The 72089-nt window shown below is 33.8% G+C and overlaps 3 protein-coding genes and 1 pseudogene across 7 annotated transcripts; 1 reads left to right on the top strand and 3 right to left on the bottom strand.

The window, feature by feature from the left end:
• Positions 1 to 15720: 15720 nt before the first annotated feature.
• Positions 15721 to 20354, bottom strand: LOC133681653 (cyclin-C1-2-like). 3 transcript variants are annotated; one of them, XM_062104748.1, is made up of 9 exons: positions 20208 to 20354; positions 20009 to 20115; positions 19586 to 19625; positions 19244 to 19288; positions 18612 to 18730; positions 18397 to 18511; positions 17461 to 17511; positions 16275 to 16422; positions 15721 to 16148 (listed from the first exon to the last, which is right to left on the bottom strand). In XM_062104748.1, exons 1-9 carry the CDS (start codon positions 20237 to 20239, stop codon positions 16050 to 16052), a joined length of 756 nt encoding a protein of 251 aa, XP_061960732.1. In that variant the 5' UTR covers positions 20240 to 20354; the 3' UTR covers positions 15721 to 16049. The 3 variants fall into 3 exon arrangements, with proteins under 3 accessions (XP_061960732.1, XP_061960734.1, XP_061960733.1); XM_062104750.1 differs by lacking the exon at positions 19586 to 19625 and having other exon boundaries at positions 20208 to 20224; XM_062104749.1 differs by lacking the exons at positions 19244 to 19288; positions 19586 to 19625; positions 20009 to 20115; positions 20208 to 20354 and adding exons at positions 18941 to 19038; positions 19224 to 19242.
• Positions 20355 to 27266: 6912 nt separating this feature from the next.
• Positions 27267 to 31214, bottom strand: LOC133682063 (alcohol dehydrogenase class-3-like; annotated as a pseudogene).
• A 6304-nt stretch (positions 31215 to 37518) lies between these two features.
• LOC133682903 (uncharacterized) lies at positions 37519 to 38687 on the top strand. Its single transcript, XM_062106446.1, is given in 3 exon segments — positions 37519 to 37525; positions 38489 to 38511; positions 38514 to 38687. Coding segments are annotated over 3 exon segments (204 nt in total).
• A 4395-nt stretch (positions 38688 to 43082) lies between these two features.
• LOC133682587 (uncharacterized) lies at positions 43083 to 49814 on the bottom strand. 3 transcript variants are annotated; one of them, XM_062105989.1, is made up of 16 exons: positions 49466 to 49814; positions 49162 to 49323; positions 48971 to 49087; positions 48800 to 48884; positions 48159 to 48267; positions 47995 to 48062; positions 47745 to 47870; positions 47316 to 47667; positions 46583 to 47222; positions 46050 to 46250; positions 45886 to 45946; positions 45152 to 45265; positions 44378 to 44491; positions 44212 to 44301; positions 43412 to 43484; positions 43083 to 43324 (listed from the first exon to the last, which is right to left on the bottom strand). In XM_062105989.1, exons 1-15 carry the CDS (start codon positions 49522 to 49524, stop codon positions 43458 to 43460), a joined length of 2325 nt encoding a protein of 774 aa, XP_061961973.1. In that variant the 5' UTR covers positions 49525 to 49814; the 3' UTR covers positions 43083 to 43324; positions 43412 to 43457. The 3 variants fall into 3 exon arrangements, with proteins under 3 accessions (XP_061961973.1, XP_061961971.1, XP_061961972.1); XM_062105987.1 differs by having other exon boundaries at positions 46583 to 47667; XM_062105988.1 differs by having other exon boundaries at positions 43083 to 43294; positions 46583 to 47667.
• Between the last annotated feature and the right edge of the window lie 22275 nt (positions 49815 to 72089).

Raw genomic sequence — 72089 nt, 5'->3', positions numbered from 1 at the left:
GAATATTTGTTGATTATCATGCAATCAATAATATTATGGTAAAGTATAGACATTCAATTCCTAGAATTGATGGCATGTCAGATAAATGGTATAGATCCTATGTGTTTCCTAAAATTAATTTGAAAAGTAAATATCATAAAATTAAAATGAAAGATGGAGATGAATAGAAAACTGCTTTAAAAAATAAATATGATTTGTATGAGTGGTTAGTTATACCTTTTGGACTTATTAATGCACCTAATATTTTTATGAGATGAAATAACCATATTTTATGCAATTTTATAGGTAGATTTATTGTGTTATTTTGATTTATAGCAAGAATTTAGATGAGCATGTTGAATATTTAAGGAATGTATTGGATGTTTTAAAAGAAGAATGTTTATATGCTAATTTGAAAAGGTGTTAATTTTTTCATAGAGAAAACTATCTTTCTTGGTTATGTTATTAGTGCAAAAAGTATTGAGATGGATAAGAAAAATATAAGGGCTATCCAAGAATGACCTCCACCTAATAAAAATGCATCTATGTCGTTGAATAGGCTATATCGTTTGACAGGACTTTGCTTAGATGTCTAAATGAAAATGAGAATGAGCATGTATTAATAGAAATCCACGAGGGAATTTGTGCCACTCATGCCAACAAACATACAATGGCAAGGTAAATACAAAGATATAGATACTTTTGTTGACCATGGAAAGGGATTGTGTAAACTATGTTAAAAAATGCCACAAGTGTCAGGTATATGGTGATAAGATAAATCCACCTCCAACGACGCTATCCAATATAACCTTGCCTTGAACTTTTGATATGTGAGGTTTGGATGTCATAGGACCAATCAATCCAAAGGCTAGCAATGAGCATAGATTCATTTTGGTGGCCATTAACCACTTCACTAAATGGGTAGAGTTCAACTTTTATGTGACATAGAAAGTAGTCAAGAGGTTCAACTTTTATGGCTTACCAACAAGATTGATAACTAATAATGCTCAGAATTTCAATGGGAAGCTTATTATTGAGCTTTGCACTAAATGGAAGATTAAACACCTTAACTCTTCTTCTTACAAACCAAAAATTAATGGAGTTGTTAAGGAAGCTAACAAGAATCTAAAAAAAAATCATTCAGAAGATGGTGGTCACTTACAAGGATTGGAATGAGATGCTTTTATATGCACTTTACGCATACCACACCATGGTTAGAACTTCTACAAGTACAATCCTTTATTCTTTGGTATATGACATGAAAGTGGTTATGCCTTTAGAAATAGAGATTACATCATTAAAGGTCTTAAAGAATGCAGGACTAAATGAATTAAAATAGGCAAAGCTAAGATTTGAGCAGTTAATTTTTATCGATGAAAAGAGATTGTTGGTCATTCATCACCATTAGTTATACCAAAGCAGAATGGATATGGCATACAATAAAAAGGTCAGGTCAATAGTGTTTAAAGAAGGAGAACTGGTATTGAAAAAGATCTTGTTAGTATGGGAGAAGATCAAAGTAAATGGGCATTAAACTACAAGCGACCAAAGGCTTTTTTTGAAGGAGCTTTAATTTTAACCATTATAGATAGGGAGGATTTATCTAAACTTGTAAACTTTGATATTGTAACGAAATACTATGTCTAATATACTTTTCTATCCATCAATAAAAATTGAAGTTTGGCCAATAATCTTTTGGTGTGATCTTATGTTTTCACAAAGGTTTTTGGGAAAATCAAAATTTTAGTGCAAAAGCAAAAGTCAAATTGGTGTTTGTTTTAACAAACAAGTTCTAGAAATTCAAGTGATCTCCTAGAAAGGTGGTTAAATACTTAAGAACTTGAAAAACAAACCAAGCATCGCAAGTTGAATTTTAGCTGAAGGAATAATGAGAAACCATTTAGCATGTTCTAATAAAGAAAAAAAATATTACTAATCCTAAATGCATGCGTTTAAAATGAGAAAATGCCATATTTGATAATCCTTTCACAACACCAAAAAAATATTTTTTACAGTCCTTATTGAGCCTAGTAAGTTTTTTTTTAGAATTAACCCTGACTAAGATCATACCCCACATTGGAGGCAAGTGCTAGAATTAGAAAAGTAATCCAAATATATGAAATGATCCTCAATGACTAAAGGTGTCCAAACTGTGTCCAAACAAAGTTAGGGACATGAAAGAATTCAAAATGATCAAAAGGTTTGAGCATACCATATAAAACAGCAAATATGATGATGGTGCTCAAAACCAAATGAAGAAAACAAAGATGAGAAACCCAAGCTTGGCATTAAGGGGCATGACATACAATCTTGCAAGTCAATCCTAAGGTTTAGAAATCCATGGACCAAAAGAACTAGGAACAAGCATTAGCGATTCTTAGTCTTGAAATCCCTTAAACACCTTTTAAACATAAAAATATCATTTTTCTTCATAACCAAGAGCCAAAGTCTATGTTAGATGCTCAATCAAGCCATTTCTAATCAAAGACATGCAATCAGGATTGGTAGGTAATGTTTTCCCATGTGAAATAAGCTTTATTATTCATACAAGTAAAATGAACGCTTTAAAGACTTGTTCTCTAAAACCCTCAAATTAAAACTTGGACCCTTATAACCAACAAAACATGAAACAAAAAGTCACTTCATATTTTCAAAAAAAAAAACACAAAAATTTTCAAGTCTTATGGAAACCGGTTTATAGGAATCATTTGAATTCTTTTCAGAATAAGTTTGTTTTAAACCGACTCAAAATGGTTTTTGCATTTGGAAATGGCTTTGAAATTACAAAAAAAATACCATGAAAACAACCTCTTATAAATAACCAAACCCTCTTCTGCATTGTACCATCCTTAAAGAAAATTCAAAGCAAACAATTGGGGGCATGATCGGGCTGGGGGTAATCCAAGAAATATAATAAGGCTGCCTTTGTGATTCCCTTTCTAAGAAAACAAAAGATGTAAAGCAAAACTAATGATCTTTGAGATAAAGATTTTTAGGCAATGAGGTATGCTGATATCATCTGAGACCTGCTTTTTCTAGAGGTCAAGATCATATGTTATGATTCAAGTAAGCGAAAGCGAAAAAGCCATGGAAGTTGCTGCGAAAATCAAAACTTTAAAAAGGGAAGTCAATGAAGAAAGAGACATATATTTCTCAGGTAAGTATACATGCATATTAATCATAATGCATTACACTTAGATATTTATAGGGAGCCTAAGGAAAGAATCCTTGATGAACTCGTATTTTATCAACAAATCTTTTTCCTTTAAGTGCGTCTTTGAGCCCTCATTTCTCAAATAGTGCACTTTCAAGCCCTATCTTTATTTTTCTTGAGTGCGCCTTTGAGCCCTTATATTCAGATAGTGTGCTTTCTAACCTTATCTCTATTTTACTTGAGTGTGCATTTGAGCCCTCATATCTCAGATAGTACCCTTTCTAACCCTATCTCTATTTTCCTTGAGTATGCCTTTGAGCCCTCATATTTCAGATAATATGCTTTCTAGCCCTATCTCTATTTCACTTGAGTGCACCTTTGAGCCCTCATATCTTAGATAGTGTCCTTTCTAGCCATATCTCTATTTCTTTTGAATGCATCTTTGAGCCCTCATCACTTAGATAATGCGCTTTCTAACCTTATCTTTATTTCTTTTGAATGCATCTTTGAGCCCTCATCACTCAAATAATGCACTTTCTAGCCTTATCTCTATTTCACTTGAGTGCACCTTTGAGCCCTCATATCTTAGATAATGCGCTTTCTAGCCCTATCTTTATTTCCTTTGAATGCACCTTTGAGCCCTCATCACTCAAATAATGCACTTTCTAGCTTTATCTCTATTTCTTTTGAGTGCGTCTTCGAGCCCTCATCACTTAAATAATGTGCTTTCTATCCTTACCTCTATTTTCTTTTAGTGTTCCTTTAAGCCCTCATCACTCAAATAATGCTCTTTCTATCCATATCTCTATTTCTTGTAAGTGCACTTTCGAGCCCTTATTGACACCATCAAAGAGTTGATGTCTTATCCCAAGTGCAAGAGTGTCAAAGTAATAAATAACCCGGTAAGACCGGGGTCGATCCACAAGGAGGTCAACTATATAAATTATAAATAATATATATAAATTAACAAAGAGTTAAAGAGATCTTTGAGATGTGAGATTAATATGAGGATTAAATAATGATAAAAATAGTTGTCAAGGTTAGAGGATCCACTAATGGTATTAGAAATAAGTATAGTATAAGCTCTTTTTATTATTCAACTGGAAACCACACACAAAAAAAGTTCCAATCGGATGATTATCCTTAATAGTTCATTATAAATTTTTAACATGATCATATTAATTATCTTATTTTAGTAATACCATACTTTTAAATATTGTCAGGAATTCATGATGTTAACTCAAATCAAGTTCCTATCATAACAACGATGTCAGCCGAAGACTGAAGGATCAAGCATTTATTGTACCAAGTGTTATACAACACAATTCTAGATTAATCATTTAACAAGCAAGGTATTAAGAATTAGTAAGATAAAAAGATAAGACATATTAATAACAAACTTTCTTAGATATAAACATTGAAATCTATGTTGAGTTTATATTATACATATTCTAACACCATTAGTGAAACCTTTTCACCTTGACAAATTAAACTTAGCTAAACATTATGAAGAAGAAGAACATAAATAAACAAGATAAGATTATAATTATGATATAAGTTAACTAAGAGTAGTAAAGGAAATGAAAAGCAAAAACAAGAGATTAATATAACATGAAAGAAAACTTGAACATTATAAGGAGAGAAAGCAACAAAATGATCTTGATCTGAAAATCAGGATACCTAAATATATGGTAAATGCCTTCTTTTATAGGCCAAAAAGAACTATTCATTTGGTAATTAACTATTGAATTAGTGGCAAACTAATGACTTAGTGGACTTGGTGGTTTAGGTATGGATTTGTTTTATGGACGAAGAAGCTGTCAAATTGGTCATCATGAAAGTTGTAGGAATCTATATCTGTTTTCCACTAAAATAAGAATTAGCTCATTTGGAGTTCTAGAACCCGAGATATGGACTGAACAGTATCTAGGCTGCAAGACAGATTCAAACTTCTCTTTTGATGCTAATATTTGGACTTCAAAATGACAGAATTGAGTCTTGGACTCTTCATGAATGTTTTAGGCCTATGTCTTAGCTTTTTAACCATATAAACCAGACTGATATCCAAGATCTATATCTCCAGATATGACCTAATGACTTAATGGTGTTTCAATTTGAATTGAACCAACATCTCTTTTCCAAGCTTAGCCCTTTCTTTGTCCTTTCACTTTCAATAGTTACTCACATCAATCAATCGTTTGAATTGTGAGATATGCTTGTATTTAAAATGAGCTTTTACCATAAATTAAAGCTATCTTATATTATCAGACTTGTTATTATAAAACATGCTTAAGTTAGGGAATTTAATGATACTTTAAGTGCAATATGATGATATAAAGCCTTAATGAGAATGCACTTTTAAGTACTAATCACACCCCCAACCAGTTTATTACTAGTCTCTAGTAATTAAAGCGTTAAAGTAGAAAAACAATTTACAAAATCCAGAAAGCATGACATTCATCATTTAAATTCTATTAATCTATCAAAATAAACAAACTCTCATTAAATTTATATCTCTACTTCATACCTCTTAATCAAGATATTAATAAACCTTTCTTTGTGCTCAATATGTCAACACATAGTTATGGGGCTTTACTTGGAAGAAAACACAATTTTGTTCTAATGTTTTTCTAAGGTTAACTTCCTAAGGTTGGGATTATTATCTTTTTTTCCTTTTTCTTTTTATATATATACATATAACTTAACAAAATGCATCTTTAACCCATGTAACGAGCTTTAGGCTAATGACTCACAGACCAGTTAGTCTTAGGCGTTAGGTGTTGAGACACCCCTACGAGCTTAATAACTCAGGTTGTAGATACTAAAATATAGATAATGCAATGTTTGATTCCCTTAAGTTTTTCTCCTCAACCCATGTAACAAGCATTGGGTCAATAGCTTCCAAGTCAGTTGACTTTAGGGTATTAGGTGTTAAAATACCCCTTTGAGCTTAATTGCTTAGGTTAGGGAGGTTACGAAACCAAACTTATCTACATTTTTATTTTATTTTATTATATTTATTACCTTTTTTTTTAGAAAATTATATACTATCCCTTTCCCTTAGTTTTTATTTTTAACAAAAGAACACAAATAATATAATAATCCAATATGCAACCCACAATCATATGTTAAAGTGTGTGTGTGAAAATAAAAGTTTATGAAATCTTATTAAATGAGTATATAAGCAGAATCAAGTGATAACAATGCGAGAGTTTGTAAACCTGAATATTTCATAAGAAGTGTGTGATAAACCTTGTTATGAATATTGCAAATAGCTATTGAAAAAAGTTTACTAAGATCCATCTCAAAAGTTAATAGAATTCCTCCTTACTCTGACATCTTAATAATAATAGTTCTGTCAAATGGTTTTAATAACAACAAAAATAGTTTGTTTTTTTTGTTTTTATTTTGTATTAACTACTACTCTCTCCCTCCAACCAAAACGAGATATTGTCCTCAATGTTCTAAGGTAGAAAGATAGAATATAGAAAACATTACCTGAAACAGTGACTATTGACAAACCTGAAACACATTTAAACAACAATAAGAAATAACTAAGCAAAATGTTAAGCTAAAACCAAAAGACACAAGTTATTACAGAACATGTATATGCACAAATAGTTGTGATTGTGGCTCACATCTTTCCTTAGTTTTACGTCCAAGAATGACTTAAATTCCCTCTATGGGTCGGGGAGAAGCTTCCCATCCAGTTTTCTTAAAAATTGACAAACAGGGTCTTTTTTAGTCAAATTCTCAAGACTATGTTAAGCATGTTCTTTATGAAATTAAAGCCATAAATCATGAATTACACGATGCATATCTCCACTAGAATGTGTCTCAAGAGTTAATAGAAGATTATCTAAGACTCTTTACTCAGACCATCCTTAATGAATTGTATTTTATCTTCATGGTTTACAGATACCATTCCTAAATAACAACATTTTGCATTACAAATCTATCTAGCACATCTGTGACAGACTTTTAGTCATTTTGCACGATGTTTCTTCGTAAAAGTGTTTTTACCTATTCCAAGCATGTGCCAAATAAAAGAATTGGAAGACTCACCTAATAAACAGACCTTTGCTTCAATCATCCAGCGAATATCTTCAGGAATTCCATGATTCATTAACAATCTCAATCTTTCACACCTAACACGATAAATCTTTGTAATCGTATTTTGAGGCAAAGCGGGAAAACACCGTTTCAATTTTTCAAGAGTGATGTCCATTTTTCAAATGAGAAGTGAAGAAGAGATGCAGAGAAAAGAGAAGGAGTAAGGAATTAACAAATATATACACAGATATCAGTTATCATAGGAAACTAAAAAAAACCGACTTAAGAGTCACGGAGTAACATTATCCGCCATTCGACTGGGGTTGGAGAAAGACTAACAAAACAAGAGTTACACCAAAAAGAAACACAAAAACAATGTGAGAAAAACAAAATAATCAATCTTTATATACAGGATCATTCAAACCAATGGACTCATCTTCACTAGGAAAATTATCAAAGTAAGCTTTCAAACGATGTCCATTTACCTTAAAGACATTGCCATTCTTTGGATTCTCAATATCAAAGGCCCCATAAGGAAACACATGTTTCACAATAAATGGACCGCTCCATCTTGATCTTAGTTTTCTAGGAAATAAATGGAGTCGAGAATTATAAAGCAAAACTTTTTGACCAACATCAAATGTTTTTCTCAATATTCTCTTTGATTCTTGCTTTATGAATTTTTGAATTCTCATATGCATCATTTCTTATTTCCTCAAGCTCATTTATTTGTAACTTACACAACTGGCTAGCATCATCAAGTTTTGAATTGAAAGCTTTAATAGCCCAATAAGCTTTATGTTGAAGTTCCACAGGCAAGTGACAAGATTTTTCATAAACCAACCTATAAGGTGACATACCTAATGATGTTTTAAAAGCAGTTTGATAAGCCCAAAGTGCATCATTAAATCTTAAAGACCAGTCCTTCCAATCAGGGTTCACTGTTTTTTCCAAGATTTGTTTGATCTCCCTGTTAGCAAGTTCTACTTGTCCACTTGTCTAAGGGTGATAAGGGGTGGCAACTTTATGTGTGATTCCATATTTCTTCATTAAAGACTCAAATGGCTTATTGCAGAAATGTGTTCCACCATCTTTATCATGGCTCGATGGATTCCAAAACCGACTCAAAATATTTTCTTTCAAAAACTTGATCACTGTTTTGTGATCATTGTTTCGACTTGGAATTGCCTCTATCCATTTTGAAACATAATCTAGTACAACTAATATGTAGAAAAAAAACAAATGATGGAGGAAATGGACCCATGGAATCTATACCCCAACAATCAAAGATTTCAACGACAAGAATAGGATTTCAAGGCATCATCTGACGTTTTGAAATAAATCCTAACTTTTGATAATTTTCACAAGTTTTGCAGAATGCATGTGTGTCTTTGAACATGGTGGGCTATTAAAATCCATATTGTAAGATTTTTGTAGTCGTCTTCTTTAATGACAAATAACCTCCATATGTCTCAGAATGACAAAATTTAATGACACTACTTACCTCATTGTCAGGAATGCATATTTGAAATATTTGATAAGGATAATATTTCAATAAGTAAGGGTCATCCCAATAAAAGTTCTTCACTTCGTTCAAAAACTTTCTTTTGTCTTGGGTACTCCAATGAGGTGGCAAATCTCCTGTTGTAAGAAAATTGACAATATTAGCAAACCAAAGCATTGAACTAAGAGAAAGTAAGGATTCGTTAGGAAAGTAATCATCGATTGGTGTGATGTCAGATGTCGAATCTATTGTCAATTTTGACAAATGATTCGCAACAACATTTTCGGTGCCTTTCTGGTCCTTGACTTCTTCCTGAGAATAAATCATTTGCAAATCTTTAGATTCATTGAAGTCAGTTTTACTCAAAGTAGTTTCGAATTGATCATAAACTAATTCTTCAATAAGATATACTTCCTGGAAAACATTATCATCTCCAGGTTGCTTGCAAATGTTGAAAATATTCATTTCCAGTATCATGTTTCCAAATGATAACTTCATTAGTCCATTCCTATAATTAATTAATTCGTTAGAAGTTACAAGAAATGGACGTCCTAAAATAACAGGAATTGAATTGCATGTTTCAACAGGTTGTGTATCCAAGACAACAAAATCCACAGGATAAATGAATTTATCAACTTGTACTAACACATCTTCAACTATTCCTCTAGGCACTTTTACAAATCTATCAGCAAGTAATAAAGTTATAGAAGTTGGTTTAAACTCACCTAAATGTATGAGGTTCAGTTTTACCTGGTGCCTCACAAGTGCTTGTAGTGTCCCAATTTTGAGCATTTTCAGCTAACAAGTCTGGGTACTCCATTGCTTCATCAGGGTCTTTATTTTCAAAAGTTTCATTGCACATCAATTCCACAATTTGCTTGTCTTTAGGTGTTAACCATTCATAAAAATATGAAACCAATTTACATGTTTCAAAACCATGATGAGGACAGGTATTAAGCAAGTCTATATTCCTATCCTAACATTGGTAAAATGTTTCTCCTGGTTTTTGAGTGAAAATGATGATTTGTCTTTTGAAAGAGTTTGTTCTATGAGAAGGAAAAAACTTTTTCAAAAACTGTTAATGCATTTCATCCCAAGCACGAATAGATCCTAACCTAAGATTTTGTAGCCATGTTTTAGCTTTATCTTTTAATAAAAAAGGATAAAGTTTTAATTTGATGGTGTTCATGCTACAATTTATGTCATTATAAGTGTTACAAACCTTTTTAAATTCTCTCAAATGCAAGTATGGATTTTCTAGATCTAAGCCATGAAAAGTAAGTAAAAGTTGAATAATGTCTGGCTTAAAATTAAAGTGAGATGTATGAATAGAGAAAACTATACATGATGATGCACTTGTTCTTGTTGAATTCATGTGGTCTCTTAGTGTTCTAGCATGATTATTCTTATTATGAAGTGACTGGTTTTTCTCTTCGCCATGTTTTAAGATGAAGAAGAGGATTTCCTACAAAATCTACCACTTAATATGCGTGTCCAAACTCTCATGCAAATGCAGGAAAAAAAGGAAAAAAAAGAAACAAAAATTAGAAAAACAATAAAAAAGAAAAGAAAAATAAAATATATAATTTATACAATAACTTACCTCCCCGAAAACGGCGCTAAAAACTTGACACGATCAAAGAGTTGATATCTTATCCCAAGTGCAGGAGTGTCAAAGTAATAAATAACCCAGCAAGACCGGGTTCAATCCACAGGGAGGACAACTATATAAATTATAAATAATATATATAAATTAATAAAGAGTTAAAGAGATCTTTGAGATGTGAGATTAATGTGAGGATTCAATAATGATAAAAACAGTTGTCAAGGTTAGAGAATCCACTAATGGTATTAGAAATAAGTATAGTATAAACTTTTTTTATTATTCAACTGGAAACCACACACAAAGGAGGTTCCAATTAGATGATTATTCATTATAAATTTTTAACATGATCATATTAATTATATTATTTTAGTAACACCATACTGTTAAATATTGTTAGGAATTCATGATGCTAACTTCTGTTAATAAGAAATCAAGTTCCTCTCATAACAACGATGTCGGCTGGAGACTATGAAGGATCAAGCATTTATTGTACCAAGTGTTATACAACACAAATCTAGATTAATCATTTAACAAGCAAGGTATTAAAATTAGTAAGATAAAAAAGATAAGACATATTAATAACAAACTTTCTTGGATATAAACATTGAAGTCCATGTTGAGTTTATATTATACATATTCTAACACCATTAGTGAAACCTTTTCACCTGAACAATTAAACTTAGCTAAACATTATGAAGAAGAAGAACATAAATAAACAAGATAAGAACATAATTATGATATAAGTTAACTAAGAGTAGTAAAGGAAATGAAAAGCATAAATAAGAGATTAATATAACATGAAAGAAAACTTGAACATTACAAGGAGAGAAAGCAACAAAATGATCTTGATCTGAAAACCAAAATGCCTAAATGTATGACAAATGTCTTCTTTTATAGGCCAAAAAGAACTATTTATTTGGTAATTAACTATTAATTAGTGGCAAACTAATGACTTAGTGGACTTGGCGGTTTAGGTATGGATTTGTTTTATGGACGAAATGACATTTCCACAATCAGAAGCTGGCAAAGTGGTCTTCATGAAAGTTGTAGGAATCTGTATCTACTTTCCACCAAAAGAAGAATTAGCTCATTTGGACTTCTAGAACCTGAGATATTCCAAGATTTACATCTCCAGATATGACCCAATGACTGAATGGTGTTCCAGTTTGAATTGAACCAGCATCTCTTTTCTAAGCTTAACCCTTTCTTTGTCCTTTTACTTTCACTAGTTACTCACATCAATCAATCCTTTGAATTGTGAGATATGCTTGTATTTAAAATGAGCATTTACCATAAATTAAAACTAGAATTGTGAGATATGCTTGTATTTAAAATGAGCATTTACCATAAATTAAAACTATCTTATATTATCAGACTTGTTATTATAAAACATGTTTAAGTTAGGGAATTTAATGATACTTTAAGTGCAATATGATGATATAAAGCCCTCACTTCTAACGCTTTTGATAGGATTAACCATTTCTCGATCTGATAAATCCATAATCTCTCGTTCTTTTTTCTTCTTTACAAGCTTACTATCTAAAATTCCTTACGAGACTTTCTATTATAAGCATAGCAAATAGAGGGCAACCGGCATAACCTATTTTTGGGTTCTTCCCCAAAATTTACTTTTTTTCCTTTTAAAAAATAAAAATAATAATAACAAGAAGAATGAAAACTTGGCAAAAATAGGCCGAGGATGGTTTCAAATATGTAAAAGAATCAAGCTGAGTTTCGGATGAAATTAGAAGGCTAATCATACCCCATTGTACCCAAGACTGAAGAGACATTGTAGATTTAAGGTCAAATTATATGATTATTAGATGAATATGCAAAAAAAAAAATTAAGTTCACGGACTTAATTGGATTTTTAATAGGCCAATTTCATTTAATCATAGGCCAAATTAAAAGTTTAATTATGTTTGAGAATTAATATGGGTCAAATTAAAAGATTTACTTAGGTGCAAGAATTTAATTATACTTTTAATAGGTCAAATTAATTCTATTAAGAACTTAATTGGTGAAACTTTAAGGTTGGGAACCCAATTTATGCTTCATCGAGAAGATTAGAGCTTTAGAGGACTAAACTTAATTTTTACGAAGTCAATTGATTGAAATCAGGGATAAAATTGTAAGAAAATCAAAGTTTAAGGTCAATCGAGGATTAAACTGAATAAATTCACAACCAAGAACTTTTTTGAAAATGGCATTAAACTTCAAGGACTCAATTTGGTTAAAAACATGGATGAAATTAAAGAAAATTGAAAGTTAAATGGTCAATTGAGGATCAATTTGAACTTCAAGGTTTATATTTGAGTTTTGCAAGGGTAAAATCGCATGAAATTAAAACTTTGAAGTCAATTAAGAATGCAATTAAAAGAAATCAAAATACGAAGGACTAAATTGAACTTTAGTCAAATCCCTAATTAAAACCTCAAGGATGTCAAAATGGCGTTGTTTCATTTAAAAGCAATGGTGCATTTCGACCAAAACAATTTGTTTTGGTATGAAATGACATCATTTTGGCCAATAAAGAAACAAAAACAAGGGATGTCAAACAACTTGTTGGCTAGCCACTGTTCATCATCTTCAACCTTTTAAGCCCAAAAGGCTATTTGGATGGCTACATTTTAGGAGCATTTAATGTCTCATCTCTTCACCAAACAAGGCAAACAAGACAACTCTCTAATGGCCTGACACCATACTACACCCAGTGTAATTCATGTCAGCTGGTTGCCTCTGTAATTACCGCAGCGTTGCCCCAAAGAGGCTGACACAATCAATTTTTTACAGCCAAATTTCATAGCTTATGATGATGACTTTGGGCCAACAGTGAGAATCTTTCATGTTTGAATCAAAGGCCAAGATTTGTTCTCAATAAAGACAAGATGTCCCTATTTCATCCCCTATAAAAAGGGGTGAATTTTAGGTATTAAAGAAGAAGAAATCTAAAGAGAAAATAGGCAAAAAAAAAAAACCAGCCTTTTAGTTGCCCAACCAACCACCCTTCCTTTTTTCCCTCTCCATCGTAGCCTTAACTAGCTCTTTCACCGTGTACTTCCTCCTTCTGCACTAACAACAATCACATCAGTAGGTCCAATGATGCAACTTCTTCTCCAGATTAGCAATAAAAGCACTAACAACCTAGCTGATGCCAGCTTCTTCTCTTCTTCTCACCCATGCCAGCCTCCACCATCCTCATGCCGGACCTCCCAGCAAGGGCAGCCACTTCACCTCTACATCAGGTAACCTTATTCTCTCTTCCTTTTTTTCCTGTAAATCTTTTCCTACTATTATCATCTATATGCAGAATGTGAGTAGAAGATAATTAACATGGTTACTAGGTTGGGCTAATGAACATATAACGTGGACGGGCTGGACTAGGTACAGCCCATTTAAAAAATATAAAAAGAAAAGATTGTTAGGCTTGTAGTCAGCCCAACCCAACCAGGCTAGAGGCCAAGCAACCCATTAAAAAAACTAAAAATTTTCAAGGACCATTTTATAATCATTTATGGGCTTGTTATGTGTTTTTCCAATAATTTTGTCTAATATCGAGTCGTAGACTTACATTGTAAGATACAGATTCGATATTAAAAATATCTAATTTTTTGTTGAAATTTCAAAAAAAAATCCAATTGTTTTAAAAAGCTTTCATTTCAAAATAAAATGTTTTGTTTTCATGCATACAACCAAATCCTAAAGGTTTTTTATGCATATTTTCTAAAAAGGATAAAATCACATTTTTATCACGTTTTAAAAATGTAAAATAGATATTGTAACCGATTTATGATTATCCATTAGGGTTTGACTAAAATACCAAAAGTCCCACAACAATTAGTTTGTTATTTGGAGCATTGAGATTTAGCTATAAGGCTTTAATATTTATGGAATATAAAATTACACTATAAAGTATATCCTCAAGTATTAAAGATACAAAATAGAAAATAAATGTGATGCTAAATCTAGATCTAAGAATGGTCAGGATTTAACCCAACAAGGTAAACTTCCTCACGAAAGGAGATTTGTCTTGAACCATAAATGAGATAAACAGATAGAAACATGATCTGGAAAAACAATCGATCAACAATATAGTTTACCTTAGATAGGGTTTACTAGGGGTGATGCGTCTTTCCATTGCAGTTCCTTTACCCAGACTCTCACAGACCATTAGATTTTCTAGTGATCATAATATTAGGTGAAGACTCTTGAACTCTATAATGATGACTTTATGATTAAACCAAAAACCCCTTCAATTCCATAAGGCAACTCTGTTAGGCAACCCCGTGCATGTCGCGACAAGAGGTTTGTGAGGTCTATGGTTATGCATGGAGAGATTGATTTTGGTTCAATGGGTTATTATGTAATGTTGGGTTTTTGGGTTTGATGAGGAAGGTTAATGGGAGTGGTGGCTATATTGAGAGAGAAGATAATGTATGGAGAAGGAAAGATGAATAATGGCGGCTAGGGTTTGATAAGATATGAGGAAGAAGGTGAAGATGAGGAGAGATTTTGACTTTTCTTCTTCTTCTTCTTCTTTTTATTTCTTTTTGGTCTTTTTTTTCTTTTTTTTGTAGTTTTTTTTTAGGGGGGGTCTATTTATATTGTCTATATATGTTTCTCTCAAAACATGAAAAACCTAAACTGAAAAAATAATATTAGATCTTTATATTATTTCCTTCTTGAACTAGGATTTTTTATAATTTTTTAATTTTGCTTGATTCTCCTATTTATATTTTTCTTTTAACCTTTTGTTTTGCTTTCTAATTATTATTATTATTATTATTATTATTATTATTATCACACAATAAAATAAATAAATGAAAGTGCCAAAAATTATGAAATGATGGGAATCTAATAAATTTCATTGAAAAATGGAAGTTCAAAAATGGGTTTTGACAACATGTTTGGATTTGACTTAATTTTAATTCTTATTTTGTTTTTAATTTTTAGCATCATATCAATGGATTTACAGTGTTTTCATGAATTATATTTCTACTCATTTAACTGTATGAGAATCGTGATGAAATGGGTTCTTATGCTCGGGTTACGAATTGGGTCACGAAGAAATAGTGTTTATATGGTTGTGCTCTTGCATTGATTTATTTTTATAAAGTAGGAGAACAGATGATTTCTTGGTTTGCTCCTCAACCTGCACAAAACCCGAAACCTATTCCTTTGCAAAAATACCCAGCAAGTTGACGCAATCTTCTTCTTCTGCTGTTCCTTTTCAAATACTATGCTGCTGTGTAGAGAAGCTGCAAGCCAAGACAAAGGGCAACACGATGGATGGAATTATTGGAAATGATCTTGAACAATGTAATGCAAGGCATGAGAAATGCGAGGAGCAGGAGTTGCTCACCATTAATGGCTAATGCAGCGCCTCCTCCCTTTCAGGTCGCAATAACAGATTCATGCATTCAATTTCATAAAGAGATTCACCTAGCATTGGCTCGTTGTGGTTTGTACCTTATGCTGGCCACAAACCGAAATTACACACTCAATATCAGTTTTGAAGCTTTTAGCTCTCATTAATTTGAAACACATACGGGTATCATGCAGGCAGGCGAATGGAATTTTCAGATTATACACACCAAAGAGAATCTCGAGTGAATACAAAGGCTAATTATCCTAACTACACAATCCAAAGGAACCGGGCACTTGACGAGGGCTAAACAATTTCTTTACATAGATTCCATGGCATTTGACAGGAGTTCTCCTTTTGAGTTGGGGATCAGGGATCGCCAAACCATTTACGGTTTCAGTTTGTTGAAAGCAGCAGTAATTCTCTCCTCTGTAATCAATCTATGGCTTTCATAAAAATATAACATCTCCATTGAAATATTTTTCACCTGTCAAATCAGATACAAAGGCACATTATTTACAGCAATATAGCTCCAACATAAATTCGGTGGACTTTGCAGCAGTTTGTTAACCTCCCCTTGCGAGATTCATAATAATTTGAGCTTAGAACTCACCACATTCAAATCTACACAGAGCTCTTCAAACCATGCTGTCGAATCTTTTTCTCTATACACGCTAGCAATGTATATGCAGGCTAAAGCAATAATATGTGGGGGATGTACAAGAATCAAATCCATCTTGTACGTGTCGTTGACAAGTCCCCTGTATAAGTCCCAGCATTGTTATTCATTTTGAATCAAAGATCAAGAAATCACGATGCAGACAATAATTTTTTATGATGCGAGTGCAAGCGCTGGCGTATTGGAAGGATACGTCCACAAGCATGAAAGGTATAGAGGAAAAAAAGGCTTTAAAAAATTAAAATAACAGAGTTACTCGTCGATTTAAGGCAGCAGCTTCCAGATAGAGAAGAAAAAAGAGACTGTGCAGAGTTTTAATGAAAAAAGGGAAAGAACGTTTCCAGAACTTCTTCACAACTTAAGAGCAGTTATCCTAAGTCTTTCTTCCTGTTAAAAATCCCCGGGGGTGCTTGTTTTTTCCATTCAGGCCCAGTGTAGAACAAAAATCCCCGTGTTCATCAAGAAAACTGTACTATGGGATGGCTTTCTTCAACACCAGGGCTTCTCACATTTAACTTATCAGCCATTTCCAAAGGACAGCAATTGCAACTATCAGTTACAATTAGAATCTGTGGCCAGAGAGAGGAAGCAGCCTCTATGAACCAATTTTAAATACCAGGACACATGTATAGTGAACATAATGATGGCCCACATAATTAGAACATATATAAATAGTGACAAACTAGTTCTACACACTTTTTATACACAAAATGTCGATCATCTTTAGGCAACTCTCCCAAATTGTAGTTTGCATGCCGAAGCTTAAAACATGATAACATGATTGTAGTTTGCATGCCGAAGCTTATTAAGACCTGCCCCATATTTCAAGGACTCAAATGATGCATCTTTCCCAAGCTAGGAGATGTGTTTTTACTTGGAGGGTGTTAAAGATTGTGATGCCGTGTGCTTTTCAAAATAACTTTTCATTTGAAAATGTATCAAAATGAGTTTTTTTAGATTTTTTTGCATTTTTAAAATCAATACATCAAAACCATCATAAAGCACTAAAAAACATCAATTTAATGATTTTTCAAAGCCAAAAGCACTTTTAAAAAAACACTTAAAAGCAGAAATAGAAATGTATCAAACACCCCCTCAGTCTTAGAGATTGGAGTCTTACCATGTCAATTGAGTCATGTTTATATCATTTATGCCAGCATCCTGCAAAAATCTGCCAAGATTTGAGGAAACATAAGAGAGAAAATGTTCTTGTGCTCAAATTGCAACATAGAAATTGAGTCATGTTTATATCATTTATGCCAGCATCCTGCAAAAATCTGCCAAGATTTGAGGAAAAATAAGAGAGAAAATGTTCTTGTGCTCAAATTGCAACATAAATATCACAAGATAACAGTTTGCAACCAGTAAAACAGAATTGTTGATATTTAGTGTATTAATGAATGTAAAGCCGTGCAATTAGGTTTCCTAGTTAGTAACATAAGAGATGAGTGATCACATCCAATTCAGCATCCAATCATATTAGAATTGTTGAAACTTAGCAGTACTGTGATTAATCTTAATTTATGCAATTATGTTTCTGTAGTTAGTACATCTTAGATGATTAGTCACGTCCAATTCAGCAACCAATCATTTTTGGTATGCTTCCAGTTCTAGTAGTCTACTTAACATAAACATGCCTCCATCTCAGAGTTTTGGAAGCGATTGAAGTAATTTAACATTTCTTTTAAATTTGTTTATACAAGAAACAGATAGAAAATGGAAACCAATGAATAGTAATCTAGTATGATCTAATTATATAAGATATAACTAATAAATAGTAAACATAATTAACTGAGAGGTTAAAACAAATGAGAGAATACAAAGAAGAAAAAAAGGAAAGCTTTGAGTTGGAGCTTGATAGCACAATAGACATCAATCAAGATGGCATTTGCACAACAAGAATCATAAATCATGTTTCAATCCTGAACTTGATGACAATGTTCAGTCTTTCAGAATTGCACATGTAGTAGTAAAAACCTTACCAAAGCAGCCTGTTAGTTCAATTTAAAATGGTTATAATGTACAAGAAACATGGCAAAGAAGATAAAATACTTACTGAGGCAATGAACGATAAGGATGAAATACAACCAGATAAAAGTTAAGTGCCTCCAAAATCTTCATTTCCATCTCAAGTATCTCTTTGATCTCATATCTATACTTGTCATCAGAATCTGAGGCAACAGGGTCAAATTATAATAGTTTTAGCACTAAATATAAATACAATTTAAGAACTCAATGAATCAACCAATCAAGCTGCTAACAAGTGATTACATAATTTTTTGATGTAAAATGAAAGAACTCTGGCTTGAATTGTGCTCTCTTCTGCTTTTGATGCCAAATACAAGCAAGTTGGGGCTGCAAGACGTGGATCGTATTCTGACATGCTCTTTCTGGAAGCACAAAGAGAAATTAAGACTAGTGAGCTATACCATTTGGTCTAAAATCTACTGGCTGTTTCCTAGGCAATGCATCAGCTTTACTATTACACCTACAAATAAGAGGGCTGCTGATTTAAAGGGACCTAATGAAGAAAAAAGAGTAAAGTATATGATTAGAGAACTGAAGAAGTGGGTGAGACAAACAGCAGGAAGAAGGCCTACGAGGCATTGCAGCCCAGGAGATTGTACCAGTGACAGAAGCTTCCAGCTAAATATGTAGGATGACCGAATATACATTTTGAGAAAGAACAAAAAAAACCCTGAAACATTGAATAATAATTATATGATTATCAATTTGTATGCATCGCATACCAAGTGCTCATGAATGCATATGATTGAAAATTGAAGAGTATTTTAGATGATTAGAAATGACAATTCAGCATTCAGATCTCAAAAGGGAGGTTAAAGTAAAGATTCTGGATGGTGACCATGCTCTTTTTCTTACCATCAGAAATTATTTAATACCTGGTATAGACACGCCTCATATATGCAACTGCAGTAGCGACAACCCTGAAACATCGAATAATAATTTTAAAAAACATTCAATTGGTGACACTTTATAAAAGGAAACCAGAGAAATCAAAAAGATCCCATGAGCACTTGGTTATAAAAAAATCAATTGGTTTCCCCCATCAATTCAGCGAGGGTGACAAAATGGAAATGCTAAATCATTTATTGTTTTCTTTATACAATCTCAAGTTATAAAAAAATCAATTGGTATATGACAAATGAAACTCATCACGGAAGAACATGGGATACTAGACAAGATACGAAGAACATGTAAACTTTAGTAGAAAAAGGTCGAACCTTTGCCTCACTTTAACTTGTTGAGCCAAAATGCCTATATCTGAGGGTGGGAAATACAGAAAAAATAAATACATAATATGTACATGCGAATTTCAAGAAAAGTAGTTGTAAGGATTGGATTGTTAAGGACAAACAGGAAACGCAAATTTCATGAGAGAAAAAACTTGACAGCAACAAATTAATTTCAAGAGTCTAAGTTTATCAGACACAAGAAATTCAAATGCAAAACTGCTTTCTAGTAGAAATTAGACAATAATAGATACAAGCATCACCACCACATATACAAACAATAAGAACCCGCATGGCAGAATTTCATTTGCAATCTGATAACCCAGAAAAACCACGCAGATTTCCGAGGTGAAAGCTAACAAAATAAGAAACTCAATAGCATCCCCCCACCAAATAAATAAAATAAAAGCGTACAAATTGCCATCTGCGTCTTGATGATCTTGAAATCTTCAAGAGTTATGCCCTTTTCTTTGTCTAGTGGGTGCACCACATCCACTTCTTCTTGGTCAAAAAGCTGCTTGCTGCACATAATACAAGAACACATTATATAAACAAACACCAGAGAAATGCCTCAAAAGATACATAGAAAAAGATTGGCCCGTTAATGGCTTACTAGTGAGAGGAGGTCCAGAAATTGGCAGCCATTTTTAAGTGTGAGTCTGGTGGTGTTGTGTTTAGTCTATGGTTGATGACTTATTTGCTTTCCATCGGAGAAGAAACCTCTGTTTAGTCCCAAATCATATATAGTCATTCTCAATTACATCCCAAATCTAAATTCTACCAATTAAGTCCCAAATATTTCCTGTATTTCTCAATCGTGTCATTTTCTCAAAAAATAAATTGTAATTCAAGTCTAATTTACGTATTTTATACACTTAAATAGCGCTAATTTAAAAAAAAAAAGTTCATGAGAATTAATATTTTCAGTCTAATGGGCATATTTATACACTAAAATTAATGAACATTAACAAAAAGACTTGATTGATAGTTTTTTTAAACATTGTGGACTTAATTAAGAACTTTTATAGGTTTATGGACTCAACTATATATATTTATATATTAAAATTAAATTAAAAAAATTATGAATTCATTCTTCACCAACTCTTAAACACTATTCATTCACTATAAGGGTATTTTGTATTTTTTTAGTTTTTTTAATTTTTTTAATATTTTTTTTTTCAATTTCATTGTTTATCATTATGATGATTAGAAATTTTCTTTTATAATTTATTTTAATTTTTTTCTATAAAATTATCATGGTTTTAGCTTAAAAAAGCCGATGAATTTACTATTTACCACTCCATAAAAATATTGTTTACTAGAATAGTGTTTTGTATTTTTATGGTCCTTTAATTTCTTTTTTAACATTGATTTTTTTTCTAATTTATCTTTCAACATTGCGTTAATTAGAAATTAAATTTTATAATTAATTTTAATTTGCTTTTTACATCAATGTTTAAAAAAATAACCTTAATATTGTGTTGATGCTCGATTTTATAAAAACAAATTCAATTTTATTGTTTGCTAAAGATTAAAAATAAGGAGACCAATATTGAAAGCAAAGAAAAATGGCAATTTTTTTTAGAAAAAATTATGGTGTTAGCCTTTTTTAAAAAAAAAAAAGACTTTGCCTTAAGATTTTTTCAAATTTCTTTTTAGTTCGAAAATTATATTATATAGTCCAACACTTCATTTTATCCACATTTTAGTCCTTGAGCTTGAGAAAAAAGATGAAGTCTTGAAAAATAGTGGAAGAGAGAGAAAGAGGTGGGTTAGTCGGATTTACTTTAAAAACAATTATCAAATATGGTATTATAATGTTCCTAATGCGATCCAAATTACATCAAATAATCCATTAGAAGTTCCTAATAGGTCAATTACGATAAAGAAGCTCAAAAACACATTAAACAGACTTATTCAAAGTATTTAGGTCAATGTGAATTTTAAGGAGGCTACATCAAAAACAAATAATTATCATACCTTAGTCAATTTAATCTATGTACAAGAAGGGCACGATCCATCTATTCCATGAGCTTTATTAATCTTGACAACTATAGGCTTATTGGTTTCCATATGTTTTATGAATTTCTTATTATGTGTGATTTCCCACGTGTAAGGCGTCGCAACGATCATCCTCCTAGATCAAGATTTTTAGGTGGTGTGAAAAGAATAACAAATTCTTTCCCTTTATGGTTTAAAAGGTTTGGAGTTTCCATCTAGTATTTTGATCACTAAAAACCATAATTGTTCTTTAAAGTCTGGATAAAAAGAATGATTATGTATAAGAATGATAATATCACCCCTAGTATATCCTACCTAAGATAAGCTGCATTGCTTATTTGTCTGATTATTACTAAGACACTGTTGTGTTTTTTATAATCATTGGTTTGTTTATTGGTTAAAGCAAGCCCATCATAGTAGAGTGAACTATGACTTTACGAGTCAATCCTAGTCATTATAAAGCTAAAAACATATTTTTTTTTTCATATTTATTTCTTTTAATATCATGTATATGTTTTACGTCTAAAATTATAATCTTTGATATTAAAAATAAGCAAATTGATTTTTTTGTGTTTATAAAATTTAGACCAACTCCTCATGACTTTAATAAACTTGTTATTAAACTCATGATGCATGCAGAATATAAAAACTACTTTTTTGGTATTTTTAAGAAATGTGAATTATGTATTTTTTTTCTCTCTTTGTTCTTTTTTTTTATCTTTTTTTGTTAGAAATGCAAACATGATTTTTTTGAAGAAATTTTTCATATATAAAGGTTTAAAAAAGCATTTGATGAAACCCTAATTAATCTTGTTGTATTTTGGAAATATCATGATTTTTTGCAACTAGATAGAAAATGAAGCCTAGTATTGATCAATACGATTAATGAGATACATATATATAAATTGAACATACGACTACAACATTCACATATAGAGATATACTAGATAAATGGTATGCGCTTCGCTATGGGCTGGGCTGATTTTTTTTTCTGCAGCGTAAAAAAACAATGCTTAAGTGCTATTATTGGATTTTAAAGAACGAAAAAAAAATCCACAACTCGACACCATAGAAAGAGAGTTAAACAAATAATGATCGTCAATCCCCTAGAATAAAAATATAGAAGGATGAAATCAGAAAAAAAAAATCAATGAAAAAAAATATTAAAAAACAAAGCACCAGTAAAACCAAGTGAGGTTGTCAAAACCCGTGAGCAGAACTAAGTGGACGATCATTATTTGATAGGTGGCTCGCGCAACACTGCGGACCTATTATTTTCTTTATCGTAGAAAAGATATCAAGATGATGCATATTTTTTTTAAAAAAGAACAAAATCCAAGATTATGATCATTGACTCGAGATCCAAAAATATCGAAAAGCAATGAAAAAAACGATCGAGCCAAACCTAGTGAATCTTTTGAACCCATGACTTGAGACATGATACCAGATAACTAAATAGAAAAAAGAAGAAGTAAATAAACAAAGAATACTAATTTCAAAAAACAAAATTCCTTCAAGTATTGCCTCAAATTAAATGTCAGGGATGCAATCAATAAATTTAATAAAAAACCAAAATAGGGCCTACCATATTTTTCGTTGGAGAAAAAAATATCAAAACGATGCAAACCTTGTAAATCCGGGTTAAACTCTCAAACTCGCAATCAATTAAATTCTTGACTCGGACTCAACCTAGGAGCTTAACACCTAAAAACTTAAATATTGGATGATAAAATCAATTAATTCAATTCAATTCAGAAACAAGATTCCTTTAGAAAATCTAAATTTAACAAAGCAAAAAAAAAAAACAGCAAGGCGACCTATGTTATTTTAAAATTGACCACAAAAATCACACAGAAAGTGAATAAAAAAATAAAATGGTAAAGGATGAAAAAAAAACTTTTAAAAAAGCAAAAAAACCACGAAAACCCGTGTTTTTATTAACTTTGTTAATTGGAAGTCAATCTCTTAAACCTGTAAACCGTTAAATTCAACACCCGAACTAAACTAAGAAACTTAAACCAACCAACCCGCGACCCAAAATATGAGATGAGATAACCTCGCAAAAAGGAAAGTTGAACAAATCACAAAGCTCATAGCCCAATAATTCAATGTCAAATTATAAAAATCTAAAAAATCTAAAAAGGATTTTAAAAAAATATTGAACTCAAACTAGGTAAATCATTGAAATTGGTGAAACGGATCATGAAAATTGAACAACCCTGTAAAAGGCAGAAATAATCACAAAGAAAAATTCTTAATTATAAAAAATAAAAAAAACAATGAGGACCAAATTTTGCACTAAAAATAATTGAAAAAAATTAATTATGGACTAAATTGAAAACAAAATAAATGAAGAAAATGATAGAAAAAGAGTAATGAAAAAAAAATGAGGACCAAAATTTGAAAAAAGATGAATTAAAATTCTAAAGGAAAAAATCTAAAAAATAAAATAAATGCAAAGGATGAAAAAAAAAATAATCAAAAGAATGAAGACTAGATTGTAAACAAAAAACAAATTAAATTAAATGCGTAGAGGGATGAAATTGAAAAAAAAAAAACCTCAAGAAGCAGGGTCTGTCATGACCTGGTCTTGGTTGGTGGCCCATAACTGGAGTTATATAGATCCAAATTGCGTAAGACCAATTTATTTAGTTAATTAACATCCAAAAGACCAACTGTAACACCTCACTTATCAGTGGGCCAAACATTCCATTATACCATCACACACACCATTCAATCCTTCCATATATCACATTCACACATAATAAGCACAAAGACTTTTCTTAAATATTAGTCTATCATATAAATGGATTGATAAAAGAAAATAACATAAACGTGTGCAAATACAGAATTGAGTTTTAAAAAACATGTCGTATAATAACTTAAAACATCGGTTTACAACCAAATCCAATAAAACATATATCAGCGATTCCAACAATTTTTTCAAAGTCTTGGAAAACATTAAAAATCCTAAGTCTAATTACTGAATTTAAAAAGGAGTCCTCTAACTAGGATAACCATGAGAAGAACTTGTGAAATACATTACACATAAATAATTAGTTACAGAATATAGAGAACAATTACTTGTCATGAAAATAAATATAAATCTCTAGTCAAAGCCCATCATTCATAAGTAAAATACCAAGTTACATAATTCCAATATTTTATGTAAGATCCAATAACATTTCTCCAACACCCACCACCTCACCAAGAAAAAGGTTTAGAAACTGTTTTTGCCCCACACTTGTGACCGACTAAGGATTATAACTGCCCCCACTCCTGTGGCCGGCTACATACTAAGTTTGCCCTCACACTTGTGGCCAGTTATGACTTTAATTTGCCCCTACCCCTTATGGTTGGCTATGACAAGAATTACCCCTACTCATATGGCTGGCTATTGTGTACTTGCCCCCACTCATATGACCAACTTTTATATCAATCCAAGTTATCCTTAGAAATTAGGATAACAAGCACAATAACCTTATACAATTATTATTTTTTCCGGCAACACTCATGACACAAAATGTCATGTTTAATTCTGTTTCCACTCTTAAATTTCTCATCTTTTACTATTGTAAATCAATATACATCATAAACAAATAAAATTTCAGAATATATTAAACTCTTCAAAACATAAAAAGGTGAGGTGGTAATCACGTACCTGTTTCTCTCAATGGTCCCGTTCTGCTAGCTTAGGATCCCGTAGTTGATGCCTCTCTTGCTCCACACGAGACCATCATTTAATATCATTCATTCCTTTTTTAATGTTTTCTTATCAACTAACAAGCATCATTATATGATTTCATGTAAATTTTTCATATCTAAATTAGATCATTATTTCATGTTCACATAGCCACCCGTTAACCCGTATCATGCAGACTTTTCTAAACTAATTTCTTAACCCAAACTTACCTCACCTTAATCACTTTATATGAGACTCTAATTTGTCATTATTTTTATTCTTAGGGCTGTCCAAATCAGCCACTTAACACCCATTAGTAGGGTTGTCACTACAAGCTTCCTTTACTTTCTTGGAGACATTTTTGATCCCTAGCAACTCTACACTTAAGGTTGTCACTCTAGCCCCTCCTTTTGGAGAGATATTTAGCACCCCCCCTAAACATAGACTTTCAGGGCTGTCACAGCAACCCTAAAGTCTTCCAAAAATTAAGTCTCTCTAATGCTCCATTTCCTTTTAATTTTAGGGTTGGTTCGGTTCACACAAAACCAATTTTGGTAGCCATTTCGAACAACTATAAATATAAAAAGAATAATATTCTAGAAAATCTATACAGTCAAGTTGTTATTCATTATTATAAGTATAATATATCCAAATATCAACTTCATCCAATGGTGAAATTTCCAGAAACTTAGGTTTAACCGAACTGACAGCCTACTGTACAAGAAGCACAACTTCTGTTTGGAGTGTTTTTTTTTTATGATCTCCACCGTTTAGAATCTAGATAGCATCTAGAAAAATAACATATCCAAATTATAGTCCGGTCCAATGATGAACGAAGGAGAAAACGGTCGGTGATTGAGACTATCCAGAAGTTTATTTTTCCCAGAAATTTTCCTCCCACGATATGTCTCAAATGGAGATGGATATAGAAAATCCCTCCAGTGAGAATGTACAAAACATGGAGAAGAACAACATATCCAAATATTGTTTTGATCCAACAGTGAAAGGTAGAGTCATAGCTGTCGGAGTTTTGGACATCAATGTCTTCTCTCCAACCTCTCTTTAAACTCTCTAAACCACCCAAATATCTCTTTTTTATAACTTATAGACTCTTTTTAATCACTCTAGGTTAACATTTTGGTGTAGATTTCATCAAGGAATGAGAAGAAAAGATCAAAGAACCCTAACCCCTCTTTCTCTCTTGCAAGTCCCTGCAAGAGAGAAAATAGAATGATATTTATGGTGTTATCTTCTTGTAACAAATTGCACCTTTACCCTCACCCTTTCTTATCAATACATAAACCCCTGATTTTTTGTTATTTGAACATTGATCCCTCTTGGTTTTACGTATTCATTTTGTCCCTATAAAATTTTCCTTTCTAACAATCATTTTGTCCCTATAAAATTTTCCTTTCTAACAATTCAGTACTATATTCACTTTTCATTTTATTAATTCCATCATTTTTATCTTGATTTAGGTTTTTTTAATTTAATTTAAGTCATTTTATTATCAGTTAAATTTCTTATATTTTAATAGCTCAGAAAAATTATAATCAGGGGTGTACATGTTAGGGACTTGAATTATTGTGTTTTTAGAACACACTTGCAGTCTCTTGATTTTATTTTTTTATGTTTTTTTGGTAACGTGTGCAGGTCACAGAACTAGTTCTATTCTAAAGATAACCATGAGGTGGTAAGAAGGTAGAGAAAAGCATTCAGGTTGTCGTTTAATTTCACACCTTGGGCTCTTCTTTTTACTCATCCATAATCATCGACCTACAAATTGTCACGAATCAGCATTAACTCAATTCCATATTTGCACAATATTCTCTCTTAGCCTGGCCTCACTGGTACACCAACAGTTTCTGGTTGCTGATATCTTAGCCTCCAGAACAAAATTTTAACGTCTAAAAGGTCGGATTAACACGCACATGCTCCGGCTCCGGCCATCGTCATCATGGCAGCGCAAATAAGTAACACAGTTATTCATTCAACACAAACATATCCTGATCACTCATTCATGCAAAACCTCAAAATTCCATCAACCTTGCAACAACTTATCAGTACATCATCCACTCAAATCTTATTCCCTATATAAAATCATCCTTACACCTGATAAGGGTGTTTTTCTTCTTCTTCTCCATATATTCCAACCGAAAAGAAGAAAAAAAGTTACAAAACATTGCGTTCCCTATAAAATAAGGCAGGCGGGCTGGGGACTTAGCCTTAGAGTTGCATATCAAGCACGCACCGGAGGCAGCTGCCTTCGTGCAGCAGATCAAATGCCTCATTCATCTCCCCAAGAGTCAGTTTATGGGTGATGTACTCATCGATCTTAATTTCCTGTAAGACAAGTAGAGTGGAAAGAATAGCTCAGCTTCCTGTTTAGCTCAAGTTTTAAATGCACTGAGAAAGATGCATCATAATATGCTCGAACCTTTTTCATGTACTTGTCTACAAGCAGAGGCACCTGCGAACGGCTCTTGAAACCACCAAAAGCTGTTCCTTTCCAAACACGGCCAGTCACCAACTGGAAAGGACGAGTGCTTATCTCCTGGCCAGATGCTGCAACACCCACAATTACGGAGGTTCCCCAGCCCTAATTAAGAATCTCAGGCATATCATCACAAGTGATCTGTGGATAAATACATGGTTTCGACCACCAATTCATGCATTACTTACCTTGTGACAGCACTCCAAAGCAGCCCTCATCACAGAAACATTTCCGATACACTCGAAGCTATAGTCAACGCCACCATCAGTGAGATCAATGAGATGCTGTTGAATTGGTTCATCATGCTCCTTTGGATTCACAATTCAGTAACTCCAAAATCCTTTGCTGTTGCATTGCAGTTTACAAATGATAATCAAGTAAGACAGGGCATCCAAGCATGATGGATATTCATTTAAGCATCCTTCCTCCACGGTTCGCAAATACTGTGTTTAGAAAGTCGGCGCTGGATAATGGACACTCCCACATTCCACATCAAAAGGTAGTTTTGATATGTAGATACAAGGTGTTAAAAAAACCAATTAATCCGGAAAAAAACAAAAAAAAAATAAACCAAAAAGACCGACTCAAGAGAAAATCAAAGAAATCAATTTAAAAACCAAGAAAATCACTCAATCCAGTTTGGTTTTGGTTTCAGAAAGTTGAAACCGATCGAACTAGACGGTTCAACCAAATTTGAATAGTAAAAAAAATAAACAGGGTATAAAATGAAACATAACCTGACTCTAAATCATTTTTTCCCTTCTCTCCTGTTCAGCCGCCTCCCCTGCTCCTCTCTCATTCTCTAATGTTCTCCTGTGATTAACACCTCCCCACCTCCTCCCGCTCTCTGTCTCCCCTCTCCCCTCTCTCGTTTACATGGGATCTTCATTTTATTATCATATAAGAGATTCAGATTTGCTGGACTAATAGATAATTCATGCAATGAGATGGAGTTGTGCAAGTCTGTGGTTAGGATTTTATAGTTCCATTTGCGTTTTCCATACATGATGTTCCTCTGGAGGGAAGAAGATCAAAATGCTCTAGGACTCCCTCCTCTGATTGGTGTCTCTCATTAACAAATGATTTGCACGTTACTTATGTTGATCTACATCGGCATCTCCATCTGCTAGGTGCTGGAAGTATTGAAGATGTGCACAAAGGTTTTGGGTTTGTGAGATACAACACCCATGTTGAAGCAACTTTGGCTATTCAGATGGGAGATGCTCGAATTGTGTTGTTTCTGGTTTTTTAGTCTTTAGTGCCAAAAAACCAACCCGAACCGGACCAATTTGAGGACAGAACAGTGGTTGTCACACCGGAAAAAAGAATGTAAATTTATTGCTGACCACTGAAGCATGCTAAATGGAAGGAAGAATGAAACTGTACCTCTATCAAACTTTTTTCTGTCAATATCTATGCCAATTATCCGTGAAGCTCCAGCTGCTTTTGCACCCTCCGCGACCTATCCATAAAATTAATACCGTTATTTTACAGGGATGACACAGAAATATTAATGGTTCTATTTTTCCAAGGGTGAGGTAGGGGGACCAAGCAAGATAACAACTTACTGCAAGTCCAATCGTCCCAAGTCCAAAAATAGCTACAATGGACCCTGCTTCTACTTTTGCAGTGTTCCAAACTGCTCCAAGACCTGGAGACAAGAGATGTGTGTAACTAATTACACTTGCATACATCAAGATGAATGCATGACATCATCCAAATAACCCAAACATGCACCAAAAACTACCAGCAGACTTCGACAGAAGAGGGATCGCAAACAGGAACTTCAAATGCAACAAAAGAATCTTCCTAGAGTTCAGTGTAGTGCTTAAAATAGTTGGGGAAAAACAAGATATACTTGCCGGTAGGAACACCGCAGCCAAGGAGGCAAACTTTCTCCAAAGGGGCTGCTGGGTCGATCTTAGCAACGCTAACATCATGCACAACTGTGTACTGGCTGAATGTTGAGGTTCCCATGAAATGGTAGATGGGTTTTCCTTTAATTGAGAATCGGGTTTTACGATCATTCATCATGACTCCAACACCAGTGGCTGCACGAACTTTTCCACAAAGGTTTGTCTTCCCTGATTTACAAAACTTGCATTCTCGGCATTCCGCCTGGTAGCAAGGGATAACGTGATCACCAGGTTGAACCTCTGTCACGCCTTCACCAACGCTTTCGACAATCCTGTGTCCAAAAAATTCATTAAACGACAACACACAAAGAGTTGAAACATGCGGGATCATCATCATGATGATTCGTGTCATGTATGATATCATCCATACCCAGCAGCCTCGTGACCAAGAATACATGGGAAGAGACCTTCAGGATCCTACAACATCAAATAACAAACAAATTAAATAGTAATTATTATTAGATCAGGAAAAACCCCTAAACTTTGAAAAGAAAAGGAAAGGAAAATACCTTTCCACTCCAAGTGTAAGCATCAGTGTGGCAAAGAGCAGTGAAGAGAATCTTGACTCGAACCTCACCGGCCTGTGGTGGAGCCACCTGCACATCCTCTATTACCAACGGCTTGTTCGCCTCCCAAGCAACCGCAGCTTCGCAATTCCAAATCCCAAATCATAGATTACTAGGTAGTTGTTATTATAGCGAAATCACAAATGCATGCATATATATAGAGAAAGAAAGAAAGAAAGAAAGAGAGTACCTTTGCAAGTGATGGGCTGTCCCTGAGTAGCCATGGATGGAGAGTGAAGTCAACAGAAGAAACCAACGAGAGAAAGAATTGAAGATTGCAAATTAATGGTGGGAACTTCAAAGAGGACTGGGATTTATATAAGATAAGTAACTGGGATTTAAATAAAATAAAAAGAAATATCATAAAATGCGCTCACACCAGACCAGCCTTCTTTCTTTTCCTTTTAATTTGCATTCTTTCTGTCTCTTGCCCACTGCATCTGTCTCTTTTCTAGCTGATCAATAAGTAAATAACCCATAGCTCACACCAAACCGATCTCTCTCTTATGTCCTTACAAAAATTTAGAAAATCAAACCTCGCTAGATCAAAGTAATTAGTCTCTAGGTATCGTTGACAGGTAATATTGTTTCTATTTTCTCTCTCTCGTCCTTTGCTCTTGTTATGATTCTTTGATCTTGAGAGACAATTGATTAGATCGGGTTTGATTCACTTTTATCTATTTTTTCTAGTTTGTTTTGTTTGATTGATGTGAGTTTTATGCGTTGATTTTGAGTATGTATTCCAAATAACTGAAAAGTTGATTTTTTGTCTGCACTCTTCTTCTTCTTCATTTCTGTGTTATCCTTTGGTCTTCTCTGTGTTTCTCTTCAGGAGTCGCTCATCAGTTTGCTTAGGTCTTGTTATGATTGCTTCTTTGCAAGCGGACACCATAGATTACAAGAAGGTGGTGATAGAGGGGAATGAATCTGAAGCAGTAGGAGTACCAGCCTTCCAAGGGCAATCTCATTGACAATATTGATGTGGAGGAGGGAGATGTTGTGGTTTTGGTTTTATATTCATATTAAATTTACAATTAGCTTAACATCATTTTGCTTTAAAATTTAAAGCTTAATTTAATGTAAGGCTAAGTTAATTTAAAAAAAATAAAAAAAAAATCCATGGAATTAGGTTTACTGGTTTTTTAAAGAAAAAATCGGATTTAACATAATCGAACTGGTTCGGTCCGGTTCGGTTAATTTTATACAAAAATATTGTAATTCAATTCAGTTAGTTTTTTAAATCTAAACCAAACCGTCAACAATCTTAATGATATATATCTGGCCATAAAACAAGGGTTTTGTTATGTTTTTGAGGTTGATTATCTCAAGCTGTCATGGAGAATAAAGCTATCACACTAGAGAAAATGTAGTTTTGCCTAAAGAAAATAGGTATGAGTCCTTCAATTCGATGAACCCAAATGATATTAGGTTTTATAAGCTATTAAATTTGGGTTTACTACCGGTCATGTTCTACAAACAAAAAAAATTATAAATGCAATAAAACACATGTGTGAAACAATTAAATATATATATAAAAAAATAATATTGTACCTTTAATAATATAATTCATAAAACATTAAAGAAAAGATTTGAGGCTTGAAAATGAATGATTAAAGGGATGTTTAAAAGTGTAGTAATGATTGGCTTTTAAAATACTTTTTACTCAGAAATGTATCAAAATAATATTTTTAATATTTTTAGAAATAATTTTTAACATTAGTATATTAAAACAAATTAAAAATATATAAAAAAAATTAAATTTTTATTAAAAGAAACACCTAAAGGATAAATACAATTATTGAACTGTTGTCAGGCCATCCTGGACTGACTTTTGACTATTGACTTTCGAGGTGGTGATGGTTCAAAACTTCAAATGCAAAACAAAACGCTGCACGAAAGTGTACCAAAATGCAATACAACTCCTCTCTAGCCTGCCAGGCCTGCCTGTGTCTGCCGATAATGACAAGATGTGAGCTCAGATTTTTCGTTTTTGAATATTCAACACGAAGAGGACTCTCTGAAGTTTGAACTTTAGTGATCAGAGGAGAAATGCAAATTCTAAACTACTACTAGCTAGGCCCTTCAAAGCAGAGCGAATGAGACAACTCCTCTGTGCTCTCTCCAGCGAAAATGAATCTCAGTTGGGTTTTAGGTATGTGAGTGCTTTTGGACTTCTGCAATCACTACACTACTAGAGCACTAGGCATGTAATTCACATATTAATCTTTTTTTAAGGTACAAATTAGGTATGAGTTTTTTCTTATAATGTCTACTTACTGGTTAGTTTTGCCGGATCAACATATTTTTTTAAATTGTATATAATTTACAAAGCAGTACTAAACATGGAACTATAACGTGATAAAATCTTAAGTCAATCAAAGTTCAAGAATAAATTATTTAAAGTTGTTACTGTTTTGACATATTCATTGACAAAGTAATCTTTCTTGGCTATTTTTAGCCCGTTCAATCCAGACCTGTAATGGGTTAGTTTTGGACAGTAAAGAGATATTAAATTAGGCTTATTTAGGCTTTAAACTTGCGCATGGTCTTGGGCTACAAAGGTTCCTAATGTGGTTTGAATTCATTGAGGAATATTTTACGAGGATTCCAAGTCCTACATGAAGTTGATGTGGCGACATCTAAGGGGATCTTTCTCCTTCAAAGAGACTACTAGGAGGAGGTAATACAAGGAAGGGAATTTTAGTAATCAAAATAAAGTTTTCTAGTTGAATTCCTCCACTAAAAGTTTCGGCAAAAAAACCACTCTTGAGAGCTTGGAGATTTCAGATACATGGAGGAATTCCACCATAAAAAGTTTGTTTTTATTATCTTATTTTATTTATTTGATGTTGAATAATTATCTTTAATTTAGGTTTGTTCTGGCCCATTAGACATTGTTTAAGAGTTTATTTCATTATTGAACTTATGTTAGATGATTTCTGGTTCTAATCCATTAACGTGCAACCCAAAAGAGGTCCATTTTAGAGTTATTTAAAAAAAACTATATAATGTTTTTTTAGCTATAAAATTTGGCTACTTGTTGATAATAAATGTGAGTTTCTTCCTATTGATTATTTGTGGTAAAACATCTTTTTTTGCAAGGATAAAGCTTGTACATTCGACTTATAAAAATTAATTGGATTCATGGCATCATTCTCATACTCCGGGTTTTTAAGCACATGATTATTTATGGGTCCAAGTTTATTCCTATACCTTTAGTTCTTAGGTACAGGGTTACCTCTAGATCAGAGTTCTATCAAATCTGGTTTTCAGCTTTCCGAGTTATATTTCTATTTTGTTGGGGGTTGCTTGACCACGCGATCAAAAGATCTGTATTAGTTGGTATCGAAGCTAGGCTCCAACTCTATTTTCCCTGTTTTTGTTTTGGTTCTTCCTAGAATTTGAGTTTTTGTTTTCGTTGTTGATTTTCTTTGCGTCTAGCACTAGGGTTTGCGTTAATTAAGGTTATCTCTGGGTCCAAGTTTTTTTTTTCTCCAATATCTTTGGTTCTTGAGTGCATGGTTATCTCTAGAGCAAGGTTTCAAACCTGATATTCAGCTTTCTTGGGTTGGTTTTCAATTTCATTGTAAGTTATGGGACCATGAGGTTCACATTACATCACCTGTATATTTTTTTAAAAAAATATGAGCATATGACAAATTATATTCCCTCTTAAAAAGAAAAACAGAATTCAAGTAAGCCTGGTCACATAAGCCTAGGTTGTAAGTCCAATGTGTCTGGGCTATTTTAAGCCCATGTATGCTAAGAATAGGAAGTTAACTAGATCACAATAACAAGCTACGTTTCTAGAGCAGATTATTGTCTTTTAAAAGTGTGTGTGTGTGTGTGTGTAAACTATATATGTGAGGATTAACTTAATGCAACTCAGTTGATTTGACAAATCTAAAAACAATCTGGATAGTTAGTAAGAACATACTTTAACTAAAAAAAATTTAAATAATATTTTTTTTTAACATTGAAAAGACAACATATTGGATTAACTCGGGTCAAGTTGACCATACAAATCTATGGCTTGGGTTATGAGACCGTGATACCATAAAAAAATCAGAATAAATTATGAAGTTCAATTCCTAATCAACCCAATATTAAAGGATAAAATTGAAAAAAATTATCTTAAAAAACTAAAGTAGCAAAAAAGAAAAAAAAACTGAGTCAACCCTAGTTAATTTGTCAAATCCAAACTTGAGTCGTGAAACAGGATAACCCTACAGAAAGCAAATTGAAACAAATTATAAAATATAATTCTCAATTGAATCAATATTGAAGGATGAAATTGAAAAAAAAATATTAAAACTAAAGTAGCAAAAAATAAAAAGAAAAAGAAAAAGAAAAAGAAAAATAAACTGAGTCAACCTGAATTAAATCCACAACTTGAGTTGTAAAATCAAGATAACCTTACAAAAAGTAAATTGAAACAAATTATGAACTCTAATTCTCAATTAAATCAATGTTAAAGAATGAAATTGAAAAAAAATATATTAAAAAAGAGAAAAAAACAACCCGAGTCAACTTGTCAAACTTGTGATCTAAATTATAAGACCGAGATAATCCAATAGAAAATAAATTAAAACAAATTATGAAACTCAATTCTTAATTAACCAAATATTAAAGGATGAAATTGAAAATAATTCAATTAAAAAAGACTAAAAAAAGCTAAGTCATCTCAGATTAACTTATCAAACTTGTAACTCGAGTCATAAGACCGGGATAATCATTAAGTCTAGGTTGGGTTTAGCTCGACCACATGAGATGGGCTTATTAGGCATGAGACTCAAGTCCATATGCAAGTTAGGCTCAGGACCAGCCCAACCCCATTTGTTAGGGCGTAAGACGGCCAAACAAGCTTCTTCTTTTTTTCAATGTATGAGTCAGACCCAAACCAGCCATGCGGGCTAGGCTTGGTCCATCCCATCCTACATAGTCATTGTAAATCTACTTTAAAAATATTTTTAAATATAATTATTTTTTTATAAATCCTTTTATTAAAATGATATATATATAGACACACCATAACCTTTTTAACTCTTTATTTTTTTAGTTTTTTCTTAGTTTAAGAATCCTAAATAAAAACTATGCATGTATGTACACGTGTAACATGTAAGGTTAATAAATTTGGCCATAAATTGAAAAAATTAATAAGTGTAGGGACTTAATTAAACATTGATTAGTTTAATTAATGCAATCAGGGGCTTAATTGAAGAAATATCAAAGTTCAGGATCAATTTGGATCAAAATTGCAAGAAATTAAATTTTAGGGACTGAAGTGAATAGATTTTGATACTGTAAGGGGGTTAATTGATTTTTGCAGGGGTAAATCCAAAAGAATTAAAGGTTTGAGGAGTGAATTAAGGACTTTATTAATTAAATTTGAAACCAAGGACTATTTTATAAATGACGCATAAATTCAAGGGTCTAATTGCATTGATCTAGGGGAAAAATTAAAAAAATTCAAAGATAAGGGCTTGATTGCAAGATTTCAGAACTTCAGGGGGGAAATTAAAGATGACCCCACAACCTAAAACAACATCGTTCCAGCACTGTTCATTCTCTTCTCCAGAGAACAAGGGAAGCCCGTTCGGTGATGCCACTAAAAATAGCTTCAGCCAGACCCAATCCCCTCACCAATCTCACCAAATCCAAGCCAAAATCACAGAGCGGGTTGTCTACCACAAATCACACGGGTGTTTCAATTCCATTAATCCCCACGATGCACCTCTGAAGCAAGGATAAAGTTAATCACCAACAGTCCAACAATGACAGGAATATTGGTGTTTTCGCTCCACTAAACACGGAGTAAACCCAAGCGGTGGTCATCTTTATCTACAAGATTACCATCCTAAGAGAAAAGGAGTATAGCCCTATAAAAGCCAGATGAAGGGCCAAAACCAAGGACGGAGAAAAAAACAGAGAACAGAAGAGGCAAAAAAGGAAGGAACCCAGAAAGAAAAAAAAAATAGAGAGTGGAAAAAAAAAGAAAACAACAATGAAGATCTGTGTTGATTCACCCGATCTAACCAAAGGAAAAAAAAGAGAGAAAATAACAAAACAAAAAGGAAACGGAGAAAAACACAGAGAGCCAGAGAAAATCCATAGAGCGAAGGAGTAACAAACCCAAAGCCAGAGAGAAGGGTGACCAGAGAGAAACAAACAAAACAAAAATAGAGGGGAAGAAAGGAGCATTGCCCAACCAGCATCGCCTCATGTCTTCATCTCCAACAACAATGAAAGTAGATAAGCTCTTTTTTTTCCTCGTTTTGCAATTCTAATTAGTTGTTCACTGTGCAAGCATGCATGAATTAATTCACGCGGGCCCGCTGCTACAAGACTTGGTCACTGGCTTGGGCAGTGACCAATAAGCTAGATCAAGCCTGAAAAAAAAAATGTTGAGACCGAGTTGGGCCTGGAACTCAGGCCTAGTTGACTTAATTTTTTGGGCTAGGGTGTATTTGGAAAACATACCCTTATGTCTTTTTTTTTACTCTTCTTCATCTTAATATCTAGTCAAATAGGTCTTTTAAGATATCAGAAAATTCTAAAAAAAATTTAAGGATCTTCTTGAATTTATTTATGGGTCCCTCGTATGTTTTTTTATGACTTTACTTAGTATTGGGTTATAAACTTATATTGTGAAATGTGAATCTAGTATGCGATACATATCTGTTTTTTCTTCTTTTTTTTTTCTCTAAAAAAATGATAAAAAGATATGTTTTACTTTTAATTCAAAATTTTACTTGTTTATTCAACGACGCTAGTGTTAGGAATATTTGTATTCATTAATGCCAGAATTAAAAATACCCTCGATGTTCACTAATGCTAGAGTTATGAATCAAAACACTAGAATTGAAAATTATTTCGAACCTCAATATTCACTGACATCAAAGTCAGGAATATCATACTTTTTTGTAATATTTACCAACACCAAGGTTGAAAGTATTTTAGTTGAATATTCACTAATGCTAAAGTGAAGAATATTATAAGCAGGCCATTAAAAGCATAATACAACAAATCCTTAGCAATTTAAGACAAAATCACCAATGCATCCTACTTCAAGTAAGATGTTTTAGGGGTGATAATGTCTTTCCTTTTACATAATCAGTACCGTGTCATAAAATCTTTGTTGACCAGTTAGTGTTTCTAGTGACCATAAAACTAGGTGACGACTCTTTAAATCAGATATTTTTTCCCTCTAAGAGTAAAATGTCAGATATATGTTCTTTTGCCTAAAAATTTTAAAGGTCATCGCGATGTCGAGTGCGACACTATGATTAAGATTGTAATTGAACCTTATACTAAAGTTCATTTGAGGCTAAATTGAAAGTTGAGTCTACTCAGTTTTAAAGTTAAAACTCTGCTTAAATTTATTTTCTAACATAAGCTCTTTAACACGAAACATTAGCGTGATTAAAATAAATTAAAGGTGAATGAAAAATTGATCTCAAAGAATTCTTGGTTGTTATATTTTTGTGAACCCTAATAACTCTATCCTAGATAGGAAAGAAGCAAGATTTTCTTATTGTTTATATAGTGAAAATGTGAAGAATTAAAATTGAGTCTAGAGAGCACCCAAGCTTTTAGAACGAAAATGACCTATGAAAAATGAGATTTGGGCTTAAGCTACACATGCACAGCCTAGCTTGTGCTTAAGCTTCAAGTTAGGCTTTGGCTTAGGATTGGATTTAGGTTTAGTATAAAATAATATTTTAGACAACGAAAGAAATTATTTTTTTCCAGCCTATTTTTTGAGATCGAGCTTGAGTTTATAATTATTTAGCCTATAAAGAATTATTATTTTTTCAATCTATTAGTTAGTCTAACCTATGAATAAAATTTTGATCACTTAGTCTTTTTCTTCATAAACTTGAATAGTTTTTTTGGTATAAATTAGGTTTAATATTGTTTTAAGACATGTAATTAAGAGTAATAATGGAGTGAATTTATTTTAGTAATTATCATAATTAATTATGTATCATCTTTGTTCCAAAATCCACTATAAAAAATGATTGAAGGAAGAGTATTCTGGATATTTTTCGGATGATTTTTTTTTCAAGATATTTTTACTCTTTGTTTTCTTAGTTTGTTTCAGTTTTTCTTCTTTGTCTAAGCTTTGTTTTTCCTCTCTATCCTAAAAGGGTGACCGGGATGAATAAATGATTAGCTTTGGCTAATGGCATCCTACATGGATAACCGGCTTCCTTTTGTTTTGACTTCAAGTAGAGAGAAAGTTCGAAGATCAAGATTTTTTTATTTCATTTAAAATCCATCTCCTTAACATTAAATTAAAGTGGGTCTATCGATACAAGTGGTAAGACCGATAATTCAGTATTCAAGACCTGGCCGATGGCTACTTCAAATTCAAATGCCACTTACCTTAACACAACTCGGGTTAATCGACTCCCAGGCCAGGCCTAGCTAGACCTGGTGAAAGCAATCAAGCCAAAGAAACACTTATTCCTTGCGAAGCAACAACTAGAGCTGTAAATGAAATAGCAGTGGTTATAACGGCATACTAATGATATCCTAAGAGTATGACCAAAAGGAATAAACGATTAGCCTCGTCTAATGGTGTCCTAAGAGGATAGCCGAATTTGGGAGTTAGTTTTAAGAATTGATGCGTTCATGTGTACTATGTTTTGTATACACCAAGTATATGAAAGAACTACGCTTGTTATACCTTAAACAGAGAATAACATTAATGCTTACATTAAACTATGTAATTGCTTATTATTAATAATTTATAATCCTTGTAAATATTTGTATTGTAGCAGGGATGTCACACCAACGAGGTACCTAGGAACGCCATTACACGAGAACTTACTTTTGCAAAGAATCATGTAGTCACATTTTAAATAACGATGTATTTTGTATGAACAAAGTGTATTAAATGTCTATCTGTTATTCGATACTCTTGTTTAATTTTGTGATGTTTATTAATATTATAGGAATGCAAACTTAAAATTATGTATATATATTTGAAATGTGAACTTGTAATCATGCAAATATAATGAAATGATGATTGATGTTTGGCATATGGATTGAGCCTCGATAATGAGGGGAAACCGGTTTATCAATTCCTGGAATGTTATCAAAAAAAAAATTACCATTGTTTATTGTTTTGGCTTGAAAAACCAGGTTGTTACATTTAACCTATGTCTTTAGTGTTGATCCATTACTTAATATTGATTCTTACCCCGAAGGTATATTACACTAGCATATGTATATATGTATCCACAATCTCATTCATTAGCCCTTCTATAGGAAGGCTTGCATGCGATAATCAAGTTATGCAACATCCCTAAATTTTAAATACAGGTTTAACATAATATCAAGTCATGGTTTCTTAAAAGCTAGGGTAATTGTTTTTTAATCTTATAATCCAAAATTCATGATTACATATTTTCATCTTTAAAGTCATTTAAGATTCTACAAAAATTCCAGCAAAGTCTCTCCTAAAACTGAACATTCTTAAGTGTCAACATCAACAATCAACATACACAATCAAGACTTAATCTATGGTCAAACCATCCTGGATCTTTTCCATGAACAACACAAATTTCCTTCCATTTCACAATCCATAATCAATCATATTAAATATATTTCACAATAAATAACATAATTAAGAATATAAGAAACACTATAAAATAGTTACATGCATTTTTAATTTAATAAATAGAAATAAGTATTATGTTAAATTTCAAACCTAATAAAAGAGATTCAATAGTTAAATTACATGGATCTTAATACTAGTTTAGTTTACAATACTAACATTTGTCATAAAATTATATTACAAAAAAGGAATTAACCCTATCAATAATTACATCATTATTAACTAAACAAAAAGAAATACTATAAAAAATTATTTATAGTTAATTGCTCATCTTGGGTCTATGATTAACCTAAAATCAATTCATTATACAATATAAACACATAATTCAGCAATTGATACAACAAAGCATATACTACTCCATTTTTATTTCATTAATCCAAAATCAACATTTTAAAAATAAATGTGTCATCTCTTTCTACTTATCAACTTTTTTATTCCACCTAAATAATCCATAAATAACCTAGCAAGTCAGTCAACTGACGCCTCTAGCTTCGCTCTGGATAGCTTGTCAAATTAAGTATTCTAAGGCTAGCAATCAATCACATTGACTCCACTAGCTCCGCTCTAGACAGCTAGTCAAATAAAGTGTCTTGACAGTCAATTACATTGACATCACTAGCTTCACTCTAGATAGCTAGTTAAGTTAATCATTTCTTAGTATTAACATTTTTATAAATAAATGTATAGTTTTAGAAATTTGCACTTCTAAAGACTTAAGAAATTTTTTAAGCAAAAAAATTACATAGCACCTACCTAAAGCTTGTGCTAGTCTTCTTTTCCATGCTACTCTCCTGATTTGGCAGCCTCTCTTATACGATCAGGGTCTCAAACATCATTAACATTTCAACCATTCTAAAATTTCATTTCAATTCTTATTTAACCAATATTCTCTAACCAATAACAAGGGAATCCTTAAAATTCTATACACATGCATACTTTTTATGTTCATACTCATTCTTATAAGTTCAATTGTTAAAACCCTTAATTTTAATAACAATTTTAAGAACATATAAAGCAAACTTTGGACGCCCCTCCCCCCCTCTCTACAAGAACTTTTAACTAGACCTATCTCTTAAGGTAGCAAAAAGTTCCTTTCTAAATTATATGAAATTCTCTTTTCACGTAGTCTCAAAATATATCTTTTAACACAATTCTTTACATCATTTTAAATTAAGAAAATTTAAACTCCACTTTACTATTATGTGGCCAAAACCATCACCGAAAAGGGGATATGAATTTCTTCCAAATTTTCCTTTTAAATTCTTATTATTCAACCTTAAACATTTCACTTAACACAACTTAACCCAATTTTCATAGCAACTAAGTCAACAAAGTCCATTCCTTTTTTATTTGTTCAAGCCGAGACTTGCCACCAAGGGAAACATGTTTTTTTTTTCTAATTCTCATGCGATTTAATTTCATGCCCAATAATCAAACACGGTATATAACATAATCAAACATATATTCCATGTCAATTTAAATTAACAAATTCAAACCCTCTATACACTAAGTTGGTCGAATATCACATATAAAAAAGGCATGGATTTTTCTTCAAAATTTCTTTTCCACTTCACATTAGCTTTTCATTTTATACTTAACCTAACATAACTCAATTTAAATTTCATAAAAATTAAACCAACCAAATTCATTATTCCTGTATATATATACACGTAGGCCGAAACTTCACACCAAATAAGGAACATGATTTTCTTCAAATTTTCCACAATTCTCATGTTACCCATTAGTTTTTCATATTTAAGGACATAATTCCAAAAACAATTACGATTACAAACAATCCAACCTATATAACCCAACATTCCACAATATACATACAACACAATAAACTTCAAAACATACTAGAATTTAAATGAAACATGATAGGAGTGGTTCCTACCTCCTAATAACAAGAAATCAAGAAGAAATTGCAAGGAAAAAAAATCCAATTTTCTTCACCTTCTACTCTTAAATCTCCCAATTCCACTCTTTTCTAAGCTTAAAATCCTTTTTAAACTTTGCAAATCTTCTCTTAATTCATCAAAAACTAATTTTAATTCATTAATCCACTTCTAATGCTTAATTTAATTAGCCCACCATTATGAAATAATTAGGTCCATGTTGTAGATGGATCAGGACTCTCTTACATATAAATTAAATTGATTAATGTTTAATCAACACTTGTTGAAGATGATGAATTTAAGTTGGAGATTATTGAGACACCTTTATCTACTTTGACTTTAAAGGATGAAGAAATTCATTTTGATGATGATGATGAAGTTAGTGGAAATGACCATCTATTGGAATACCTAGTTGGTGACTTTATCTCTATAAGATCAACATCTTTATTTTTATCTTAATGATGAAGATTATGTTTGATTTAGCTTTATTTTGTATTAAAACATTTATTTTTTCATTATTTTAATATTTTATTTGCGTTAAATTACTTTTAAGTTGAAGTTTTCTTCAGTCTCAACTCTTGGCTATTTAGAAATGTTTTAGATTTTAAAATTATATTTAGATACGTGTGTGTATTACATAATTTAAAGTTAATTTATCTTTATGTTGAATTAGATATTTTTATGCTTCATGATTATAAAGTAATTTTTTCAGACTTTTAATGCTGGTTTGCACGAAGCATTCAAGATTGGAGATGCTCTTGGCACTGTGTTGAAAAGGGGATTAAATGATATGAATGTGGTATCTAATGTTTAATTTCCTCACTATAATCCTGTCGAACAATCAGGACACAGCATTTATTCACATGCATTTCCAGTAACTTCACAGCACTTTGTCCATTATTATTCCACTCATAACTACACATTCCCCACTTTTCTTCCCTCCACAGACCTTTGATCCAAACACAAACTACATTACCAATTCTAATCTTCCTCCTAACATTTGATTCAAACACGTGTTCAGTGAAATCACACGCACTTCACTTTACTCTAAATTGCCACACATCATTGCTTGAATCGGAACTCAGACACGTTATAGAAGAAAAAAATTGTTTCAAGCTGAGCACCACCAATTTCATTGAGCCAAAAGCCTAAGTGAGCTAGCACCCATTGAAGAGGGCAACTTGTAGTAACTATTAAACAATAATTCATTTGGTCAATAAAGAAAATATTCAATTGAAAGAACGAAAATGTTCTCTTTTTTTTTTTTTTTTTTTTTTTTTTTGTATAAGCAGAGAAGGAGAGGGTAGAATTAAAAGGAAAACATGCAGACTTGTATTAGTACGCTACTGGGGCACAATATTTTACATTTTAGCACATAAATTGTTATGCATTTCCACAATTTGATGGTGAGAAGAAATCAGTAAGTGTAGAACTCCAGAAGTTAGTCACACCTGCTTCAAATCAGGCCCGGAGACGCGCACCAAATGTTGAGCTTTTGCCTCGTGTACAATGGTGAGCTTTCTGGTCCAAGGGAAGCAAACATTGCAGAACCTAAGAAAATGCACGAATATTGATTGAACAAATTCTGAAATTGGGATGCATTGTATGAGAAAGTTGAAATAAGGTACAAGTTAATACCATCAGGCTGAGCTGCGCAGATTGCACAAAGGGGAAACATGGGGGTTTAACCTTCTAGAGCATATGTCTGGACCTGCAATCCATATAAAAACGATAAAACAAAAATAAGAACTGAGGGGCAAGGAAATAGCAGGGAAGGAACCAATGGACATGAACATTCTAAGGCACCAGACAAACCACCAACTTTGCATTGAGTGAAGTCACTTGTATCATTTATTCTACAGAAAAACACTTGAGAAACCAAGGCTAGCTCAATAGGCACTAACAATATCATCCAAATAGAACTAGTTGACCTAGCACATTTTCCACTGCATGGCAACCCTTGTTCCTATTTCCATGAGGTAAACAATAATGCCCGAGCAAGACACCATGAACCACCCAGATCTTTTGGGAAAAGCTCAAGCAGCTACCTAAACCCAATCCCAATTTGCATTAAAATGATGTCTAATGGTAAAAACTTCAGATTAGTCATTTGATACTTGATAGACCAGATATCATAGCAAATCTCAGAGCTGCTGAAAATGAGTGTGCGGGAAAAAAAATAAGGCAAAATGCTCCTAAGGATTGATAACCCCTAGTTAATTTCCATGATTAACAGATTTCTTTTACATCCTTTATTCCCTTTTTACATTTGACATGACATAAAAGTGCTTTCTTTTTATTCAATGTGCAACTGCACTAGTGCTCGTTTCTGTGATCCAGATAAGATTTATAAATGGAAGCATGCATAAAAAGGGAACTGAACACTGGCATCTTCTAATCAATAAAAGAAAATAAAGCAACCTTTCATTTTATTCTACCTCAGTCAAGTTCTCTTCAGGAAAGTGATTTGGTCTGGTACAATTAACACCATGGACACCATCATACTTGAGGACTCTAAGTTTCCCTTCCTGTAGTTTACCGAAAACTGTTATGCAGTTCAAAAGTATAGATTAATAAGATGAACATGAAAAGAGAGGTGCACACCTTGGTTCCATAGACAAGACCTCCTCCGGCAAAGGGATGAAAACAAGCAACATTGACCTCATCCTCTGCGCTAGGAAGCACTCTCACAAGTTCCATATCCGAAACTCTGTAAACCTAATTGACAGAAACAGACTAGAGTTGCAAGACTGACATGCCAAATTCCAGAGACAGTTACAGTATGAAGTATAGGTAGGATATAAACCCTTGCTGCTAAACATAATAAGTTCACTATTTATGTTTTTTCCAAATAATATTTCTTTTCCAGAATAAAAAACATCATTTCAATAATAGTGACAATTGCAACCGTGACTCTGGGTATTAATTGGGAAGTATATAACCCACCATAACATCTTTGCACATTTACACACAAAGAAACCTTTTTCCAGTAGTACAAACTCCAAGTTTCCATCTAGTATTAGCACAATCACCTGCAGACTTTTCTATTCAAAATTCATTCCTTCATCGATCATATAGAAAAACTATCTCACTCAATTCACTGTCAGCACATCACAAACTATGTTGGCTAGAGCAACAATTTTCTGCTTCATAGGAAAACCACCTCAATTAATTCCACTCTTGCCAGTGCAACAATTGTGAATGCATGACAACGTTAGCAAATACAGCAGAGAGATGGATTGTTTTTACATGAATGAAGCATAAATCCATACAGAAAAGGACACCTTATCACAAAATAACAATCACCCAACAGAAAATTCTCAAGTAAAGGGGAATCAAGAATAAGTACAAGGCAGGGAAAGAAAATGAACTTTATACCTCCAGAACTGTATAAATAGGTGTTGTTGTTTCCCCATCAATGACAATGCTTTTTAGAAGGGAGCCATGACGTCGACCATAAGCCAGTAATATGTGCTCCGACATTGGTGAGAACTGCACATGGCATCAAATACAAAGCACAGTAATATCAACCAACAAGGAAATGTTAATAAACAAGCAAAACATCTATGACCTTCACCAGCTACACCAACATAGTTAGAAATACATACAAATAAGATAAACATATTCAAACTGGTATTTAAAAGGAAAAAAAAAAGTATACCAGGACCAGATATTCTAGTATTTGCAACTTAAGTATCTTAAAAATATTATATCTGAATCGCAACCCTTTTGTTACCAGTTTAGCCAAATGCACTTGACACCACAAGGAAGAGCACACAATGAATTACAATTCAAAAGTCCTCCTTTTGTTGCCAGTTTAGCCAAATGTGCTTAATACCACAAAGAAGAGAATCAGCATATCCTTTACAAGCTAAATGCAATTGAATGTTGAGAATTCACATGAAAAATGGAGGGAGAACTAACAAGCCGTAACCAGCAGAGTACAGGTAAGTTTTGACCTTATTATGCTAACTATATGATAACCCATCAATAGGCCAAAAGATTTTGCATCTCAATGCAAAGACAAAGGCCTGCTTGTAATAGAAGTAGACTGGTAAATATGAAAACAGATGCATCATACATGTTCCTTTCATCTATGAAAGATCACTGACCTGGATTGAAGTCAAACAATGAGCAGCTCTAATTGCACGTGACACAAGCACTGAACCAAAGCTGGATAAACAGAAAAGCCACTTTGATAGATAAGGCAATCATTCATCTGGATTAAAGAACAAGAAAGAATCAAGTGCATTGTAAAAGTTGGATAGAATTTTACGTTGCCTCCTCCAAGGAATATATGCGAAGCTCGTACACTACTTGGTGTGCTGATATTGGGTGTCTAGTAGGGGAAGTAGCAGCCCCAGCACCTTGATGGACTAGCGTTTGTAAACCGGGATCAGCTTCCATATGGGGCAGCATACAAGCAACACAGGCAGCTAAATATCTTCCGCATGGTGAAAAATGAGCGCCCATTTCACTGAAAAAACAATAGCAGCCAGAGAGACACAAAGTGAATATTGAAAGGTCAGCCAAAATATATTAATAAAATGCAAATCCAAAAGATGACCAAGCTGTCCACTATGACTTAAGAAAAAATTTAAGAAGTGATGTGGTTATAATATAGAGTTCGCTGAACATAAAGCAGCAATAAAAACGCCTCATCCTTGCTGGAGCAAGCAAAGAATATACTAAAACATCAACAAATTAATACTTTCTTTTTGGTCAAAACAATTTAAATTCTATCATGCTGATTAATTAAGTAAACACCAAATTTGATAGGAAAAAGAAAAATTACAGCCTTCAGCATACCTACAAAGGACGGCATGAGGTATCGTTAAGCGACATTTGTCAGCATTGAGTGGAGCGCAAGGATGTTTTATGTCATGAGACCACACTCTAAGCTTTACAGTGCATGGTAACTCTGCAGCAGCTGCAGCTTCCAATGACGTGGCAATCTCAGACTGGATTCTATTAAATATGGGCTGATTATCACTACCTTCATGTCGCATATTAATGGGAGCCATACTTTCCCCGGATTCAGGCACAAAGAACCGGGAGCGTGAAATGCGATGCCGAGAGCCAGATCTCCCAGAGACCCCGGAGATGCTGGTGCTGCCAGGCATTGCCAAAGAAGCCACTGCAGCTTCCACATTCTGAGTAGATAGATAAGATGTCAGTGAGGAAGGACCAATATACTGGGCTGAACGTTCACGACTACCACTACTAAGAGGAACTGTCGAGGGTCCACCAGCTTGGCTCTGACCCATTAACCATCCCTGCAAAAAGGGTAACTCCCACCACGTGGAGTCTCTAGAGGGTAGAATCTGCTGAAGTTGCCCAAAATCAGTGGACTGCTGCCTAATTGAAGTATTTGCAGGCACTCCATCCATTGCACTATTACCAACACCAAGCGTCTCTAGATGAGCTGATTTTCCTTGAGGGTTCCCCCCTACAGGCGGCATTTCATCAGTCTCCATCGCGTCTTCTCTGGTGTTAGAAACTCCACCTCCCATTCCAGAAGGGAAAGAATTATTTACTATACCTTCTGCACTGGTATATGAACTAGAAGGGACTGCAGGAAATGTCTCCATGGGGGACACTAAGGGAACATATCTGTCTGTTGCATTTGTATCCATTTGAAGCTGCATTGAAGTAGAGGACTCCACTTGCATTGTACTTGAAGTGACAAGTCTATTAGCATCTATCCTACTATCATCTAAAGAAAATGAAGGCACGAACAAGAAAGGCAAGGACACAAGTGGTAGTTCAGAAGCCAAGCTAACACAATCACCAGACTGACCATTTGTGACAAAAACAGCAGGAGGAGGATATCTCAGGTAACCTGGAGATGTTGCCCGTGTCATAGAAGAATCTGAAGAGTCAAGATCATTGACCTGCATATCAGTCCAAAAATGTAATCTACATGATAGAATGAGTAAGTAATCAAATAAATGACCTTTGGGTTATTCACCTCAGCAGTCAAGAGAAATGGAGCACCGTGCGGGTGAAAATGCACTGCTCGAAGAGAGCGCCTAGTCTTCAATACAATAGTTGGCGAAGACGCCTCCCCTCTCTTATTGTAGTGCCATATGTACAACTGACACATGAGATTAAATGCCAATGCTATGTTAAACTATATATTCAATGCAACACATGCCTTTCAAGTAATGAGAAGAAAAAAGTTTGTGTAAGTTGAGCAATATTAAAGTAATATTCAATACCTTGTGACCTGAGGCAACAGCAAGCAATTCTCCTTCTGCATGGAAAGCAATGGAAGCAATAGGACGATCTGTGAGGGGAAACAAATTCACCAGGTCATACAAGCTCAACAACTACAGAAAAAGAAAAATGCAAAAAAATAATCAATATGTAGAACTGAACTTACAGAAATCACGGGATCCAATACACTCTGATGTGTTTGCATCCCATAAGCGAACTTCATGATCCAAGCTTCCACTTGCAAGAATTTCTGGATGCAGTGGGTGGAACCTGACCTATAAAATTAGGGTCTTTAATATGGAAAAGATAACTTAAAGGTTGTTCATTTTCAAGAAAAGGCACTTGATTTGAGCTGAAAAGCAGGGTTAATAGCTTTAAATGGGGAGAAAAGGAAAGAGAAGGGAGATCAACAACAAAACTGTGATTGTACATGAAAGATAATGGGAAATGGTTGTAAAACAGAAAGGAAAGGGAAGCAGTCGCCCTTGAGAAAATGCAGTTTTTGTAATTGATAAATTGTAGACAGGTAGACTGCTATAGTACTAAATGAGTATACCACAGAAAGAAGTTATAATGCCCTAACCGAAAAAATCAGCATGTTCACTGAATATATTCTATTCCATTACTTTTTAGGAAGACATCTCAGTGGAGCAGGATTAAAAAAAAGAAAGTGTTAGAATTTAAAATTTGAGTCTATGCCAAACAATTGCGTCAAATTTATCCATTATCCATTTATACGTAGCCGGCCAGAATTACAAAAGATCAAGAAAATTAGCGATCCTTGCAAAAAAACAAATTTCAACCTACCACCCAAGGCGTCCTCCGATGACCCATCAACACCTTTAAGCAGACTCCAGTTTGGCAATCGATTATCTTCACTGTGTGATCACCACTGCATAAAGAGAGAGAGAGAGGAGTGAGCACAACTTCCAGTTGGTGCAGGCATGACAATGAAAAGACCAGAGTAGGAAGACTTGCTGCGTAGAAGCGAGTGTTTTTCCATCAGGACTAAATGCTGCTGCTATAGTCGACCTCGGAGGAGGCACCAGTGGGCAATACTGCGCCGATAGATGCCGCAACGACTCAGCCTCAGCCCTAAAACATGAGCAAACAAACTCAGAACACGAAGCAAGCAGCCCACAAAGAGAGCTTAAAAGCAGCGCAATTACCATGAAATAAGACCGCGTTTCGCATCTCTAGCTGGTTCAGTTTTCGGCACGGACGAAGAATTATAATTCCATTGCGAAGCTTCTCCCCACCGCCTTTTTGGCGTGTGTTTAGTTCTAGGACAAATCTCTCTCTGCACTAACAAACACAAGGCGTTTCTACCACTGAAACATATAAGAAAAAATCAGAACCAAAATATAATCAATTTTCAGTAAATTCTAGCTAGCTCTCTCGTAAAGAGTCAAAATTAACGACTCGTTATGAATCTGTGAATAGAAATAAGAGTTTGTTAATCAGAAATTAAACCTAAGAAGAGGAGGATTGAGGGGAGGATTTCGATCCAGCGGCAAGGAAACTGGGGTCATTTCCTTGTTTGCACAATGAAGGGTTCACATGGAGAGGGGATTTCGAATGAAGCAGCTGCAATGGTGTTGAGGAGAAACCCTAATTCATTGATTGATAGATTTGAATTTGAATTTGCTGTGGAGGGGTGAAAGAGGGAGGGAGGGTAATGTTATGGGTGTTGGATTTTATTTTTGGACATAACCTAGTAAGAGAAGAGAGAAGAGAGAGAGGAGGAAGGTGAATAATAAAATGTGAGCCTCTGGCCTCAGAGAGAGAGAGAGAGAGAGATGTTAAAATAACAGAAAAATCTTACAGATCTCCGTTGAAACTACTACTTATTAAAGTCTGTAAGGAGTTACGACAACTTCATATTGGATGTCCTAATTCAGGGATAACTAGCTCCCTAACGGAGGATGGATGCTTTCTATCCACCATCTCACTCTTGAAGGATTTTTTAAAAAAATTGATCAATCAATTAAATTAAAAAAATTAATTAAAAAAACCGAATTGATATAAAAAATCAAGGAAACCAATTAAAAAATAAAAAAACTATCCTGTCTTGTTCAGTTCTAGTTTAAAGAAGCTTAAATCAATTGAACTAGACCAAACCAAACCAGTTTAAAAAAAGTTATAAAAAGAATCATTCCTAACCCTAAATCACTTTCCCCCTTTCCAGCTGCCAACCCCGCCTCCCCCTCCAGCCTCCCCCTTTTTCATTTTCCCTTCCCAGAACCCTAAATCACTTTTCCCCTTTCTAACCGCCACCCCCCCTCAAGCCTTCCTTTCCCTTTCCCCCTTCCCAGCCTTTCCCTTCTAGTTTCACAATCCAGATGCAAGGGAACCATTATTCAAGAAATCTTGCCTTTAATAATTATACAGTATAACTTATCTAGTTTCATCCTTGTGCTGGGCAGAGGCAAGCTTTGAGATTCTCTACATACCTCAAAAGAAAAGGCTTCGTTAAAGCCAATACGGCATTCACAGCTGACGAAAGAGCCAAAGACCCAAGAAAATTTATGGTCAATTAGCTCTCTTCGAGACCTTCCTTCCCCTTTCCCCCTTCTCAACCTTCCATTTCCTTTTCCCAGCCCCTATGTGGAAGACTTTGATTGTTGGTTGCTTTTTCTAGTTGCTTTTCTTGAATTTCTAAGTGGTTGTTGTGATTAATAGCTTAGATTGATATTTGATGTCAAATTTTTCTTTGATTTAGCTCAGTGATGAAGATTAGTCCGATTTTTTCTGGTTTTTATGCTAAAAAACGACCCGAACCGAACAAAACCGGTTCAGTTTGAACCAGTTCTCGGTTCGGTTCAGGTTATATTAATAAGGAATACTATTTTCCGGTTTGGTTGAATTTTTGGGTTAAAACCAAACTGAATCGGACCGTGAACACCCCTACTCTTGATATTAGTTAGGATTCAGAGCTTAAAAGGTGTAATAAATAAAATTTTGATTTGGTACACATACCAAATCCATCGAAAATGTACTTGTAAAGTAAATTATGATAGTACTTGTTTTTTTTAATATTTTTCATTTGAAAATATATTGAAATAATATTTTTTTATCGAAACAATCTAAAAACATTTAAAAAAATTAATTTGAAGCAAAACAAATAAAGAATTTTCAGATTTTTTCAAAAACACTAATGAAACACAAAAACAAACGGGCTCTAAAACTCCTTGTGAAGTTATTGTGTATCTACTCGCATATTACTATTCACTATAATAGTATAATTACTATGTTGCCTCTTCATCATTTAATCTTTTAGCTAGGCTTCGGGGTGGGGTGGTTTTTTCACCATGACTTAAATGTTTTTTGTTAATTGTGCGGAGTTATGATAGTAATTTTGTTTTTAAATGCACTATAAAATTACTCATTTAACCCTAAAATAAAATAATCAGATGCCTATTCTTCAAAGATATTTTTTTATTTTTATTTTTTTAGAATAGTGTGATTACTTTGATACCTTTAAATACAACCAATTAAACTCTCATTCAAGGGCTTTTTTGTCATTTTACTTTGCTTTTAATGTAAATTTCAAAGGTGCTTAGGGGCATTGTTGTAAATTAGATTTCTTAAATATAATTTAAGAAAAAACATGTTGGCGCATGCTTCGTATGCACCAATGTGTAGATAGCCCCCATGTCGTTCTAGCAGCGCATGATGGGCTATCCAACCACCGAACATCGCAATATGGTGTAATTTTTGGAAGGTCTCGGCATCCCTAATCCGATGAGGCAATGCGTGTACCACCATTCACGACGGTGTGGTAATGACAGCCATTTTATTTTCCTCTTCTACCCTCTCTCCCCACCTAGATTTTCATGTCAACCCTTTCAAAATTCAAGAACAACCCTTTAGTTTGTTGGTTCTTCATATTTGGTCCCTTTTTTTATTATAATTTTTCTTATCTTGAATAATCTATAAAATTAGTGTGTGTTTTTAATTTCACCTTCTATATGTTTTAATCTTTTTGCTGTTTTTTTCTTTTGCAAGTTTTTTATCAATATTTTTTCAACGATTCCATCCTTTAAAATTAAATTGGACAACATTCGAGCTTCTTGATTGAACTTAGATTCATGATTTAACAAGTTGCATGTTTTTTAGATTAGATCAGGTTTATGATGTTCATCTAGGTTTGTTTGGTTTTTCCTTCTTTTTTTAAGCTGATGTTTTCTAATTTTTTTTAATTTTTTTTTGTGGTTTTTCTTCAATTAGGTTAGCATTGAGTTATTTGATAATCTTAATAAGATTAGATGTAGTGTTTTTTATCTTTTTTTTCATTGTTTGTTTTGTCAATTTATTTATTTTTGTTGTTTTCTTGTATTATTTGAATTATCACTTAAACCAATAGCTTGAAACTTGAAATTTTTTTAGCTTAGCACCTTTTTAACATAAAAAATTGTTGTTTGACCCGCAGCAAATTGCGAGCAACATATCTAGTACACAACTAATTGTAATTGTCAGAGAGAGAGAGATGGTTCACTTTATAACATAAAGCACTCTAAATTGAAGTGCTATTTTTTTTTTTTACACACACACACACACACACACACACACACTAGAATAGAATAGAACAAGAAAAACCAATATAAAAGAATAAAACAAGAAACACCAATATAAAAAAGAAAACCAGTACGTGGCGTTGTTACACTTGAGAATGATCTATAGATTTGGTCACAGGTTTCCAGCCGATATACTAAGTTTGGGAAAAGAAACAAATTTCTAATGTGAATGAAGAGGCAAGTCAAAGACAAGATCCTCTACCAAACACAGAGCATATTTAGATTTGCAGAAATATAATTATTTTACAAGAATGTAAATAGAATATGAATAAGATAGAATCTTACTTAAATTTGTATTAGAAATCAATACAGGATATATTGGTTACAGGAGAGTGTTTTAAGACAAAATTTTTTGTTTTTCTCAAAATGTGCTCTGCCTTCTATGGCTCAAGGGGTCTCCTTTTATAATGGAGTTGCCATGAAAGAGGCCAAAATCCCTTTTTGGAAAGCCTAAAGATTCCTTCTAAAGTGTTGTAGTAAGCCATGTGCTCTTGTTTTCAATGATCAAGAGACGACAATTTGAAAATTACCCATGTTTTTCGTGGGGTTTTCTTTTGTTATCTTCTTATCATTGACAACTGATTTGACTTTTTGTAACATCAGGTAATGTTGTAGAAAAAGGCCTAAAACAATAGGCCTACAAATAAAAAGGAGCTCAAAATACATGAGCCTAAAAGACATTAAAAATGGACTCAAAATAAGTAAGCCTAAATACTCTTTTTTTTTTTAAGGATTTTGTAAAGATGGCAAGATGCCATAACAATCATCTTTATTTTCCTCACCTAGAGAAGTATATAATCCTGAGGATGATGAGGTTGAGGAAGAAATATCTCCTTTTTCGCTGTCTATGAGTTACTTCATGACTTCAAAATATTGTTCTTTGGACTTGACAGTTGCCAAGAGTGCTGCGGCATGAGCCTTTTAGGCAAGGAAAAAGGATTGGGATTGGTCTTGTAGAGGTGGTGGTTCTTTGATACCATGTCTGCTGTTTGAGGAAAGCTATGACATTACAACATATTCAAAGCTTTTATTTTCTATCGCAAAAGAGTCCCACCATTTAAATTTGTATTTTCTAATCAAAATTATATGGGTATTTTGATCGTTGTAGTCAAAGTACCATGAGCATACCCACGATACAAAGAATTTGGAACATAATATAAGTATTGGGGGAAATTTCTTTTCCCTCTCTATGCCTCTGAAATTCTGCTTGAAAAGTTTATAGCCTTTTTCAACCACAGGGTGTGGGTGAAGGAGTTCAGTGATACAACCAAAGTAATCCCACCATTGACGAAACCAGTTTAGCAGTTTTGTAGTATTGATCGAGGTATAAAAATAAAATAACTAGGAATGGCTTCCTTTAGAGTTTTAGAGAGAGAAAAAAAGGCATTCAACCATGCTTGTTGGTAGTCCCAATAGGAATAGGTTTGGCAATGGTTATGTAGTTTGGTTTGGAAGCTGATAGAAAAATAGATTCCATGATGGAGAGGTTATTTCCATTCAGTTGGATGTAAGACATGTTTGATGATACTAGTGGAATAAGCTAGTTTAGTATGATGTTGTTTGAGGTTAAAATGTTTAAATTTTACTAAACTTGTAATTTCAAGGATGGTTATGTAGTAAGTATGGGTTTTTGTAGTATCCTAGTGTTTGAAATACCATCCTGGAGGAAATATTTTTGTAGTTGTGATTATAGGATCAGGATGGTAAAAACCATCTTCAATAGTTAAAACATTTTGAAAATTAGTTTTGATAAAACATTCAGATTTAGGTTTTGGAGATGTTTTGATGAAATTACTTTGGGAGAATGAAAGATTTGTAAGCAGAGGTTTTTGGGAAGAAGACTCTGCTTGGAATTTTAAAATTAGTTTAGAAGTTTTACCTAACTAAAAGGATTCATCCTCTTGGAAGGACTTCTGGCTGAGAATTTGTAAGTAAGAAATAATTCTGGAGATTTGGATAGAGTTTTTATCAAATTTTGTACTTTCTCATTTTGTATTGTTGGAGGATTTGTTGTTTTTTCTTCAGCAACGACTGCATCGTACCAAGAAGTTATTGGTTTTACAGAAGATATGGTAGAAGCCATAAGTTTTGAAGTGCTTTGGGTTTTTTATAGGTTTGTAGTAGATGCTGACTGAGGGCCTTTGCCTTTATTCTTGGACTTAGGAGGCATCATGACTTGTTTTGGAGAAATTCGCGTGTTAGAAAGTCAGGAATGGAATTTGTATCTCCTTATATATATTCAATATCAAAACAAAAAATACTTAAAATAACTTGTCATCGAGCAAAAATCTGTTTTAAAGCAATATTTTGAACATCTTTTCGTAAAACTTCTTTAACAGATTTGCAATCAATACGTAAAAAGAATTTCTGATTTAATAAGTCACTTTAAAATTTTGTAATACATAGAACAATTGAAAGAATTTTTTTTATATAGTAGATTAATTACTTTGACAGTCATTCTAATGGGTAGATGTAAATTGAAGAATTTATTCTTTAGAATTTTGAACTTGCTTGAGAATACCTCTATACCCTAAATCAAATGCATCTGTTTCTACAATCTTAGGAGTTAAAGGGTTGGCTATATAAAAGTAAGGAATCTCTTGGATTTGCTTCTTAACCTGACGAACGAGAGTAGTGTGTTCATCAAACCATAGGACTGGGTTTTTCCTTAGTCTATCATAAGGGGTTTTGCAAGTCTACTAATATTAGGATAAAAATCTAAAAAATAATTCATACTTCATAAGAACCTTTGTAACTAAGGTTTATCAAGGATTTTATTAGGGAATTTATTAGCAAAGGCAAGGGATCTCTCAATAGATGTGATAGTACATTGGCAGATATAATGGCCAAGAAAACGAACACGAGTTTGGAATAGAGAAATCTTTGATTTGACAACAACTAAACCATTTTGTTTTGCAACATGAAAAAATATGTGTAAGTGTTTAAAGTGTTGTTCTAATGATGCTGAAAAAATAAGAACATCATCAATGTAAACGATGCAAAACTTGGAATATGCATTAAATATGTCATTCATTATTCTTTGAAACTCAGATGGTGTATTTTTTAAATCAAATGGCATAACGTTCCATTCATACTGACCGAATAGGACTGTGAATTCAGTTTTGTAACGATCTTTGGGATGGATTTGGATTTTTCAAAAACTCGATTTCATATCAAACTTTGAAAATATGAAAGCAGAATGAAATTTTTGTAATAAATATTTTTTATTTGGAATTGGATGTCTGATCCATTTCAGGGCCTTATTTAGTGGTTTGTAATTGATGACAAGTTTAGGTGTGCCTCTTTCTATTTTAGAGTTTTTGTTAACATAGAATGCGACACACAACCAAGGTGATCTGAACTTCTGGATAAGACCTTTTGACTCTAGATCTTGGATTTCGAGTGTACAATATTGTTCTAATTCAGTATTCATTTGGATTGGTCTTGCCTTTGTAGGTATTTGTTTCTCAGAAAAGTTATCTTCATAGGGAAGATCAACATGTTTTCTTTTTCAAAAAGCATTTGGCATATCAGAACAAATTTCATGCTCGATATTATTTTGGAAATCTGAAATTCTTTTTTGTAAAACAGAATTTTGTAATTGATATTCAATTCTTTATAAAGAAACATCTTTTTTTAAATCATGTAAATGAAATTGTTTTCCATGAATCAAGGCATTGATATGATATTTATGTATAGAACATGCTTTGATTAAATTCAGATTTCTAGTTTTTTATTTTTCTAAAAAATGGAAAACAAGTCGCACACCATTAATTTTTAAAATTATGCAATCATGTTTGGTCTTTGTAAAGGGTAATTATGTCGATGAAAGAAGTTCCAAGAATAATAGTATGATTTATATCATTTGTAACAACAAGGAAATTTTTAAGATAAAAACCATTATTAAATGCTTGTGTTTTTCCTAAAAGATGAAGTTTTGAATTGTTTGCTGCGGAAAGTCTTTCAAAAGTAGTCTGGAGAAATCTCTTAGGCACTACTCCTTCTTTGATATAACTCAAATTAGCACCTGTATCAAATAAGGCAATAGTTTCTAGTTTGTAATCTTTAGAGAAAACTAGAATAATTTTTATCATATACTTTTTTGAAGTAATTTGTGTTAAAACATTTAAAAAATCTTTAGAAATATGGTCTATGTTTGGCAATGCATGATCTAATGCATGGGTCTCAAGGGTTTGATCTTCAGATTCTGGTTCAGAATCTGTCTGACTTTCAATCTTAGACAAGAGATGTTGTAATATGGTCAAGTCTTTCAGTTGGGCTTATCTAAAGGTTTGTAGTTCAGTCTTAAGAATCTTAATTTTTTACTGTAATTTTGGGATAGTGGCTATGAGTTTGGATTTCTTTTTCTTACTAAGGATTTTTGTAAGGTCATATGTATTGGTACTAGTTGTAGGTAGAATGGAATGGTTTTGGGTAGGTTGGGGCGTCTCAGGTTTATTGAAATTATTCGACAATTTATCTAGATAGGATTTTTGTAGTTGGGAATCATCCAATCTTTTGATGGCTTTAAGGATGAATTCTTGGTCTCTAGTTTAAGACATTGAGTTGTTTTGAGTGGGATGAGGTCTCAGAATTAGAACTAGCAGTTGCTAATTCATCAACTTGGAAAGTTTCTTCAAAAGTATATAAAGGGTTTAACTCAGTATCAGAAGATTCAATAAAGAGATTTTAGATTGGTTGATTGTCTCTTCATCTATTTGGAGCTCATGTAGTTTTGTGTTCACTTTGCAGAATCGAGAAGTATGACCTTTCTTACCATATTTGTAACAGGTAATATATTTTAAGTCAAGCTTTGGTTTGAGCCTGGACTGTAAAGGTTTGTAGGCTTTTTTAAATTTTCTTTGGGTTTTTTTATAGTAAGGTTGTTCTGGTTTGGAGTAGAAATGTTTTATGTGGGTTAATCTCTTGTAATATGGTTTATTAGGCTTTGGATGTGGTTTAGACTTGGAACAGTTTCCACTACAAGCGGGTTTTTATATAGACAGGTCAAACTATTGGCAGAAGCTTTCTAGTTCCTGTCTGGTTCGCTTCATTTCCCACTTTAAGTGTTTTTAGAGCTTGAGGTCTTGGTAGATCTTAAGACCCTCATTTTAGGTAAAGCTGACTAACTCACCATATGTTAATTAGTCATAAAGGATGATTTTGGATGCAAAAGTATCTTTGATTTTATTTTGGACCTTTTCTCTTAAAAGGATAGGCAAACCTGCAAGGAATTTTTCTTTTCAAAAAGGCTGGTTTGAGTCTTCACGGAGCATAACTCGGGTGAGGAAGGTGTTTTTATACCATTGAAAATCATTAAGCTTCTTGCATCTAAGATTTGAAAGGAGTTCAATATTTTTGTCTTTTAGATGAGAAGGATCTCCTACAAAATGTAAAGAGATGGTTAAGATGAGAGTTGAAACAACATCTTGAATGGTATTTCTGGAGGAGTCAAGGATAGGTGTTTGTTCTTCAATCATTTGGATGGAATTTAGGATTTGAAGATGTTTGGCTTCGGTGAGATAATAATCTCATCATCTTTTTAACTGGCTAGAGAAACCAACTATAAGAAATTCAGCTATGACTTTATCATACCAATCTGGGTTTTGTATGCATTGGCTGCCATGGTCATTTGTTGGTGGGTGTTTAGGATGTGGTATTCTGAGATTCTTTCTAGATTCCATTCATAGAGAAAGGAGGCATTGTATTCGTGTTGGTTGATAATGGTAGGTTTATTTTGAATGGATATGTCTGGGGCAGTAAGGGATTTGGGGCTTCTCTAGAAGAGTTTATTAACCACATGATTTTCTTTTTTGGAAAATATTGTCATCTGAAGTTTGAACTTAATCTATTTGGTTATTCTGAATGGTGTTTATTTGGTTTGTAGAGGTTGAAGGATTGTTATTGACTTAAGGGGTGTCAGACATAATTAGAATTGAGGTCTTAATTTGGTAAAAGTGGTCTTTTATGGCTTTGAAAAAATCACTTTTGCTTTGGAGTTGTGTTTGGCTTGTTTTGGTGACTTGATAGGTTTGAAAACTGGGTTTTTTAGTCTGAGGTCTGTAAATTTTGTAGTCTCAGTAGGGTTTGTAATTGTCTTTTGGATCTGTTTTTCAATCTTAGTTAGCTGTGTTGCTTATGGTATTGAGGTTGGTATTGGTGAAGTTGTTTTGCTGGATAATATGTTTGGTGTTTATAGTAACATCTTCACTAGAAATTTTATAAGGAGCAGCTTCAACTGTTTGGTCTTTGTGAGGGATTTTGAGGTTTTTTAGGGGTGGATAATCTGACTCGACTAAAGGACCACTAGTAAGTTCCCAAACATAAGTTTTATTTCTAGATGTAATGGAACATGCATGTTTTATTGATGCGAATGGATATGTAATATGATGTGCAGATGCATAATATAACTCAAACCAATAAAAAAATAGGAGTTGAACTTTATATAATGTAGTGAAATCATAAAAACACTTTTGTATCTCATGTCTTTGTTGTAAAAAGGTTTTGTAAAACCAAGCTCTTTTTTTCAGAGTTATGGTTGCTATAAAAATAATTTTTGAAATAGGTTTTGTTAATAATAAATTCTTTTTCTAAAGTTAAAACATCAGCTCAATTTGGATGTTTTCTGTGATTGAAGAAAAGGTTGGAGAGATTGGAGGGGATTGTTGTTCAGGGTTTGTATATATCAGGTTTGGGTATATTTGTAGTGTAATCTACATTTTGGAAGCTGGTACTAGGCATATCGAAGGTTGATTTTCTAGGTGGATTCATTTGGTATGATATGTTTATTACAGAAGAGATTTTGGAGATTCTTCCTAGATTTATAGTGTTGGATAAGGAAGATTCATCCGAAAATCGGGAACTAGTTGAATGTTGATGGAAAGACAATTTGACCTTTTCATCTGTATACTGGGTTATCTCTTTAATTTGAACATTTAGTTTTAGTAGTTATTGTGGTTTTGGTTGTGTTGTACCTTCGAGGATCCAATCTTCTGGAAGGGTTACAGAAGATTGGAGTAGTAAGGTTTCAGCTCTTTGTGCTTGGAATTTGTGTTTGTTGGCAAAGGCTGAGAACATGGATTTATAATGGATTTTGAAGATTAAGGCCACTGGGATTGATCCTTCAAGCATATTGTAATTGTGGGTTTTTATCTGTAGGATTATGCTTTGTAAAATATTTTGGTCTTTAAGGGATATAGTAAGGTTTGGGTAACAATCAAAGGAAATTAGCCCACTGCATAGGCTAGATTCGATGGAACTCAATAAGGAGTCTTTGAAGTTTTGGAATCTATCATCTCTATGTACTACTAGGATGGAAGTATTAAAACCTTTTTTGATAAGGGGTTTGATCTCAACTTGTGACAAAATTAGCTTTCTTCGTTGTATTATTTCATTAAACTGAGTACAAGATAAAGAGATATAAGGGACTATTTTAGGAAGCTAAGTAATGCCTATACAATATCTTCGGCTACAATCATGTTGTCCCTTAATGGAAGGGATTCCTAAGTCTAAGCTGGCTAATTGTGTAACTCACGCCAACACTCCCCCTCAAGTTGGTGAGTAGATGTCCCTAACACCTAACTTGTTGAGTGAGTTGTAAAAGTCTCTACTGGAAACCGTTTTGGTAAGAATGTCAGCCAGCTGATCTTCAGACTTGACAAAAGGGAACTGAATAATCCTTTCTTCCAAGTTCTGCTTGATGAAATGTCAGTCTACCTCTACGTGTTTGGTGCGATCATGTTGAATTGGGTTGTGAGATATGTCGATGGCAGCTTTGTTATCACAGAATAAATTCATTGCAGAGTCAGGAGGGAAACCGATCTCTGTTAGCAAACTTCTAAGCCAAATAAGCTCACATAATCCTTTCGCCATGCCTCAGAATTCAGCTTCAGCGCTAGACTGCGCCACTACCTTCTGCTTTTTACTCCTCCATGTAACTAAGTTTCCTCTCACGAATGTAAAGTAGCCTGAGGTAGATTTTCTATCCAGGATATTCCCTGCCCAGTCCGCGTCCGTGTACCCCTCAATTTTTAGATGGGCGTTCTTAGAGAACATTAGTCCTTTTCCTGGTGATGACTTCAGATAGTGAAGGATTCAAATTATAGCACTCATGTGGTCTTCACTCGGATTATGCATAAACTGGCTTACAACACTAACTGCGTAGACAATGTCTGGACGAGTGTGAGATAAGTAAATGAGTTTCCCCACTAGTCTCTGATATCTCACCTTATTTGCTGGCACCTGGTCCAAATATTCTCTAAGTCTATGGTTTTGCACAATCGGTGTATCCACAGGTTTACACTCGAGTAATCCTGCTTCTGTCAATAAGTCTAGTACATACTTTCGTTGAGAGAGAAATATGCCCTCTTTTGACCTTGCCACCTCTATTCCTAAAAAATACTTCAGTCCTCCCAAGTTCTTCATTTCAAATTCAGTAGACAATTGCTCTTGTAGCCTTGAGATTTCCTCGGCGTCATCTCCTGTAATTATCATATCATCCACATAGACTATTAATGCTGTCACCTTGCTTCGTCGATGCTTCAAGAAGAGAGTATGGTCTGAGTTGCTTTGATGATAACCATACTTCCTCATAGCTGAACTAAACCTGCAAAACCATGCTCGCGGTGATTGTTTTAGTCCATACAATGCCCTTTCCAATTTACAAACAATTTTGGTCTCAGCAGATCCTGTACATCCTGGCGGAATATCCATGTATACCTCCTCGTCGAGGTCACAATGAAGGAAAGCATTTTTTACATCTAGTTGATGTAGTGGCCAGTCCAAATTTGCTGCAAGAGACAATAATACTCTAACGGTATTCAGTTTAGTTACTGGTGAGAAGGTTTCTATGTAGTCTATGCCATACGTCTGAGTAAAACCTTTCGCCACCAGTCTCGCCTTGTATCGGTCAATTGATCCATCTGCTTTGTATTTTATAGAGAAAACCCACTTGCATCCCACTATTTTTTTTCCTTCCGGTAATGGAACCAACTTCCAGGTATTATTTTTCTTCAAGGCTTCTAGCTCTTCTTTCATTGCTTTTGCCCACTTTGGATCAGATAACGCCTCCTCAACACTGCTGGGAATATGGCAAGAGGATAGTGTTTGAGTAAAGGTCTTGAGCAGCTTGGAGAGACCTTGAGTGGATACATAGTTTGCAATTGGATATTTGGACTTTCTTTCTTCTTCCTCTGGGGAGTATCTGTTTGGTGGTTTCCCACGATTGTGTCTAAAAGGCAACATATAACTAGTAGAAGAGTTCAGAATATTAGCATGTAAAGTTGCAGTAGGGGTACTCACCTCAATGACATTCTCAGTAGGAGGAGGGTCTTTGAGTACTAAGGAGTGAGGGGACTGCAAGTCATTTCCACGTTCTTCATTTCTCAATTCGACATGCTCAATTTCCAGTTGCAGTTCATCCTCTCTGTTTTCAGTCCCATGCTCAGTATTGCGGCCCGTTGGTTGTTCATCCTCTCTGTTTCCAGTTCCATGTTCAGTGCTGCTATTCACAGTTCTATTCTCAGTGTCATGTTCTGGTTGTACCTCGTGCAGTTCATCCTCTCTGTTTCTAGTTTCATGTTCAGTGCTGCTATTTTCAGTTCTATGCTCAGTGTCCTACTCACAGCTATGTTCACCTATAGGGGTCATCAACCAATTCGACTCTTCTACTTGAGTAATCTCCCCCTGAAGTGAAGAATTGGGTACAGGTGAAGGGAAAAAATTTTCGGACTCAAGGAACGTAACATCCATGGTGGTATAGGTTCGGTTTGTTTTGGGGTCATAACACCGGAAGCCTTTTTTATGCAAACCATACCCCAAAAACAAGCACCTAACGGCACATGGTTCCAGTTTTGTACGTTGATTCTTGTGGAGGTGGACAAAAACAACACATCCGAAGATTTTAGGAGGAAGCATCAATATTGAAGGAAGGGATATATGAGTAGAGAGGGTTTGTAAAGGGGTTTTAAAGTGTAATATTTTAGATGGCATACGGTTGATTAAGTATATGGCAGTAGCCACAACATCCCCCCAATAGCAACTTGGCACCATTGCTCCAATGAGCAGAGCACGGGCTGTTTCGAGTATATGCTGATTTTTCCTTTCAGCGATACCGTTTTGCTGTGGTGTTTGGGAGCATGAGCTCTCATGCAAGAGGCCATGTTGCTGGACATATGCCTGAAATCTGTGGTTGATGAATTCACCACCATTGTCGGAACGAAGAATTTTTATCTTGGAAGAGAATTGAGTCTGAACCATGGCATGAAATGCTTGAAAAACAACAAAAACTTCATCTTTGGTTTTAAGTTGATAGAGCCACGTCATTCGAGTGCAGTCATCGACAAAAATTACAAACCAGCGGTGACCAGAGGAAGTAGTTATCGGGGATGGTCCCCATACATCTGAGTGTATCAACACAAATGGAGTATTAGTTTTATTCAAGCTAACTAGATAAGAAACTCGGTGGCTTTTAACCTTGATACATGTATCACATGTGAGGTTGGCATGCTGCAACCGTGAAAACAAAGATGGAAGTAGATGCTGGAGATAGCCAAAGGATGGGTGCCCCAAACGCCTATGCCAGAGCCAAATCTGTCGTTCATGACTACTGGTTTGATGGTGCATGTGATTTGCTTTGCCTAGGCTGAAGTCATCCAGGTAATACAGTCCCCCCCTCTTAGTACCACGCCCAATAATCTCCTTGCCGAGAACATCCTGGAGGAGGCAAAAAGTAGAGTATATCAGTACAACACAATTAAGTTCTTCAGTAACTTGACTCACAGACATCAACTTATTAGAGAGTGAGGGAACAAGAAGTGTGTGAGACAAGGAGAGGGAGGGAGACAGGGGCACGGTTCCAGCCCCTGTGACTGGGTATGTTGCCCCATTGGCATTGGCAATGCAAGTCCTCCTTGGCTGAGTTATGTTGGAGAAGTCATGTGGATCATATGTCATATGATCCGTTGCTCCGGAGTCGATAATCCAAGCATCATCATGTTGAGTACTGGAGTTGGAAAAAACATAACCACAATTACCTTGATCTGGGATTGGGGTAGAAGATTCAGCCAATGGAATAAGGGATAGGTGAGAGTTATTTGTGGCTATTGCTGCTCTCCCAGGAACGCCTGCAGATGCAGGAGCATTTTGTTTCTTTCGGGCCTGTAATTCATGCCACCAGTCTGGATAGCCATGCAATTTGAAACAAGTGTCCTGGGTATGTTTTGTACTCCCACAATGAGTGCATTTGTTCCCATCAGAATGGCCTTTGAACCGTGAGGATGATCCAAGTTTCAGCGAGATTAGTGGCTGACTAGATCTCACGTCTTTGATGGCCATAACAGCCCCACTAGTCACTGCTTCTGCTCCCGACACCATCACAGATTGTCTAAGATCTTCCCTTCGAATGTGAGCATATGCCTGCTCAATTGAAGGGAAGGGTTTCATGCGAAGAACATCGCTTCGAACATGATCCAGTCAATCATCTAATCCGTCGAGAAAGATGTACACTCGCTCCTCCTGTAGGATCGAGTTATATCTTTGTATGTCAGTAGTGCATTCCATTGGATTTGGTCAACAAAAGTCAATCTCTCGCCACAAACCCTGTAGGTTGTTATAGTATTTCTCTATAGATCCGCCTGCTTGTTTCAATCGAGATACACGACGTCTGAGTTTGTATACTTGCGAGGTGTCCGTTCCATCAAAGTATGTTGTGGCAGCAAAGTCCTATAACTGCTTAGCTGTTGGATAGCGAATAAAGTTCACAACCAAGGATTGGTCCATGGAGTTGATCAACCAACCTTTCACCATAGCATTCTCAATGCGCCACTTACGAAAGAAGGGGTCTGTTTCTAGTGGTTAGGGGTAGTCTCCATTGATGTATCCAAGTTTGTCTTTTCCAGAGATGAACATCTCGACAACCTGGAACCATAACCCATAGTTTGATCCATCCAACCTGATATTGCTTGGAACCATCGGGGAATCATTGGGAGAGGTTTGGACCCTTGTCAAAACCTCTGTCATTTTTTATGTCAGATTACCAAGGATAGTTTCAGTGGAGTCAGCCATGGAGGCCAAGAAAAAAGAAAAAAAACTTGACCCTTGCCTGATCAAAAAACAGGAAACCCAAGATCCTGCTCTGATACCATGACAAAATTAGCTTTCTTCGTTGTATTATTTCATTAAACTGAGTACAAGATATAGAGATACAAGGGACTATTTTAGAAAGCTAAGTAATGCCTATACAATATCTTCGGCTACAATCATGTTGTCCCTTAATGGAAGGGATTCCTAAGTCTAAGCTGGCTAATTGCGTAACTCACGCCAACAACTTGTACTAGGCCAATATGGATGTGTTTATAGTTGCGGTCTTGATGTTTTTGTAGGGATTTTTTAGAAAGGAGTTGGATGGTTTCAAAAGGTTTTATAAGCTGAATATCTCTTTCTTCAATTTTGATTGTGAAATCTGTTTTGAAAAAATCAAATTTAGAATTTTGATAAATTTGTGTTTTTAAAACTTTTAGGATTTTTCAATCATCAATGTTTTTTGTAAAATCTTCAATTGTAATTTCTTCACTATTGATAATTCTTTTGCTTTTAGAAGATATAGAGGTAGAGAAAACTGAAATAGAGGTTGTTCTACAAAAAACAGGATCTATAATTTAGAAAGACAAAACCAAAAATACAGGCCATAGGTTATATGGGTTTACTGCCCTTTCATCACTCAACGAGACTTATCATTTAATAGCTTTCACCTATACTTCTAATGTTTTTCTCTCTCTCTCTCTCTCCCTCCCCCCTATGAATAAAGTCTCGTAGATACTATCTCTACCTAGATCCTAATAGGTTGATACTAGAACATATATATGTATAACCTTGATGCATTTTCTACTCTAAATTGGTAACTAGAAAGGAGACCTAGTAATTTTCAATGCTTCCAACTGAATATTGCGTTTGCTTTATTTGATACCAAGAAGAGACTAGGGTAGTTTTCTTCAACTTAGATGTATCATCTCTTATCCATCTTTCTTCGTGACATGTTATGTATCCCGTACTTTTGTTGTGGGATGTATAAAAAAATTGAAGAAAAAAAATGATGTTCAATTGATAAAAACACATTTAAAAAAAAGGAGAAAAATCAATGTTGAATGATGAAAAAAAAAAACAATGATAGCTCATGCTAACTGTCGCACGTGTGCGGCGTCGCGGCGAAAACATCCACTCTATCTATCTTGCAATTCTTGTCTCTTATCACTGAAAAATTAGAATGGGAATCACTACCTTGTATTTTAGTTACTAGGGACCCTGACTAGTCTTAGAGATCGGGTACGGGGACTGGTTGCGTAAAGAGAAGGTATTAACACCCCAAATACGTCCTACCTAAGGTAAGCTGTATTGTTTTATTATCTGATGAAATCTAAGGTCTTGTAGTGTTTTCTAGTTATTGGTCTGTCTATGGTTTAAGAAAAGTCCTCCTCGGTAAGGAAATCTTTATCTTATCGGGTAAAACCTAATCGTTCTAACGTCAGCAAAAGAATTTAATATCCAGAATACGTCTTCCGTATAAGAGTGTAACCCCAGATACTAAAAGAAAAAAAAATATTTTATTGGAATTTTTGAAATATTGACTTAGTTCTCGTGACTTTAATAAACTGGTTATTAAAGCTAAAATGCATGCTAATACATATTTTTTAATTTTTGTTGTGTGAAAATATGATATGGTTTTTTTTTTTGAGAGACTTGGTCGTATGCATGAAAACAAAACCTTTTTTTTTTAAATTAATGTTTTAATGAAAACCGGGTATTTTAATATCAGATTTGCATCTTTACGGTATAAAAATACAAACCAATATTAATCAAAATGTCGTTAAAAATTTACACAGTAAAATCACAAATTTTAAAATGATTTTTTTTTAATTTTTTTAATAAGTTGGACCCGGCAAAAAAAAAACTGAGCTGAAATCTGTCAAAAATAAAATAGGGCCAGAATCGGCGCGAAAAAGAACCTACCTGTGGCTGCACTCAAACCAGCCACGTGGGCTGTTCTGAAACAACCAATATATTGATTAATGCTAACTGTGCTGAGTACAGTAACGAGAAGTACAATTAGGTGATTACTGTGTAGATTAATTATATTTTATTTGCTGTAGAACGTGAACTGATCAAATTCTGCATGCAAATAAAAACGAATAAAATATGGAAAGAGGAAGGGGAGAAGGAGAGAAAGGCTGACTTGGCGGTGTTGTGGCCGCAATGGTGCTGTTTCAAATGGTGGAGAGAGAGACCAGAGAGAAAGGTTACTGTTCTTCTTTTCCCCTCTGTTTTCCTTCTTTCTCTTCTGCTGTGTTTCTCTACTCTCTATCGTCACTGTTTCTTCTTCTTTTTTCCAATCTCCTATGTCCCGTCTTTCTTCCCCTTTCTCTGCGTCTGGTTCTCTCCTTCTCTCTGTTTCTTTTCTTTAGTTCTTCTCCCCTGTTCCCTGGTGCAGCTGGAGGTGACGATCTGTATTTTCATCCATTTCTGACTTTACTGAGCGAGGAGGGGAATGCGCTCTTATCTTACCCTATCTATCCGCGAGCTGGCAGGTAGGGGCTTCTCTATGTGATTCGCTACGCTTTCTTGCGCCTATCGGCGGGCTCTATTGCCTGCCGGTTAGCGAAACTATGACGGTAGTATTAAATAAGTCTGATTCCTCTCGGCGACACTCTGCTCATGGTAAGGATAAGTCATCAAAGGGTTTGTGTGAATAATAGAATGGTAAGCATTACTCATTTGAAAGTGTCCCACGGTGATATAATATCTTTTCAAGAAAATGACGCAAGAATCCGCGGTATGATGATTCTATACTATAGCAGCTAGGCTCCTAGAACCAGATTCTTTTCTTTTTGATCTTCTACCTATCTATGCTATTAAAGAGAAGACCAACACAGCTTGAACAAGAAAACCTCCCCTACTTTTCTTACTCTAAATGTGGATTTGACCAGGTGATCTTTTCATTGATGGAAAAGTCATTCATAGACCTTAATTTCGTTTCAACGAGAGGCACCCTTTTAGCCTTCCTCATCTGTGTTCATCTCGGTCGTTTATTCTTAGCTCAAGACTCCTATGTTTGTTAGTTCTCCTTCTGTGGGTGTTTCCTTCTGTCAGCTGTTCGTTCTTCTCTTTAACTTCTTCCTCTGGTTTCCTCTCTGGAATGCTCGGTTTACAATGAAGCAGTTGCTAAAGCTTTGGAGCTGCTACTGAAGAAAAAGCAGGAGGTGTGTCCTGTGTTTTGTACTTCTGTTTGTTCGTCCCCCTCTAGATTCTGCTCTGCTCTTTTCCCCTGTACTCCCTCTCTTTCTCTTATGTCTTTTTTTTGTGTCATCTCTGTGTTTTTCTTTCTCCCCCTGTCTCGTTCTTTCTTTCCTCCTTGGTTCGTCTTTTTCTCCTGCTTTTATAGGCCAGAGACGGCCTTGCGCTGGTAACGGCCAGCTTGATTTCAATGCCTTTAATGATAAAACATCTCCAATATTTCTATTGCTTGAAACGGTTGATGAGGAAGAAGGTAATGAACAGTTGTCCATGAAACGGCTCTGTTTCAAATGGCTGTTTTAAGATGTGAAATGACCATTTTCAGTTTGGTCACTCAAGTTCTGAACTTTTGTAATCAAGTTCTTGAATAAATTGTAATTGGATCCCTTGATTTTAGCACATTTTCCGGTTTGGTTCTTGGTTTCGGATTGTTTCAATCAAGTCCCTAATTGGCCATCAAACTTCAATAATTATGTAATTAAATTCCTGATTTGACCTAATTAACTTTTTAAAATTATAATTAGACCCCATAACTTTAATTTCTTCCAATAAAAGCCTAAATTGACTTAAAAATCAATTTTTATTGCAATCAAACCCTCCATAAATTCAATTAAACCTTAGATAAAATTTAATTGAGTTCATAAACATTTGATTTTGAACTTTTCTTCCTCAAATTGAATTTTCCTTGTCAACACAGCTTTCACCAGTTAAAAATATGCTGTTAAATTTCAATTCTTGTATCTTTGAACCTCCTCAACCAATTCCTAGCCATTTTATGGGCGTTCTATCATCCTTTTCTCACTCCTATTATTTTTTTGGATTCCTTTCGAATATATTTTTTATATGTATTTTTTTGTACTTTTTCATTTTTTGTGTGGGAACTAAAAAATAGATAACAACACTAACCCATTAAGCCTGTGACCCGAGTAATTTGACCAGAAACAATAAATTTGAAAAAACTTTAAAACCTAATTTTCAACTAATCAAATGTTGAAAGATTAAATTGAAAAAAAATCAAAATTAAAAAAAAATTAAAGGATTAAATTGAAAACAAAAGTCAAACATACAAAAGGCAAAACAATATAAACAATTATAAGTAAAAAAAAAGACTTGAGGCTGCTTGAGCCAACTCGCCAAACCTTCGGGTCAGGTTATGAGATCGGGATAACCCAACAAATAGTAAAACGAAGAAAATCACGAAACTTGATTTTTTTTTTATTTTAAAAAACCAATGTTGAATGTAGAACCATGAGATGAAAATGATTAAAAATATAACAATTATAAGCCAAAAAAAAGATTGAGTCTACTTGGGTTAACCCGCCAAACCTACGGGTTAGGTCATGAGATCGACATTATCTTATAGTGAAAGGAAAACAAAGAGAATTACAAAACCTAAGTTTTTTAGAAAACCAATGTCAAATCATGAGATAAAAAAAAGTAAAAAAATAATGTCCACCGTTGTTAGCTTATAAAACTCATTCTCTAAGCCATTTGATTGAAAACACCAAATATAAAAAAAACCACAAAAATAATTTCTCAATAAATTAAATATTAAAAATAAAAAATAAAAAAAATTAATAACACAAAAGGATCCAAAAGAAAGAACAATTATTAAAAGAAAAAAAAGATGTGAACCGGTATGTTAACCTACCAAACCCAAAACTCAGGTTATGAAATTGAGATAACTCTATAAAAAGAAAAATAAAAAAACCATGAAGCCTGTTAAAAAAAAAAACAATGTCAAGTATTGAGATTCAAAAAGAAAATAAGTCTAAAAAAAATGAGAACCCATGTCATCTTATAAAATTCATGACATGAGCCATTTGATTGGAAGCATCAAATTCAGAAAAATCACAAATCCCTGATTTTAAAAAATCAAATGTTAAAGAGTGAAACTAAAAAAAAAAAGAATTCAAAAGAAAAAATAGCAACTAAAAGAATGGGGATAAAATTTGAAAAACAAAATGAGAAAGTGGATAATCTTGGATTAAAGGGCTAAATTGAAAAGAAAAATTAATTTTACTAAATAATTAAAAGAAAAAACAATCAAAAGAATAAGAGTTAAATATAAAAAAAATCAATAAATTAAAATTTTTGATTAAAGAATAAAATGGAAAACAATTAAAAGTTTACAAAAGAGGCAAGAAGAAAATAAAAATCAAGACCAAATTTAAAAAAATAAAAAATGAACAATCCAGATTGAATGATATAATGGAAAAAACTAAAAAAGAATAAAGATCGATATCCAAATATACCCAACCAAGGGAACTACCCTAAAAATTTAAATGTTAAGCGCGAATATCGAGGGAGGAGAGAGAAAAAAAAAGATGACCCTGTGAAGAATCTAATGACACGATGAAAGTAATTTTTTGATCGTCATATGAAGTTGCACGAGCCACCAAAGCACAGTAGCATGCCTATAACTAAAAACACCCATGTAAAGAACGCGTTTGACATGTTCTTTTTTATTTTTTAACATTTTTAATTATGTTAATATGCCTATAATTGAAAACACCGATGTAAAAATACAAAATTACCCTTAAACCAAGCCTATATCAATTTTGAGATAAAGATTAATTTTGTGATTTTGCTATGCTAAGAATTAACAATACTCTAAAACACGTGATAAAAATACTGTTTATTTAGACTCATTATACTGTGGATTGTAATAGTCCTTGAGTTTTTTTTCCTTCATGCTCACGAGTTATTAGAGGCAAATCCTTTTTTTTTTTACCGTGGACTCACACAATATTTAAATTTCTCCTTAATTCTCACGAGTTGTTACCTAAAATTACAAACAAAACTTTTTTTTTTATGTCTGGAATACATGGATCAATTGGCACCATATTTTTTTCCTTTTTCTCTTCTCTAACTAACCAACAAAGGCAAATCAATTTTTCTTTTCTTTCTTCCCTTTTCACACAAGCAACACTAGCTCTCTCTTTTCGTCTTAGCCTTTTCATTTGAATCGATTAATTTTGGGGTTGTTTTGTTTCTGATTAAGAGTTGATTTTTTTTTCATGCATCAACATCCTTTTATTTGAAGTTAAAGGACTTTTCAAAGATGTTTTTTTGAATTTTTGTTATAGTAATTATGGTTGATTTTTTTTTTTGCATCTGTTTTTTTAGGAGTTGAAGACAGAAAAGAGAGAAGCAAGGAAGGCCATGTTAGGTGAGAAAAACTACTGATCTGTTAGCATGGTCCTTTTCAGTAGAATCATTAGTTTTCTTATACATATTTGTTATTTATGTCAAGAAAATGGCTGTAAATATTTGTGTAATCATAGGGTAATTAGCTTTCTATAATTAGGCCGAGATTATAGTTAATAGTAGCATATTTTATGGAATGTAAATCATAATTCTTCCTATTTAATGAAAGAGACTCTCATGAAGGGAGGTCATTTAGCCAAATTTACATGGTATCAGAGCCACACTTTTGAATCTGCATTCCAAAGTTTTGCCTTAGTTTTTCTTGGGTTTTCTTGATTGAGTTTTGGTCAGTCCTAGATACATAGGGCTCTTGATTTCATTTTTTTTGGATTTTCTTTGATTCTTGGTTGTCTTTTGGGTTTTGAATTTTTTTTTATTCCTCTTGTTTTGGTTTGTCAAGACAATGACATCAAACAATTCTGATTTGTTTAGTGTTCGATTCACTGGAAAGAATTATTCCGCTTGGAAATTTTAGTTTCAAGTATTTGTCACAGGGAAAGAATTGTGGGGTCATGTGGATGGCAGTGATCCAACCCTTACTGATTCTACAAAGTTACTTCAATGGAAGGTCAAGGATGCTCGGGTATTGTCTTGGATTTTAGGGTCTGTTGATCCTCTTATTGTTCTTAATCTAATGCCATATAAAACAGCAAAAACCATGTGGAAGTACCTGAAAAAGGTTTACTATCAAGACAACAATGCTAGACGTTTTCAATTAGAAAACGATATCTCTAATTATTCTCAATGCAATATTCTAGTTTTTAGAATTTATGGGCAGAATATACTGATATTATTTATGTCAAAATACCAGCCGAATCTCTCTCTGTTGTTCAACAGGTTCATGAGCAAAGCAAGCGCGATCAATTTTTAATGAAATTGCGATCTGAATTTGAGATTACTTGCTCAAATTTAATGAACCGAGATCCTTTGCCCTCCTTGGATGTTTGTTTTGGGGAATTACTGTGTGAAGAAGAACGTCTCCTTACACAAGGCAATTTTAAGCAGGACAATTCAACTGTAGTTGC

The sequence above is a fragment of the Populus nigra genome, chromosome 2 (assembly GCF_951802175.1).
Source record: "Populus nigra chromosome 2, ddPopNigr1.1, whole genome shotgun sequence".
Lineage (NCBI taxonomy): Eukaryota > Viridiplantae > Streptophyta > Magnoliopsida > Malpighiales > Salicaceae > Populus > Populus nigra.
This window is presented reverse-complemented; position numbering and strand designations above follow the sequence as displayed.

Coding starts and splice junctions, on each gene's coding strand:
- LOC133682587 (XM_062105987.1), bottom strand. CDS start 49,524: ATGACCCCAGTTTCCTTGCCGCTGGATCGAAATCCTCCCCTCAATCCT. Junction 46,251..46,582: donor CCTCATGCCGTCCTTTGTAG/GTATGCTGAAGG, acceptor TTGTTTTTTCAG/TGAAATGGGCGCTCATTTTT. Junction 45,266..45,885: donor ATTGTTTGACTTCAATCCAG/GTCAGTGATCTT, acceptor TGCCATGTGCAG/TTCTCACCAATGTCGGAGCA.
- LOC133681653 (XM_062104748.1), bottom strand. CDS start 20,239: ATGGCTGCCAATTTCTGGACCTCCTCTCACTA. Junction 19,626..20,008: donor CAAGACGCAGATGGCAATTT/GTACGCTTTTAT, acceptor TCCCACCCTCAG/ATATAGGCATTTTGGCTCAA. Junction 19,289..19,585: donor CAAGTTAAAGTGAGGCAAAG/GTTCGACCTTTT, acceptor TCGATGTTTCAG/GGTTGTCGCTACTGCAGTTG.